This window comes from Hyla sarda, chromosome 11, assembly GCF_029499605.1.
Source record: "Hyla sarda isolate aHylSar1 chromosome 11, aHylSar1.hap1, whole genome shotgun sequence".
NCBI classification, from domain to species: Eukaryota; Metazoa; Chordata; class Amphibia; order Anura; family Hylidae; genus Hyla; species Hyla sarda.
This window is the reverse complement of record NC_079199.1, coordinates 80,698,313-80,759,269: the sequence shown is the minus strand read 5'-3', so window position 1 is coordinate 80,759,269 and position 60,957 is coordinate 80,698,313. Positions and strand designations below refer to the sequence as shown.

At 45.5% G+C, this 60,957-nt stretch overlaps 2 protein-coding genes and 1 non-coding gene across 6 annotated transcripts; 1 reads left to right on the top strand and 2 right to left on the bottom strand.

Moving 5' to 3' along the window:
• Positions 1-1,862: 1,862 nt before the first annotated feature.
• LOC130296162 (U2 spliceosomal RNA) lies at positions 1,863-2,049 on the bottom strand. The gene has a single exon (XR_008849149.1). It is a non-coding gene; the product is annotated as a U2 spliceosomal RNA (small nuclear RNA).
• An 11,176-nt stretch (positions 2,050-13,225) lies between these two features.
• LOC130295184 (uncharacterized) lies at positions 13,226-21,151 on the top strand. Its single transcript, XM_056545649.1, has 3 exons — positions 13,226-16,084; positions 18,462-18,621; positions 21,015-21,151. Exons 1-3 carry the CDS (start codon positions 15,648-15,650, stop codon positions 21,099-21,101), a joined length of 684 nt encoding a protein of 227 aa, XP_056401624.1. The 5' UTR covers positions 13,226-15,647; the 3' UTR covers positions 21,102-21,151.
• LOC130295183 (uncharacterized) lies at positions 18,521-46,378 on the bottom strand. 4 transcript variants are annotated; one of them, XM_056545648.1, is made up of 3 exons: positions 22,382-25,484; positions 22,228-22,295; positions 18,521-18,615 (listed from the first exon to the last, which is right to left on the bottom strand). In XM_056545648.1, exon 1 carries the CDS (start codon positions 25,165-25,167, stop codon positions 24,157-24,159), a length of 1,011 nt encoding a protein of 336 aa, XP_056401623.1. In that variant the 5' UTR covers positions 25,168-25,484; the 3' UTR covers positions 18,521-18,615; positions 22,228-22,295; positions 22,382-24,156. The 4 variants fall into 4 exon arrangements, with proteins under 4 accessions (XP_056401623.1, XP_056401622.1, XP_056401620.1 ...); XM_056545645.1 differs by lacking the exon at positions 18,521-18,615 and adding exons at positions 21,188-21,310; positions 46,361-46,378 and having other exon boundaries at positions 22,228-25,305; XM_056545646.1 differs by lacking the exon at positions 18,521-18,615 and adding an exon at positions 21,188-21,310.
• Positions 46,379-60,957: the final 14,579 nt, after the last annotated feature.

Genomic DNA, 60,957 nt, shown 5'->3' with positions numbered 1-60,957 from the left:
AGCACAGTACAGGCAGAGGTTCTCCATACGGCGTCGTGTCCTCTCTTGAGGTGTCAGGCGAGACCGGTCGACCTGCATAGCCTCCACGGCGGGAGGCACAGGAACAGATTGCAGGGGACCAGAGGAGAGAGGAGCCGAGGAGACGAAACGCCTCGTGCGAACAGAGTCCATATCTTGGCGGAGTTCCTGACGCCTTTCAGAAAAACGCATGTCAATGCGAGTGGCTAGGTGAATAAGTTCATGTAGATTAGCAGGAATTTCTCGTGCGGCCAGAACATCTTTAATGTTGCTGGATAGGCCTTTTTTGAAGGTCGCGCAGAGGGCCTCATTATTCCAGGACAATTCTGAAGCAAGTGTACGGAATTGTACGGCATACTCGCCAACGGAAGAATTACCCTGGACCAGGTTCAACAGGGCAGTCTCAGCAGAAGAGGCTCGGGCAGGTTCCTCAAAGACACTTCGGATTTCCGAGAAGAAGGAGTGTACTGAGGCAGTGACGGGGTCATTGCGGTCCCAGAGCGGTGTGGCCCATGACAGGGCTTTTCCGGACAGAAGACTGACTACGAAAGCCACCTTAGACCTTTCAGTGGGAAACAGGTCCGACATCATCTCCAGATGCAGGGAACATTGGGAAAGGAAGCCACGGCAAAACTTAGAGTCCCCATCAAACTTATCCGGCAAGGATAAGCGTATCCCAGGAGCGGCCACTCGCTGCGGAGGAGGTGCAGGAGCTGGCGGAGGAGATGACTGCTGAAGCTGTGGTAGCAACTGTTGTAGCATAACGGTCAGTTGAGACAGCTGTTGGCCTTGTTGCGCAATCTGTTGTGACTGCTGGGCGACCACCGTGGTGAGGTCAGCGACAACTGGCAGAGGAACTTCAGCGGGATCCATGGCCGGATCTACTGTCACGATGCCGGCTGGCAGGTAGTGGACCCTCTGTGCCAGAGAGGGATTGGCGTGGACCGTGCTAGTGGACCGGTTCTAAGCCACTACTGGTTTTCACCAGAGCCCGCCGCAAAGCGGGATGGTCTTGCTGCGGCGGTAGTGACCAGGTCGTATCCACTAGCAACGGCTCACCTCTCTGGCTGCTGAAGATAGGCGCGGTACAAGGGAGTAGGCAGAAGCAAGGTCGGACGTAGCAGAAGGTCGGGGCAGGCAGCAAGGATCGTAGTCAGGGGCAACGGCAGAAGGTCTGGAAACACTGGCAAGGGACACACAAGGAACGCTTTCACTGGCACTAAGGCAACAAGATCCGGCAAGGGAGTGCAAGGGAAGTGAGGTAATATAGGGAGTGCACAGGTGATAACTCTAATTGGAACCACTGCGCCAATCAGCGGCGCAGTGGCCCTTTAAATCGCAGAGACCCGGCGCGCGCGCGCCCTAGGGAGCGGGGCCGCGCGCGCCGGGACAGAACAGACGGGGAGCGAGTCAGGTAGGAGAGCCGGGGTGCGCATCGCGAGCGGGCGCTACCCGCATCGCGAATCGCATCCCGGCTAGCAGCAGGATCGCAGCGCCCCGGGTCAGAGGACGTGACCGGGGCGCTGCAGCGGAGGAGGTGAAGCGAGCGCTCCGGGGAGGAGCGGGAACCCGGAGCGCTCGGCGTAACAGTAAAACGCCAAATGGATAGACGTTCATAAACCAGTCAGTGCAACTCATTATTGTGGTCTCTAATTGTGGAACTCTTTTTTTTTTTGTGAGGATACGATGAGCTTATCCAATTAAGGAGGCCATTCAGCAGTACTGGGTCTGGACAGCAGCGGCACCTTCTGCAGCCAGACTGATTGACATGACAAGGCAGGCAACAGCTGCAGCAGCACCCACAGAGGATTAAATAAGAATCTGTCTTTTTTAACACTGGAATGGGGTGGTGCACTGTACCCGAAGATACTGCCATATCGGGTCAATGCATTGGGCGACGGAAGCAAGTTTCCAAATCGGCTCCCATTCTCAAAAATCCATTTAATTTATGGTCCCCAAATAGGGGACATATCAGATATTAAACTGATAAGAACAGATTTTTGATTGAAAAAACCTTTATTACCAATCAATTGTCAATCACACAATAAATATATTCACCATAACAGAACTGACTTTTTTTTAAATCTATCTATCTATCTATATATATACCGTATTTATCGGGGTATACCACGCACCGGCCTATAACACGCACCCTCATTTTACCAAGGATATTTGGGTAAAAAAAGTTTTTTACCCAAATATCCATGGTAAAATGAGGGTGCGTGTGTGCGCGTGTATACCCCGATAAACCCCCAGGAAAGGCAGGGGGAGAGAGGCCGTCGCTGCCCGCTTCTCTCCCCCTGCCTTTCCTGGGGTCTAGAGCGCTGCTTCCGGCCCTTCTCACCCCCTGGCTATCGGCGCCGCTGCCCGTTCTGTCCTCCTGACTATCGGTGCCGGCGCCGATAGCCAGGGGGAGAGAAGCGGCGCCGACAGCCAGGGGGGAGAGAAGGGGCAGCGGCACCCATTGCCGGCGCCGCTGCCCCGTTGCCTCCCCCCATTCCCGGTGGCATAATTACCTGGGTCGGGTCCGCGCTGCTGCAGGCCTCCGGCGCGCGTCCCCTGCGTCGTTGCTATGCATGGCGCGGCGCATGACGTCAGTGCGCCGCGCCGTGCAGCGCATAGCAACGACGCCGGGGACGCACGCCGGAGGCCTGCAGCAGCGCGGACCCGACCCCGGCAACAGGTAATTATGCCACCGGGGAGCGGCGCCGATAGCCAGGGGGTGAGAAGGGCCGGCAGCAGGGCTCTAGACCCCAGGAAAGGCAGGGGGAGAGAAGCGGGCAGCGACGGCCTCTCTCCCCCTGCCTTTCCTGGGGGTGTATCGGCGTATAACACGCAAATAGACTTTAGGCTAAAAATTTTAGCCTAAAAAGTGCGTGTTATACGCCGATAAATACGGTATATATATATATATATATATATATATATATATATATAAAAAAAATTATTTTATTGAAGAGCTGAGGTATGTGCTCTTAAAGAGTAGCTATCCTCAACTAAAATGTCCATATTCCCCCTCCCCATCTTTCCCTCACACTGTCTACATCTATCCCTGTTTTTTTTATCCTCTTAAAACATTAGAACAATACCTTTTTCCACTCCTCTTCGGTAGCTCAGAGTTGAGCAGTCTCACGATTGCAGGAAGTCGGCGGGCGGGCGGGCCGGCGTGACGTCATCTGAAGCCTCGCCAGCCACCACTTCCGCCCATCTTGCTGTATTCTGCGCTCAATGTCGGGAGCGCGCATACAGGCGCGCATACAGGCTGGAAGGGACGGCAGCCTCTGAGTCTCCTCCTTTCTGTTTTGTTTTGCACGTACCATTCAGAGAGGAGGAGAGTCTGAGAACGGAGCTGCTGTACTGTGCCCTGAGGGAATTTATAATATCAAAATGGTGGGTAGTACAATTGATTATATGCCCAAAACAATAAAAATAAAATTTCACAAAGCTGCAATCCCCAATGAATGACTGCAGACCGCAGTGCATTATAAATGGTGTGAATAATAGTGATTTTATCCCAATCAAAAATGATGCATCATTTTTGAATGGGATAAAATCTCCATTATTGACACCATTTATAATGCACTGCTGGCTGCAGCCATTCATTGGGGATTGCAGCTTTGTGAATTTATTTATTTATTTATTTTTTCATATAAAGCTGCACTCCCAAATGAATGGCTGCAGCCAGCAGTGCATTATAAATGGTGTCAATAATGGAGATTTTATCCCATTCAAAAATGATGCATAATTTTTGATTGGGATAAAATCACTATTATTCACACCATTTATAATGCACTGCGGTCTGCAGTTATAGTAGTGATGAGGAGAGGTTTGGCGGAGGTGATGAGGACACAGAGGACATACAGAGGACATATACACAGTATATGTTTATATGATGTGTATGCATGTATGGCAGTATTATATTCAGGGTACAGTGTATGGCAGTATTATATTCAGTGAATACAGTGTGGGGCAGGATTATATTTAGTGGGCACAGTGTATAGCAGTATTACATTCAGGGTACAGTGTGGGACAGTATTATATTCAGTGGATACAGTATGTGGCAGTATTATATTCAGGGTACAGTGTGTGGCAGTATTATATTTAGTGGGTACAGTGTATAGCAGTATTATATTTAGTGGGTATAGTGTATAGCAGTATTATATTCAGGGTACAGTATGGGGCAGGATTATATTTAGTGGGTACAGTGTATAGCAGTTTTATATTCAGGGTACAGTGTGGGGCAGTATTTTATTTAGAGTTCACTTTCTGGCAAGGTTATAATGATGACTGTCTTCATGCAGAGGATGAGGATCTGCTGACAATGTGAGGAGCCAATGATGTCTGGATGTCAGACTCTGCAGAAAAGATGGAGCTGGAGGAAGACCTGGTCTCTGGACCAGATGAAGAAGAAAAGATAACAGAGAAAATATCACTCAAGTGAGAAGACGTCACTCAGGTCACTGATATCATTGTGTGTTCTCCTGACTGTCCCATCAGGGCTGTTGTCACTTGTAAGTTCTGCAGTGATGATGGGTAAAACTGTGTCCAATCTGTGTCTCTCCAGCTGTTACAAAACTAAAACTCCCATAATGCCTGCGGCTTTCCAGACATGATGGGAGTTTTAGCTTTCCAACAGCTGGAGAACCACTTCAACTGAGGTGATCGGTGGGGGTCTCAGCAGTCGGACCCACACCAAAAAAATAGGCTGCTTATTCTTAAATTCCCGTGCGGTGCTGTATAACACTGTGCTATTAAAGGAGTTTTCTGGTAAAAAAATACCAAGGGAGAAACCGGAAAGTTCGTCCCCAGGGGAGCCCGCACTTGCCCCTGGCGTACCCTGAGAGAGCGGCTGAATACAGGCTCCCCTGGGGATGAACCTCCTCGACGGATCACCCGCCGATGTTTGCCGACTCGGCCAAAGCTTCTGCTCCACGATGCTGGGGGGTCCGCATCAACGATCCTGTGCCCAAGGACGGCGCGCCCAGTCTGGGTACAGGGACCTGCGCCTCCCGCCCTTAGAGCCTCTGTTGTTCTCTGCGTGTCAAAAGTCTACAGGCGTGGAAGATCCTTCCAGAGGCCTTGCCATGTTCGGTTGACCATCCTGGCCATAGGGGCTCGCATATCCCCCTGGCCGACAACCTGGACTTTGTAATCTTTCATTTCGCCTCTGGAGGGCCGAAGAGCCTCAGCAGACTGCATGCCGATGTTTTTTGACTCGCCCAAGGCTTCTGCTCTCCGCTGCCGGGATGTACGCGTCACCGATCCTATGCCAAAGGACGGCGCGCCCTGCCTGGGTACAGGGACCCGCACCTCCTGCCCTTATAGCCTCTCTTGTTCTCTACGTGTCAAAGGTCTAACGGCATGGAAGCCTGTCAGGGGACTGTTTCAGAGGCTTCGCCCGGGGACCGCCCAGCCAATACCAAGGGAGAAACCGGAAAGTTCGTCCCCAGGGGAGCCCGCGCTCGGCCCTCGCCTACCCTGAGTACAGGCTCCCTTGGGGACGAACCTCCTCAGTGGACCGCACGCCGATGTATTCTTACTCGCTCAATGCTTCCGCTCCCCGCTGCCGGGGGGTCTACATCACAGATCCTGGGCCCAAGGACGGCGTGCCCTGCCTCTCTGGTTCTCTACGTGTCAAAGGTCTACAGGCATGGAAGCCTGTCAGGGGACTGTTTCAGAGGCTTCGCCCGGGAACCGCCCAGCCCCGGGTCAGGTACATGAACCAGCCCAATCCCCCTGGAAAATACCAAGGGAGAAACCGGAAAGTTCGTCCCCAGGGGAGCCTGCGCTCGGCCCTGGCGTGCCCTGAGAGAGCAGCTGAGTACGGGTTCCCTGGGGACGAACCTCCTCGACGGACCGCCCGACGATGTTTTCTTACTCGCCCGATGCTTCCGCTCCCCGATGCCGGGCAGTCCACGTCACCGATCCTGTGCCCTAGGACGGCGCGCCCTGCCTGGGTGCATGGACCCGCGCCTCCCGCCCTTATAGCCTCTCTGGTTCTCTACGTGTCAAAATCTACAGGCATGGAAGCCTGTCTGGGGACTGTTTCAGAGGCTTCTCCCAGGGACCGCCCAGCACAGGGTCAGGTACATGAACCAGCCCAATCTCCCTGGAAAATACCAAGGGAGAAACTGGAAAGTTCGTCCCCAGGGGAGCCTGCGCTCGGCCCTGGCGTGCCCTGAGAGAGCAGCTGAGTACGGGCTCCCCTGGGGACGAACCTCCTCGGCGGACCGCCCGATGATGTTTTCTTACTCGCCCGATGCTTCTGCTCTCCACTGCCTGGGGGTCCACGTCACTGATCCTGTGCCTTAGGATGGCGCGCCCTTCCTGGGTACATGGACCCGCCCTTATAGCCTCTCTGGTTCTCTGTGTGTCAAAGGTCTACAGGCATGGAAGTCTGTCAGGGGACCGTTCCCCCTGATGTCTGCACTATTAATAAGACATTAAGAACAAACCACGCATTATTTAAATCAAACACTTACCACAGCACAGGATTAGAATCAGTGCAAAAACTATCTGAATAAAAACAAATTATTCCACCTATTAATGATAATATTTCAATAGGAATAACATGAAGATTAAAATTTGAGGATTCATCCTTATACAGTCAGCCTTATTTACCATCTCAAGTCCCTGGTAACCTCAGCAATTACTTCTCTGATTTGTCCTCTGGTTTTATTCACGAGCTAAAGGTTCAGGCAAACGTCATTACGCTACTTTGTTTACTAACAGCACGTGTGCTGAAGATCCACCTCTCTTTCATGTTTACACATTGTAACACAACAGCGCATGCACCGAAGATATCTTCGGCCGTGTTTGCAGAGGGGTAATCTTTACTCTTTAATCGCTGCAGTGTAGCGATTCATTTGTGTGTGTGGGCTGGTACATAGTAGCGGTTTATACGTACTTTCCACTTTCTTCTGTGTGTGTGGGCCACTACGGAGTAGCGCATGTGCTCTAGGAATGCCAGCTTCGCTGTGTTCCTCTAATGGATGCAGCAGTCTTATGAGCCTCCATCGCTGCTGATTTTTGAATTAAGCATAAATTACAGCGCAAATTTTATATCATGTTTTGTTAGGAGAAGTATGTAATTTTTATTAGTTTTTATGTGTGTTTTTTTTTTTTTTATTGTTTTATACTGGATTGAAATTTGACATTACTGTGAGTTCATTGACCTTTCACCCGGGTCCATATCATTCCCGGGCCTTTTAACCATGTGTGTTTGTATGGACTCTCATATGCCTGAAGAAGAGTCCGGCATAGGACTCGAAACTAATTGTTGCGCAATAAATCCTTTTTTATCTTCATAATCCTTTTGCCTGGACGTGCCATTCATACCAAGAGGGGAAGCGCCCTGGAACAAGTCCTAATTTTTGTGTGTTCCATGCCATGGTCCACACACATTGAAATGTACTACTGAGCACTGAATGACCATATCACCCAGAGAGGACCCCGGAGCTGCTGACATCACGTCTACCAAGCTATACTACATGCACGTATAGCTGTTGTGCCCTCAGCACAACTATCTCTGGTAAGCTCATAAATTTTTTCCTTGGGGGCTTACCAATACAAACAATCCACACTAGGAGTGCACCTCTTTTTTCTTTTCTCTTATATATACAGGGACCATTCCGGAGGCATGGAAGCCTGTCAGGGACCGTTCCGGAGGCTTTGCCCGGGGACCGCCCAGCCCAGGGTCGGGTACGTGAACCAGTCCATTCCCCCTGGAAAATACCAAGGGAGAAACCTGAAGGTTCGTCCCCAGGGGAGAATGCACTCTGCCCTGGCATACCCTGAGAGAGAGGCCGAGTACGGGCTCTCCTAGGGATGAACCTCCTCGGCGGACCGCCCGCCGATGTTTGCCGACTCGGCCGACGCTTCTGCTCCCCGACGCTGGGGGTCCGCATCACCGATCCTATGCCAAAGGACGGCGCGCCCTGTCTGGGTACAGGGACCTCCGCCTCCCGCCCTTATAGCCTCTCTTGTTCTCTGCGTGTCAAAAGTCTACAGGCATGGTAGATCCTTCCATAGACCTTGCCATGTTCGGTTGACCATCCTGGGCATAGGGACTCGCATCTCCCACTGGCCGACAACCTGGAGTTTGTAATCTTTCATTTCACCTCTGGAGGGCCGAGGCGCTTCAGCGGAACGCATGCCAATGTTTTTTGACTCACCCGAGGCTTCTGCTCTCCGCTGCTGGGATGTCCGCGTCACCGTTCCTGTGCCCAAGGACGGAGCGCCCTGCCTGGGTACAGGGACCCGCACCTCCCGCCCTTATAGCCTCTCTTGTTCTCTGCATATTAAAAGTCTACAGGTATGGAAGATCCTTCCAGAGGCCTTGCCATGTTCGGTTGACCATCCTTGGCATAGGGACTCGCATCTCCCCCTGGCCGACAACCTGGACTTTGTAATTTTTCATATCGCCTCTGGAGGGCCGAGGCGCCTCAGCGGACCGCACGCCGATGTTTGTTGACTCGCCCAACGCTTCTGCTCCCCACTGCGGGGTGCTCGCGTCACCGGTCCTGTGCCCAAGGACGGCGCGCCCTGCCTGGGTACAGGGACCCGCACCTCCCGCCCTTATAGCCTCTCTGGTTCTCTGCGTGTAAAAGGTCTACAGGCATGGAAGCCTGTCAGGGAATCGTTCCGGAGGCTTCACCTGGGGACCAGCCCAATCCCCCTGGAAAATACCAAGGGAGAAACCAGAAGGTTCGTCCCCAGGGGAGCCCGCGCTCGGCCCTGGCGTACACTGAGAGAGCGGCAGAGTGCGGACTCCCTTGGGGGGGGGGCGAACCTCCTTGGCGGACTGCCCTCCGATGTATTCTTACTCGCCCGGCGCTTCTGCTCCCCGTCGCCGGGGGGTCCGTGTCACCCGCGCCTCCCGCCCTTATATCCTCTCTAGTTCTTTGCTTGTGAAAAGTCTACAGGCATGGAAGACCCTTCCAGAGGCATTGCATGTGTTCGGTTGACCCTCTTGGGCACAGGGACCCTCACCTCGCCCTGGCCGACAACCTGGACTTTGAAATATTTAATTTTGCCTCCGTAGGGCTGGGGCATCTCATCGGACCGCCCGCCGATGTTTGTTGACTCGCCCGACTCTTCTGCTCCCCGCTGCTGGGATGTCCGCGTCACCGATAATGTGCCCAAAGACGGCACGCCCTGTCTGGGTACAGGGACCCGCGCCTCCCGCCCTCATAGCCTCTCTGATTCTCTGCGTGTCAAAAGTCTACAGGCATGGAATCCTGTCAGGGGACCCTTTCGGAGGCTTCACCCCTGAGACAGCCCAGCCCCGGGTAGGGTAAGTGAACCAGCCCAATCCCTCTGGAAAATACCAAGGGAGAAACAGGAAGGTTCGTCCCCAGGGAAGCCTGCACTCCTCCCTGGCGTACCCTGAGAGAGTGGCTGAGTGCAGGCTCCCCTGGGGACGAACTTCCTCGGCAGACCGCCCGCCGATGTATTCTTACTAGCCTAACGCTTCTGCTCCCCGCCGCCGTGGGGTCCGAGTCACCGATCCTGTGCCCAAGGACGGCGCGCCCTGCCTGGGTACAGGGACCCGCGCCTCCCGCCCTTATAGCCTCTCTGGTTCTCTGCATGTCAAAAGTCTACAGGCATGGAAGACCCTTCCAGAGGCCTTGCCTGTGTTCTGTTGACCCACCTGGGCATTTGGACTCGCATCTCCCCCTGGCCAACAACCTGGACTTTGTAATTTTTCTTTTCACCTCCGGAGGGCCGGGGTGCCTTGGTGGACTGCCCGCCAATGTTTGCCAACTCGCCCGACGCTTCTGCTCCCCGCCACCGGGGGGTCCGCATCACCGATCCTGTGCCCAAGGACGGCATGCCCTGCCTGTGTAGAGGGACTCATGCCTCCCGCCCTTATAGAGTCTCTGGTTCTCTGCATGTCAAAAGTCTACAGGCATGGAAGCCTTTCAGGGGACCCTTGCAGAGGATTCACCCAGGGACTGCCCTGCCCCCGTTCGGGTACGTGAACCATCCCGATCCCCTTGGAAAATACCAAGGGAGAAACTAGAGGTTCGACCCCAGGGAAGCCAGCGCTCGGCCCTGGCGTACCCTGAGAAAACAGCCGGACGGCTTGCTCTCCTATTATTCTGAGGCAGGCGGCCGTTCTAAGGTACTTACTCGTGATGCTGCGATACAGTTTTATGAACGCGTACCACTCGGACATGCCCAGCTCGTGGAACTGTGACCTGGATTCAGCTTTCATATCCGATCTCATACCGGTTCTCAGTTTTTCAATTATTGTCAGGTATGGAAGTCAGTCAGGGGACCCTTCAGGAGGACTTGCCCAGGTAAGGTTGACCTTCCTGGGCACATGGACCCACACCTCCCCCTGGCCTACAACTAGAAATTTGACATTTTTAATTTCGGGGATTACATGATGAGGAGATTTGTTACATTGTGTCACCCCAGTAGTAAGGAGATTACATGATGAGGAGGTTTGTAACAGTGTGTCACCCCAGTAGTTATGAGATTACATGAGGAGGAGGAGGTTTGTTACAGTGTGTGACCCCAGAATAAAGTAGATTAGAGGAGGAGGGGGTTTGTTACAGTGCGTTACTCCAGTAGTAAGTTAATAACATGGGCAGGAGGTTTGTTACATTGTTTCACCCCAGTAGTAAGATGTATACATGAGGAGGAGGTTTGTTACAGTGTGTCGCCCCAGTAGTAAGGACATTACATGAGGAGAAGGTTTGCTACAGTGTGTCACCGCAGTAGTAAGGGGATTAAATGAGGGGGAGGTTTGTTACAGTGTGTCACCTCAGTAGTAAAGAGATTACATGAGGAGGCAGTTGGTTACAGTGTGTCACCCCAGTAGTAAGTTAATAATAGTGGATGGGTTTTGTTACAGTGTGTCACCCCAGTAGTAAGAAGATTATATGAGGATGGGGGTTGTTACAGTGTGTCACCCCAGTAGTAAGTTAATAATATGAGGTTGGGGTTTGTTACAGTGTGTCACCCCAGTAGTATGGGAGATTACATGAGGATGAGGCTTGTTAGAGTGTGTCACCCCAGTAGTTAGGAGAAAAAATGAGGAGGAGGTTTGTTACAGTGTGTCACCCCAGTAGTAAGGAGATTACATGGGGTGAAGGTTTGATACAGTGTGTCACCCAAGTAGTAAGTTAATAACATGAAGATGGGGTTTGTTACAGTGTGTCACACCAGTAGTAATGAGATTACATGATGAGAATGTTTCTTACAGTGTGTCACCCCAGTAGAAAGTTAATAACACAAGGAGGAGCTTTGTTACAGTGTGTCACCTCAGTAGTAAGGATAATACATGGGGGGAGGTTTTTTACAGTGTGTCACCCCAGTAGCAAGAAGATTTCATGAGCTGGAGGTTTGTTACAGTGTGTCACCCCAGTAGTAAGAAGATTACATGAGAAGGGTTTATTTATTTTTTTACAGTGTGTCTCCCCAGTAGTAAGAAGATTACATGAGGAGGAGGTTTGTTACTGTGTGTCACCCCAGCAGTAAATTAATAACATGAGGATGGGGTTTGTTAAAGTGTGTCACCCCAGTAGTAAGGAGATTACATGAAGAGGGGGTTTGTTACAGTGTTTCACTCCAGTAGTAAGGAGATTACTTGAGGAGGAGGTTTGTTACAGTGAGTCACCCCAGTAGTAAGGAGATTACATGAGGAGGAGATTTGTTACAGTGTGTCACCCCAGTAGTAAGGAGATTACACGAGGAGGAGGTTTGTTACAGTGTGTCACCGCAGTAGTAAGGAGATTATATGAGGAGGAGGTTTGTTACAGTGAGTCACACCAGTAGTAAAAAGGATACATGGGCAGGAGGTTTTTTACAGTGTGTCATCCCAGTAGTAAGTAGATTACATGAGTAGGAGGTTTGTTACAGTGTGTCACCCCAGTAGTAAGGAGATTAAATAAGGAGAAGGTTTGTTACAGTGTGTCACCCCAGTAGTAAGGAGATTACACGAGGAGGAGGTTTGTTACAGTGTGTCACTCCAGTAGTAAGGAGATTGCATTATGAGGAGGTTTGTTACAGTGTGTCACCCAGTAGTAAGGAGATTACATGAGGAAGAGGTGTGTTACAGTGTGTCACCCCAGGAGTAAGGGAGTTACATGAGGAGGGGGTTTGTTGCAGTGTGTCATCCCAGTAGTAAGTTAATAATATGAGGATGGGGTTTGTTACAGTGTGTCACCCCAGTAATAAGGAGATTATATGAGGAGGAGGTTTGTTACAGTGTGTCACCCTAGTAGTAAGGGAGATTACATGAGGATGAGGTTTGTTAGAGTGGGTCACCCCAGTAGTTAGGAGAAAAAATGAGGGGGAGGTTTGTTACAGTGTGTCACCCCAGTAGTAAGGAGATTACATGAGGAGAAGGTTTGTTACAGTGTGTCACCCCAGTCGTAAGGAGATTACATGGGGAGGGGGGTTGTTACAGTGTGTCACCCCAGTAGTGAGGAGATGACATGATCAGGAGGTTTGTTACAGTGTGTCACCCCAGTAGTAAGAAGATTACATGGGTAGGGGGTTTGTTACAGTGTGTCACCCCAGTTGTAAGTTAATAATATGAGGATGGGTTTTATTACAGTGTGTCATCCTAGTCATAAGGAGCTTACATGAGGATGAGGTTTGTTACAGTGTTTCCCCCAGTAGAAACCAGATTACATGAGGATGCGGTTTGTTACAGTGTGTCATCCCAGTACCAAGGAGATTACATGAGAAGTTTGTTACAGTGTGTCACCCCAGTAGAAAGGAGATTATATGAGGAGAAGGTTTGTTACAGTGTGTCATCCCAGTAATAAGGAGATTACATGAGGATGTGGTTTGTTATGGTGTGTCACCCCAGTAGTAATTAGATTACATGAGGAGGAGGTTTGCTACAGTGAGTCACCCCAGTAGAAAGGAGATTACATGATGAGGAGGTTTGTTACAGTGTGTCACCCCAGTAGAAAGGAGATTACATCAGGAGAAGGTGAATTACAGTGTGTCACCCCAGTAGTAAGGAGATTACATGGGGGGGGGAGGTTTTTTACAGTGTGTCACCCCAGTAGCAAGAAGATTTCATGAGCTGGAGGTTTTTTACAGTGTGTCACCCCAATAGTAAGAAGATTACATGAGGAGGAAGTTTGTTACTGTGTGTCACCCCAGCAGTAAATTAATAACATGAGGATGGGGTTTGTTAAAGTGTGTCACCCCAGTAGTAAGGAGATTACATAAGGAGGGGGTTTGTTACAGTGTGTCACCCCAGTAGTAAGGAGATTACATGAGGAAGAGGTGTGTTACAGTGTGTCACCCCAGGAGTAAGGGAATTACATAAGGAGGGGGTTTGTTACAGTGTGTCACCCCAGTAATAAGGAGATTATATGAGGAGGAGGTTTGTTACAGTGTGTCACCCCAGTAGTAAGGGAGATTACATGAGGATGAGGTTTGTTAGAGTGTGTCACCCCAGTAGTTAGAAGAAAAAATGAGGGGGAGGTTTGTTACAGCGTGTCACCCCAGTAGTAAGGAGATTACATGGTGAGCAAGTTTGTTACTGTGTGTCACCCCAGTATTAAGTTAATAACATGAAGATGGGGTTTGTTCCAGTGGGTCACCCCAGAAGAAATGAGATTACATGGGGAGAAGTTTTGTTGCAGTGTGTCACCCCCAGTAGTAAGGAGATGACATGAGTAGGAGGTTTGTTACAGTGTGTAAACCCAGTAGTAAGGAGATTACATGATGAGGAGGTTTGTTACAGCGCGTCACCCCAGTAATAAGTTAATAACATGAGGAGGTTTGTTACAGTGTGTCACCCCAGTAGAAAGGAGATTACATGAGGAAAAGGTTTGTTACAGTGTGTCACCCCAGTAGTAAGTTAATAACATGTGGAGGAGGTTTGTTACAGTGTGTCACCCGAGTAGTAAGAAGATTACATGGGGAGGAGGTTTGTTGCAGTGTGTCACCCCAGTAGTAAGTCAATAACATGTGGAGGGGGTTTGTCACAGTGTGTCAGCCCAGTAGTAAGAAGATTACATAAGGATGAGGTTTTTTACAGTGTGTCACCCCATTAGTAAGGAGATTACATGAGGAGAAGGTTTGTTGCCGTGTGTCACCCCAGTAGTAAGGAGATTACATGAAGAGAAGGTTTGTTACAGTGTGTCACCCCAGTCGTAGCGAGATTACATGCGAGGGGGTTTGTTACAGTGTGTCACCCCAGTAGTGAGGAGATTACATGATGAGGAGGTTTGTTACAGTGTGTCACCCCAGTAGTAAGAAGATTACATAGGTAGGGGGTTTGTTACAGTGTGTCACCCCAGTTGTAAGTTAATAATATGAGGATGGGTTTTATTACAGTGTTTCACCCCAGTAGAAAGCAGATTACATGAGGATGTGGTTTGTTACAGTGTGTCACCACAGTAGTAAGTTAATAACATGAGGATGAGGTTTGTTACAGTGTGTCACCCCAGTAGTAGGGAGATTAGATGATGAGGAGGTTTGTTACAGTGTGTCACCCCAGTAGTTAGGAGAACTAATGAGGAGGTTTGTTACAGTTTGTCACCCCAACAGTTAGGAGAATCCAAGAGGAGGAGGTTTATTACAGATTGTCACCCCGATAGAAAGGAGATTACATGATGAGGAGGTTTGTTACAGTGTGTCACCCCAGTAGTAAGTTAATACCATGAGGAGGAGGTTTGCTACAGTGTGTAACCCCAGTGGTAAGGGAGATTACATGAGGAGGAGTTTTTTTTTTACAGTGTGTCACCATAGTAGTAAGGATATTTCATGGGGAGAAGGTTTGTTACAGTTTGTCACCCCAACAGTTAGGAGAATCCAAGAGGAGGAGGTTTATTACAGATTGTCACCCCGATAGAAAGGAGATTACATGATGAGGAGGTTTGTTACAGTGTGTCACCCCAGTAGTAAGTTAATACCATGAGGAGGAGGTTTGCTACAGTGTGTCACCCCAGTAGTAAGAAGATTACATTATGAGGAGGTTTGTTACAGTGTGTCACCCCAGTAGTAAGTCAATAACATGTGGAGGAGGTTTGTTACAGTGTGTCAGCTAAGTAGTATGAAGATTACATGATAGACATGTGCACATCAAAAATTTTCGTTTCTTTTCGTTTCTTTTTACACCTATATTCATATGTTTTCGGTTCGGCAGCCATTTTCGGATGACATTTTCGGACAGATTCGTTATTATCTAAAATGGCGGTCAAAATTTTCGAACGCATTTGTTATCGGATTCATTCGTCAACAGAAACATTAGTTTTCATAGGCATTCGTTATAATGGACTTTCATTATAGGATTCATTATCATTTGTTCGGTATTCTGATATATTCGTCATCTCTTTTGTTATCGGGTGCTTTTGTTATTCGGATACATTCGTTAGTTGGCTGCAGTCGTTATACATTCGTTATTCGGATACATTCGTTATTCGGATACATTCGTTATTCTGCTACATGCGTTATTCGGCTACATTCGTTATTCGGATACATTCGTTATTGCATAATGAATACATCCGCAATTTTGTCAATAAAGTTTATTGAAATTACAAAAAAAATCGAATTCGTTCCAGCAACTTCCACTTCCACCTGGGCTGAGCTGCATGCAGTATTGTGTTGGTTGTTGTGAGCTGTGATACTGTGATACTGAGTGAATAAAAATGTCTGGAGGAGAGCATGAAAGTGTGGCTGGGAGAGAGGAAGGTGAGAGTATGAGAGTGAGTGAGAGTGCAGGTGTCAGTGTGAATGTTGGTGGAAGAGGAGAGAGGAGAAGGAGGCCACTTTATCAGGGCGGCATTAGCAGTGGCACTGCCAGTGGCACCACTAGTAGACAACACGGACTTGGGTGGTCAGTGTCCCCATCACCAAGTTCGGAAAGTGGAGGGGAGGAGTCGGCACCTGTTGCCAAAAAGAATCGTGGCCCCAGGTTCACCACAGATGAAAATCGAGCTCTGGTGGCGGCTGTCACCAGACATAAAGCCACACTGTTCACCACCACCGTGGGTAGTGAGGAGAAATTTGCGGCCTGGAAGCGGGTCAGAGACGCTGTGGTCCATGTTGGAGCAAAGGACCGATCAGTCGAATGTATCCGCAAAAGGTGAGTACTATATGTAAATGTTATATGTGTATATATATATATATATATATATATATATATATATATATAAATAATAAATATGTGTGTGTGTTTCCCAACCAGGGTGCCTCCAGATGTCCCAGCATGCCCGGAGACAGCCGTTGGCATGCTGGGAGTTGTAGTTTTTCAACAGCTGGATTTATTACATATATATAATTATATTTAATTCCACCTAATGTGAAAAGGGTGATAACTTAGGTAGCATAGCATATTGATCAGTGTTATCTATGCTCTGTTGCTCCATCCAGGATCTCAAGCATGCAGCAGAGGAGTTAAAGGGGTACTCTGGTGAAAACCTTTTTTATTTAAAATCAACTGGTGCAAGGAAATTAAACAGAAACTAAACAGAAAAGTACCAGGCAGAAAGTACCCACCTACTGAGTGGTGAGCGTGCATCATATCTCAGGAGCTTCAAATGCAGAATTAATGTCCAGTTCACTGAGGGTTTAACCCGTTGCTGCAATTGGGCATTCATTCTGGGTACCAGATGCCATGATCATTCAATACAGATCATGACATCTGCAGCAGTTAGGCAATTTAAATTTCATATATGATCACATGGACTGTGTCCTACTGTCCTTTATGGGTTAAAGGGGTAGTATACCATAGAGAGAAAACATATTAGTTTGTATAACCATGCCCTGGAGAGTTTAGTTAATATTTTTCCTTACTGCCTTTCACTAGAGTACCCCTTTAATGTAAGAGTAGTCTATGGGGAATTTATATATTATTACACTGTGTGTGGCACTTGTAATGATGTATATTCTACTAAATAAGTAATTAATCACAGATGGAAAAATTAAAACCACACAGAGGTACAGACAGTATAATTAAGTGTATTATTGAAAATAATGGAATACCCCTTTAACCCCTTAAGGACACATGACGTACTGGAACATCATGTGTCCGCTCCCGATCTATAACGCGGGGCCACGGCGGGTCTAACAACGGCCGGGACCCGTGGCTAATAGCGCGCGACATTGATCGCTGTGCCGCACGCTATTAACCCTTTAGACGCGGCATTCAAAGTTGAATGCCGCGTCTAAAGTGAAACTGAAACCATGCCGGTTAGCTCAGTGGGCTGTTCGGGATAGCCGCGGCGAAATCGCGGCATCCCAAACAGCTTACAGGACAGCAGGAGGATCCCTACCTGCCTCCTCTCTGTCCGATCACCGAATGACTGCTCAATGCCTGAGATCCAGGCATGAGCAGTCAAGCGGCAGAATCATCGATCACTGGTTTCTTATGAGAAACCAGTGATCAATGATAAAGATCAGTGTGTGCAGTGTTATAGGTCCCTATGGGATAACAATGATCAGTGTGTGCAGTGTTATAGGTCCCTATGGGATAACAATGATCAGTATAAGAGATCAGTGTGTACAGTGTTATAGGTCCCTATGGGATAACAATGATCATTATAAGAGATCAGTGTGTACAGTGTTATAGGTCTCTATGGGAGCTATAACACTACAAAAAAAAGTGAAAAAAAAGTGAATTAATATCATTTAACCCCTTCCCTATTAAAAGTTTGAATCACCCCCCTTTTCCCATAAAAAAAACCACAGTGTAAATATAAATAAACATATATGGTATCGCCGCGTGCGGAAATGTCCAAATTATAAAAATATATTGTTAATTTTTGCGCGCAAAAAAATTCCAAAGTCCAATAAGTCCTATCAATGCAAAAATGGTACCGTTAAAAACTTCAGATCACGGCGCAATAAAAGAGCCCTCATATCGCCCCATACACGGAAAAATAAAAAAGTTATAGGGGTCAGAATATGACAATTTTAAATGTATTAATTTTCCTGTATGAAGTTAGGATTTTTTCCAGAAGTACGACAAAATCAAACCTATATAAGTGGGGTATCTTTTAACCATATGGACCTACAGAATAAATATCAGGTGTCATTTTTACCGAAAAATTTACTACGTAGAAACGAAAGCCCCCAAAAGTTACAAAATGGCGTTTTTTTTTCATTTTTGTCTCACAATGATTTTTTTCCCCGTTTCACCGTAGATTTTTGGGCAAAATGACTGACGTCATTACAAAGTAGAATTGGTGGCACAAAAAGCCATCATATGGATTTTTAGGTGCAAAATTGAAAGAGTTGTGATTTTTTAAAGGCAAGGAGCAAAAAACGAAAATGCAAAAATGGAAAAACCCCTAGTCCTTAAGGGGTTAACATACCAGACATTTTGGTAACACTGGCTATATCTGTTGCTTATATGCAATTGTGCATATAAGTAAAATCAAACAGTTGTAACATTTGTCAACAAAACTTTTTATTGATTTTAAATGTATGATAAACTCTTTAATAAACTTTATCTCATGCAGGTATTATGACTGTAAAGCAACCGTCCTGCGTAAAATAAAAAAAAAAACAAGGAATTCAGGAAGTGGGAGCAGGAGTTCCGGAACCATCTCCTGCCAGAGGGTCGGAGTGAGACAGGCCTTGGTGGTCCTCATATGTCGCCTGAATCCGAGAGTGCTGGCAGTGAGTAAAAAAATAAAAATAAATTATTATTATTAATAATTACTTGTTCAAAAAATATAAAACAATCATACTAATCCCAAACATACACACACCCACATATATATATGGCTACGTGAGCTAGCCGAAACGTCGCCATTTTCACGTTTGTGTGAATAAAGACCACTTTTTTTGCAACATATGGGAGTGCGGTTGCCGTTCGTTTTCTATATATATATATATATATACATATATGTGTATATATATATATATATATATATATATATATATATATCGTATTTATCGGGGTATGCCACGCACCGGCCTATAACACGCACCCTCATTTTACCAAGGATATTTGGGTAAAAAACGTTTTTTACCCAAATATCCATGGTAAAATGACGGTGCGTGTGTGCGCGTGTATTCCCCGATATACCCCCAGGAAAGGCAGGGGGAGAGAGGCCGTCGCTGCCCGCTTCTCTCCCCCTGCCTTTCCTGGGGTCTAGAGCGCTGCTGTCGGCCCTTTTCACCCCCTGGTTATCGGCGCCGCTGCCCGTTCTGTCCCCCTGACTATCGGTGCCGGCGCCGATAGCCAGGGAGAGAGAAGCGGCGCCGACAGCCAGGGGGAGAGAAGGGGCAGCGGCACCCATTGCCGGCGCCGCTGCCCCGTTGCCTCCCCCCATCCCCGGTGGCATAATTACCTGAGTCGGGTCCGCGCTGCTCCAGGCCTCCGTCGTGCGTCCCCAGCGTCATTGCTATGCACGGCGCGGCGCTCTGACGTCATGCGCCGCGCCGTTCAGCGCATAGCAACGACGCCGGGGACGCACGACGGAGGCCTGGAGCAGCGCGGACCCGACTCAGGTAATTATGCCACCGGGGATGGGGGGAGGCAACGGGGCAGCGGCACCGGCAATGGGTACCGCTGCCCCTTCTCTCCCCCTGGCTGTCGGCGCTGCTTCTCTCTCCCTGGCTATCGGCGCCGGCACCGATAGTCAGGGGGACAGAACGGGCAGCGGCGCCGATAACCAGGGGGTGAAAAGGGCCGACAGCAGCGCTCTAGACCCCAGGAAAGGCAGGGGGAGAGAAGCGGGCAGCGACGGCCTCTCTCCCCCTGCCTTTCCTGGGGGTGTATCGGCGTATAACACGCACACAGACTTTAGGCTAAAAATTTTAGCCTAAAAAGTGCGTGTTATACGCCGATAAATACGGTATATATATGTGTGTATATATTGGTATATATATGTGTATATGTATATATATATATATATATATATATATATATATATACACACAGACAAAGAATAAGTCAGCCAGCACTTTAGTTGATACCAAACTATTATATGGACCTGGCCTACACCATAGCTGTATAGCTCTCCATGTTTTAACTGCATATTCATGTTTCACCTATATCCTTGTGCTGGCAGTGTGCTGCTGCATTCTTCTGTTGCTGTATATCTAGCCTAGTAGCGTGCACCTGTAGGCAAGGTCGATATAATAGTTTGGTATCAACTAAAGTGCTGGCTGACTTATTCTTTGTCTGTATTGCACATACGGGGGAGTGGCTACCTCCATGTTGGCCTTGCACCCCACCCACCTCTATCAGGTGTGTATATAAGGTGTCTTGGATGTTCCAGACCCTGCCATGCTTACTGAACTGTTCACACAGAGGCATATTCACAGTGTAGGGTCCGTCCCAAGGAGGCCACCTTATCGCGGTGGGACAGTCCAAGCTATTTTACCGCCGGCGGAGACAAATTTGCGAGCTAAGTGCCTCACTATTTCATAGTTTCACATTTGCATCTATTACACCATAGCTGTATAGCTCTCCATGTTTTAACTGCATATTCATGTTTCACCTATATCCTTGTGCTGGCAGTGTTCTGCTGCATTCTTCTGTTGCTGTATATCTAGCCTAGTAGCATGCACCTGTAGGCCAGGTAGATAGATATAAATAAAATATTCATATATATATATATATATATATATATATATATATATATATATATATATATATATATATGTATATATATCTATAGATACATACATATACAGTTTATACACACACACATATATATATATTTGTGTGTGTGTGTACACACATGCATACATAAATAGATATCGAACAATCAAGAGAATGCAGCATCTCCAGACCCACAACACTCCAAAATGCTGAAATAGTGATGAGTTTATTTCCTCAGAGGTTAACAATATAATATTTCAGTATCTTCTTCTTTACCTATGATGAAATAAACTCATCATTTTTTCACCATATTGTAGTTTATTTATTTATTTAAGCTTTAACAATGTATGATGGCAGCTAATCAAAGTAATGAGACACACTGTAATGTAAACTTTCTTACTGTTTCAGTCAAAACATTACTAATTAATTATTATTATTATTATTTTTTTTTTTTCAGATCAACCAGGTCCATCTGCAGGGAGGATGGTCCGCCATCAAAACTTGCCCCAATCACCTGTCCTGTCCTCAGCACCGGCTGAGATAGATGAGGAGGAGGAGGTGTCCCCAGGTGAACAACACCAACCACTCTCCCCAACCCTAGCTCCTGGCTCTGTCCCAAGGAATACTTGCCTGCAGCTTGCTAAAGAAATCCAAAGGCTGGCCAAGGAGAACAGGAACATGTCGCGCGAATTGCGCCGGATGAATCGCACCATGGTTGAACTCCACCGATCACAAAAACAAGAGTTCCAAGCCCTGTTGGCCAAACAAATGGGAGAATTTCAGGCCATGTTGTCCCACCATAGCCAACAACAGATGCAGGCGATGCATGATTTGAGGGTGGACGTTATGCCCCATAAGCAGCAGCAGCAATACCCCCCAAAAAAACTGAAATATACGGGACTAAATTATTTCGCCTTGTTGATATGTTTCAGTTGTTGTTCTGTTTAAGATATGTTATTATTACTACAGCAGCATTGAAGGCCTTGGCCATTCAAGAAAAAACAAACATTTTTTTCTTTATCCTGTGTGGTGTCTAAATTATTACTAACATTACATTATTTTTATTTCCACTTTTTTTTTTTTTTTTTGTGTTGTCCACATCTTGGGGGAGATTTATCAAAACCTGTCCAGAGGAGAAGTTGCCCATAGCAACCAATCAGCTCGCTTCTTTAATTTTTTAACAAGGCCTGTGCTAAATGAAAGAACTGATCTGACTGGTTGCTATGGGCAACTTTTCCTCTTGGCAGGTTTTGATAAATCTGCCCCCTTGTCCACAGTGCTCTCTGCTGACACCTTTGTCTGTATTAGGAACTGTCTAGAGCAGCAGGAACTTTGCTATGAAAATGTTATTCTAATCTGGACAGTTCCTGGTTGACATGTACAGAGGTGTCAGCAGAGAGAGCCCTGTGGACAGACTGGAGAGAAATAAATAAAAAAATAATACACTGACTTATATTTTCTATTGGCACGTACATTATTCTGCGCAGATTTGATGCACTGCATATTATGCTGCAGATTTCAATATCTGCAAAAAATAATGTACGTGTGAATAGACCATCATGCCTCTGGAATATTTGCTCCATTCATTTACTAGGGGTCCCTCTAGTGGCAGAGGCACTGTAAAGCACAACTGTTATAAAAAAAAATTGATGGAATTTTAAGTTACTCACCAGTGATTTGCTGAAAGAAACTCCATTTTTTCACCCACTTCAAGGTCCAGCAATAGGATTCCTAAATCCTGAAAGAAAGATGGAAAGGTATAAATTAAACTAAAATTAATAATGGGATATTAGGAGGGAAGGGGATGATTGACAGACCACTCACCTGTTTGAAGGGACTGTTAAGCTTGTCACTTGCTTCACTTTTAAACAACTGGTAGTAACGGGAAAACATTCCAACTTGTTAACGAAACTTGAACTCAACGGTAACTGCAGTGCTCAACTTTAACTGAAGAAGTAACTTCAACTTTTTAACTTGTTTCAAAGTTTAGGGCTGGGTACCCTAACTTTGGCAAATTGACTTTTAAAAAAGTCATCTGCTCCATGAGCTGAGGGGACAGTTGAGAACGCTGTGGGCATAGAATGTTCCCGGTGACAGAAAATACCTGCTCACTTTGCACAGAGGTTGGGGGGCAGGATAGGAGCTCCTGGGCCACCATGCTTAGAGCAGGCCAAATAGCCCTCTTTTCGTCCCAATATTTCATGGCATCGGCAGTGGGAAATATATTTGGTTCAGACACATAAATTTTGACCATGTCTGCCACCTTGTCTCTTGGTATCCGAGAGGGTTGTCAGGTTTGTCCAAACAGGCTTTGCAATGTCTCTGCCCAAAAGTCTGCAGCTCTTGAGGAGGTTGTAGCAGTGTTGCTGATGGTTGCTGAGATTTCTGCAGGCTCATCTTCCTCTGCTTCTTGCTCCTCATCATGCCTCTCTTGTCCCACATCTAATAGTCTCTGTCTGTCACACACCTTGATGATTAATTTGTCCCTCCAGCTTGTTAGGGCATTTGCTTGGAGAGCCATTTTGCCCTTAATCCGGGGGTCACACATGGTGGCTAGCATTAGATCAGGGCAAGTGTCTGTCAGCTCTTTAATCCTACACTGTAGTAGGACCTGGAGTCTCCTTACCAGTGTGGCAACATCACCAACTATATAGCCTCCAGTCCACTTCTCTCTGTTATTCAGGAAGGCATCCATTTTGGTTAACAGATGAGTAAAGAGAGGGATGACTTGCGCCAAACTTGCCTTCTCCTGGCTTAAGTTTTCCGTGACCGCACGAAAGGGGCTAAGTACAGCCACCACCTGAGCAACTAAGGTCCACTCCTCCCTGCCAAATGCTCTGGTGATGCCAATATAATTTTCATGGGTTTCTGCTGCTCTAGGATTCTTTCCAGCATTTCTAGTGTGGAATTCCACCGGGTGCTAACATCCTATTTCAGTCTGTGTTGAGGAACACCTGCCTTACTCTGCTCCCGTCTGAGTAAGTGGCTGTCTTTAACACTCCGGTGAAAATGCCCTGCAATTTTTCTACATGAATCCAGAACTCCTGTGAGCTTTGTGTTGCTCTCTGAGGTGTCTTCCAAACCGGCCTTCACCACAAGATGGAGGACATGTGCAGAGCATCGCACACATACAAAGTTGCCATCACGCAATGCCTTTATCATGTTGGCTGCACCGTCAGTCACCACGAAACCCATCTTCGGATGTGTATCTCCGTGTTCCCCAAGCCATTCTTCCACCATTTTTTAAAGTGCTCTGGTTATGTTTTGTGAGCTGTGCTGCTCATCCAATACCTCTGCATGGAGGAGGAATGAGCGGTGGCCCTGATTTGTATTCTCAACACCAGCCCCTGTGCTTCTTGGGCCTGATTTGGTTTGGGCAAGTTCAGTGACAATGGGCTGCCACCAGTGTGCGGTCAATGATAGGAAAGCATGCTGGCCACTGGGAGCACTCCACAGGTCAGTGGTTAGATGTACAGACTGTCCAGCAGCTTTTCCCAGCTCCTCTTTTAGCAGATCCACACACGATTTATACAAAGCAGGTACTATACTTCTGCTGAATGTGGTACGTGATGGTACAATATATTGGGGTGCAAGTGCCTTTAGAAGGCGTTTAAAAGGTTCCCCTTCCACCATGTTAAATGCTCACCTATAAGGCGGGTAATCTTGCGGGACTGTTGGCGGGAAATCCCCCTGGGATGAAAACCAGTAAACTGTTCTATGGTGGACTGGTTTCCTTTACTGGGATGAACAACAGCTTCAGCCCCTTGCCCCTTTTCCAGGTTATCTGAGGCTGAACTCATAGTAGCACTGGAACTAGCACTACTACTTCCCTTTCTTTTACTTGGTGGAGCTGCCAAACCACTTTCTTCTATCATCAACACTGCCTTGTGGTGTGTCCTCAGATGGTTATCCATTCCTGCATTGGTGAGATGCCCCAAGACTTTGCCACAACTTACTTCCTTGCCACATAGCTTACATTTGGCCAAGCGACCATCCCCAACTGTTATAAAATGCTCCCATACCTTAGATTTGCGGTTACCACTGACACTGGGTTTTGCTGATGGGGAAGGTTTTTCTGGAAGGGGAGTGCTCTTGGAAGCAGTAGCTAAAGTCCTTGTACTGGTGACAGTGGCAGTCTTTGCATGGGAGGGTGTATCCACAACTATGGAGCCAGAGGAGGATGGTGGTGATTGAGATTCTTGATAGTCATCATCAATGTCATGTACGAATAGTAGTGGCGAAAAAGGTTTATCTGGTGCAATACTGGACCATGGTACCTCCTCTTCTACAATGCCAATGTTCATATCTGCAAGGGCTGGACTGACATGCATGATGTTGTCTATTTCTGTGTCAGAGCCTTCTTGATGGACATTTAGGGCCACCTCAGCATCAGTAATGGCTGTCTCATTTTCTGCTAGAGTCTCCGTCTCCAAATGGCAGATGTCTCTGATTGGTTGCCTAGAAGTTTGGCCACTGGATGACTTGGCAGCAGGCCTTGCTGATGTCCTCTTGTAAAAAATGGCAGCTGTTACCTTTGGCTTCTTGGTAACATCTTGTCCTCTAGCTGTCTCTGTGTCACTGGGGAAGTCTTCCTCAGGGGAGCTGTCCATCTCTACAAGCACTGTGAGTCACTGTTAACACCAGTAAAACTTTCACAGGAATAAAGAAAAGTTCCTCAATGTCTGTGAAAAACACAGGATGTAGAAGGACACCCCGATTGGCTGACTAATGTCATGTGATAACAAACTCTGTAAAGTGACCAATCAAATAAATAGAGAAAATTATTCCTTAGTTTCGATTTCGTCAACTAATAACGAATGCATTCCGTAATTAACTAATCAAGTCCTTGTTTATTCTGGGACAAGGGTCACGTGACGAGAGGATGTGATCTCGTCAGCTCCGCCCGCTCCAGGGCTCTCTCCCTCCTCTCCCCCCCCCCCCCAGGAGGCATGATGCTGACCCTGGGACGAACGTCCCTGATTAGGGCGAAAAAAGAAAGAAAAAGAGGAAAGAGAGAAAAAAGGAAACCACCTGACGGACGTATCTGCTCCCCGCTGTGGTATGGAGATGGAGGTGTCCGGTGTGGAAGGGGGTGTGGCGGCCTCGCTACAGTGGACAGTAGTGGTGGAGGTGAACGGGCTGAGAGGCGCACAGTCAGCAGAAAAGAGATCCGGCAGGAAGAAGAGGAAGGAGACGGAGCGCAAGCACGAGTGGTGCAAAGCAGCTGGGGGGACCACGTGAGCGGGCTCGGCGTGCGACGGAACACGCCGGCCGCTCCGGGAGCCCTGCAATCAGCTCGGGTAACAGAGGCCAGGATCAGCGTGGTGAGCTTGAATCTATTTCTTTTAACTGAAGTCCGTTGTAGGAAAGCTTTTCTGAAATGCAGGCTGGCAATGGCAGTCTATGAGAGTCTGGTGGGGTATACTTCCTCACCCTGGTTACAGATGATAGGATAAGCATGTGAGATCAAGAAATCTGGATGAGCTACTGTACTGAAAGTGGTGGAGGGGGGGCAGAGGTGTGTCGGAGCTATCACAGTTTTGGAACTATAAAGTGACTTCCCCCCCTCCCTATACCTCTATACCCCTTATAATCCTCCAGCTACCCCTCCTCTATATGGATAATGTTGTTAAGAGTATATGTGAACATGATCGGTAGTCCGAGGACTGGTTATATAAGCTGATTACCTTATGTGGAGGAATTTTACAGCCTGGAAATCGGTTAGAAGTAGAGATGACGGAGTAAAAGAGTATGGGGACCCAGGGTAGCCAAGGAGGTAAAATGTTAGTATGGAATATTAAAGGTATTAAGGAGAGGAAGAAAAGAGTAGCTATTATGGATAGGGTTAAAAAATTATCTACCTGCAGTGGTATGTTTGTTAGAAACACATTTAACAAAAGAATATCTGTCCATCTAATGAAAAAGAAATGGGCTGTTCAGGAATTCCACTCGTTTGGAACAAACTACTCATCGGGGGTCTCGGTGTTGATTCACGGTAAAATGAATATGCAGGTTAAAAATGCTCGCTGTGATGATAGAGGGAGATTTGTTTTTCTCCACGTAGAGTGGAATATGGTACAAGTTATTCTTGCTTTTGTTTATATTCCTCCCCCTTTCAAAACAGAGGTATTGGTTAATCTGGTGAATTTTTTAAGTGATAAAAATTACAAAGATTTATATATTATGGGGGATTTTAACTCAGTAATAGATAACAAAAGGGACCGGAGAGGAGGAGTAATGAGGGAGGGGAGGAATGTCCTGGCAGATTTTTGTAAAGAAGTAGGATGGAGAGATGTATGGAGAAACCTGAATCCTTTGCGAGAAAATTTTTCCTGTTTTAATTTGAGCCATAAAACTGCATCACGTATCGATTTGATTCTGGCCAATGATAGTGGAGCAAGGGGTATTAGAAAAATTGTTTATGAGCCCAAGGGCTTGTCTGATCACTCCATGGTGGTCTGTAGTTTCGGTGGTGAAGATCGGGTCCCCCCCCAGAATATGAATAGAAATATTAATCCGCATTGGTTTGAGGTGGAAGACGTGACAAAGGGTATAGAGGAGGAGATTAAATGGTTTTGGGCTACAAACAAAGGTTCGGCCGATATATTTATGGTTTGGGATGCTATGAAAGCATATTTGAGAGGGATTTTGTCCCGAAATATAACCCAGTTTAGGAGGAAAGTAAGGAAGAAAGAAGATAACTTGGTAGATCAGATTAAAAAATTGGAGGAAGTTTATGCAACTGATGCAAGAGATGAGAACTGGGGAAAACTGGAACAAGCGCAAAAAGAATATAAAGAGTTAATGCTTGAGAAGGCACAACATAGTATTTTTTTCTGGGGACAAAAACGCTATGCGGAAGGGGGGAAATCCAATAAGTGGCTCTCTGGTATAATAAAAAATCAAAGGGAAAATACGGAAATTACTAATTTAGAAAATAAGCAGGGATTAATAGTAACAGATCAAGAGGAGATAAGGAAGATAGCGATGGAGTATTATCAAACATTATATGAATCTGAAGGGGTAAAATCAGAATCGGAGATTAAAACATTCTTACAAAATTTAGTTCTGCCAAGTTTAAATGAGGAGGGGAAGAGGAAAATGAATGAGGGGATTAGCCTGGGGGAAGTCCAAGAAGTATTGAGAACATGTGCGGGGAATTCCGCCCCAGGGTCTGATGGGTTCTCATTTGATTTTTATAAAAGATTTCATGGGTCTCTGTTGCCCTGCTTGATGGAGATTATTAATGAATCCTTGGAAAGAGGGGCTATGACCCCTTCAATGTCTGAAGCAGTGATAATATTGATCCCCAAGAAGGGGGGCAACAGGGAAAAGATGGAGAATTACCGTCCTATATCACTATTGAATACGGATTACAAAATTTTTGCAAAATTATGGGCAGGAAGATTAAAAAAGGTTTTGGGTGAGATGATAGGGCAAGAACAAAGGGGTTTTATGGTAGGTAGGAATATGTTTTCCAATATACACAGGACATTCCTTAACATTCAAACACGCGGAGGGGATCCCCGCTCCATCCTGTCGTTGGACGCCAACAAAGCGTTCGACAGGGTGGAGTGGGGTTTCCTCTTTGGGGTGGTGGAAAGATTTAGTTTGGGCACTTTATTCTTAAAAGCTATAAAAATGGTTTATTCAGCTCCTATAGCAAAAATTAGTATTAATGGGAAATTTACGAATACGTTTAAAAAAAAAAGAGGTTCAAGACAGGCATGTCCGTTATCACCTTTATTATTTGCACTCTTTATAGAGCCACTAGCAGCTATAGTTAGGAACACAGAAGTCTTTCAAGGGTTTGGGGTACAAGGGGATAGAGAAAGAATGTTATTATATGCCGATGATGTGCTTTTGTTTGTTAGGAATCTGGTAGAGAAAGTACAGGAAGTGATTAGGTTAGTGGAAAAATTTGGATATTTCTCAGGAATGAAAATTAATTGGCAGAAGTCCGGTCTCATGCCTTTGGATGAAGAAATTGAGGTCCCTATTGGCCCTGTAAAACTACTAAGACTTAATGATAGTTTGGAATATCTGGGTGTTAAGATCTCTAGCGCTGTCTTGGATTTTGAGAGATTAAATTTGGACCTCTGTTGGGGAAGGTAAGGGGAAAGGTAAATACATGGAGGAAAATGAGATTGGGAATGGCAGATAGAATAGGACTGCTGAGAATGGTATTACTCCCCATGATAACACATTATTTGAGAGCTTCTCCCATATGGATAAAAAATATTTGGTTTAAAAAATTGGAAAGTATATTAAACAATCTTATATGGGGTGAAAAAAGAGTCAGGATCAAGAGTCAATATTTGTACCATCCCTTAGAGGAAGGAGGGCTGGGTCTCCCTAATTTTCAGCAATATTTCATAGCATCCCAACTAACATTGGTTATTCAAGAGCAACAAACACTGTTGGATTATTTGAAAAGGGGGTGTAAGAAATCTGGGTCCATATGGGAGTGGTTGGAGAGTGGGAGTTTGAAGAAGGGTGTAGAAGAGGAGAACGTAGCTAAAGATTTATTGCTACAAGTATGGGATAGTATGAAGTCAGCAACAGGGATAATGAGTAGTGTGTGTGGTGTACCCCCTTATGGGAAAATGAGAACTTCCCAGAAATAAAGAAAATTGCAGAATATGTGAATTGGGAAGATAAAGGAATTAGGTTGTTAGAGCAGGTTTGCACAAATGGGGAAATAATAGATTGGGAATGTTTGAGTGAACGCTTTAATCTAAAAAATACTAATTACTTTGGTTATGTACAGTTAAAAGACGCCTTGGGACAGGAAGAACCGAAAGGGAAATTAAAGGTAGGGTGTTATCACATTACAGAATATATTTAAAGTGCACAGGGGGGGGGGGGAAAGGAAAATAATGAGTACTTTATATAAAATGTTAGGTCAGAAGGGTTGGGATGACGTAGTCAAACGGTTAGGACAGGCACTGGATATAGGTGGAATTTCAGAAGAAGAGTGGAAATTGGTGTTAAAGAATATTAGAAGAACAACGATCAATGCAAATAATAGGGTGTCTTTTTTGATGTTAGTATATCGGGCACAGTACTCACCGCAATTTTTGTATAAAATTAATGTTAGGGAAAATGCACAATGCCCCAAGTGTGGGTTTGAGGGAAGTAATTGGTTACATATGGTATGGAATTGCACGAAGTTGCAATTTTTGGAGTGTAGTGTTTGAAACTATTAAAGCTAGAATAGGCGTGATATTGCTCTTTGAACCTAAGGTTGCAATTTATGGACTAGGAACAATGGGAACGAAGCATACTGATCTTATACTTGGAGTATTAGGAGTGGCAAAGAATTTGATTCTTAGGAAATGGTTGGCCCCAGCGGTTCCATCAAGGGAAGAATGGTTAGGAGGTATAAATAAGGTTAGAACTTATGAGTTGTTGTGGTTCAAGGACAGTGAAAGAAATAAAAAAAATCGAGAATAAATGGCTACCCTGGGAGAAAGGAGAAAGTAGATAGTGAAAAGGAGTAAAGAGTAAGAGAGGAGTAGGGAAAGGAAGGAAGTCAATGGATTTCGGGCAGGCTTTCTTAAGGGGAGGGAGGGAAAAGGGAGGGGGAGGAGTTTTGTTTGTTTGCTTTGTGATAATGATGTAAGCATTAATGGACTTTGTACGTATTAAATTTATAATAATAAAAAAAAACCGAATGCATTCGTAATTAACGAATGCATTCGTACATAACTAATGCATTCGTACATAACTAATGCATTTGTACATAACGAATGCATTCGTGAGTAGCGAATGCATTCGTGAGTAATGAATGCGTACGTTATTTACAGACTGCATTGTTTGTTAACAAGAGTCAACATTCGTAGTTATCGAATGCATATGTTAATCGGCATTCGGATCTTAACGAATATCGTCAGATTGGCATTCGTTAATACGGCGTTTTCGTAAAGACCCGATATTTTATGTTTGGCACCTTACGAATATCGTCAGATTAGCATTCGTTAATGGGGTGTTTTCGGAAACATTCGATATTTCATGTTCGTTTTTCGGCATCATCCGAAAATAACGAAAATCACACTTTTTGTTATTTTAGCGATCCGTTCCGAAACGAAATGCACATGTCTATTACATGAGGATGAGATTTGTTACAGTGTGTCACCATATTAGAAAGGATATTACAAGAGGAGAAGGTTTGTTACAGTTTGTCACCCCAGTAGTAAGGAGTTTACATGAGGAGAAGGTTTGTTACAGTGTGTCACCCCAGTAGTAAGGAGATTACATGAGGAGGGGGTTTGTTACAGTGTGTCATCTCAGTAGTAAGGAGATCACATGAGGAGGGGGTTTGTTACAGCGTGTCACCCCAGTAGTCAAGAGATTACAGTAGGAGGAGGTTTGTTACAGTGTGTCACCCTAGTAGTAAGAAGATTACATGATGATGGGGTTTGTTACAGTGTGTCACCCCAGTCGTAAGAATATTACATGAGGATGGGGTTTGTTACAGTGTGTCACCCCAGTAGTAAGAAGATTTCATGAGGAGGAGGTTTGTTACAGTGTGTCACCCCAGTAGTAAGAAGATTACATGAGGAGGGTTTATTTTTTACAGTGTGTCTCCCAAGTAGTAAGAAGATTACATGTGGAGGAGGTTTGTTACAGCGTGTCACCCCAGCAGTAAATTAATAACTTGAGGATGGGGTTTGTTAAAGTGTGTCAACCCAGTAGTAAGGAGATTAGATGAGTTTGTTACAGGGTGTCACAAGGATTACACAAGGAGTAGGTGTGTTACATTGTGTCACCCCAGTAGTAAGGAGATTACATGATGAGGAGGTTTGTTACAGTGTGTCACCATAATAGTAAGGATATTTCATGGGGAGAAGGTTTGTTACAGTGTGTCACCCCAGTAGTAAGAAGATTACATTATGAGGAGGTTTGTTACAGTGTGTCACCCCAGTAGTAAGTCAATAACATGTGGAGGAGGTTTGTTACAGTGTGTCAGCCAAGTAGTATGAAGATTACATGAGGATGAGATTTGTTACAGTGTGTCACCATATTAGAATGGATATTACATGAGGAGAAGGTTTGTTACAGTTTGTCACCCCAGTAGTAAGGAGTTTACATGAGGAGAAGGTTTGTTACAGTGTGTCACCCCAGTAGTAAGGAGATTACATGAGGAGGGGGTTTGTTACAGTGTGTCATCTCAGTAGTAAGGAGATTACATGAGGAGGGGGTTTGTTACAGCGTGTCACCCCAGTAGTCAAGATATTACATTAGGAGGAGGTTTGTTACAGTGTGTCACCCTAGTAGTAAGAAGATTACATGATGATGGGGTTTGTTACAGTGTGTCACCCCAGTCGTAAGAATATTACAGGAGGAGGGGGTTTGTTACAGTGTGTCACCCCAGTAGTGAGTAGATTACATGATGAGGAGGTTTCTTACATTGTGTCACCCCAGTTGTAAGAAGATTACATGAGGATGGGGTTTGTTACAGTGTGTCACCCCAGTAGTAAGAAGATTTCATGAGGAGGAGGTTTGTTACAGTGTGTCACCCCAGTTGTAAGAAGATTACATGAGGAGGGTTTATTTTTTACAGTGTGTCTCCCAAGTAGTAAGAAGATTACATGTGGAGGAGGTTTGTTACAGCGTGTCACCCCAGCAGTAAATTAATAACTTGAGGATGGGGTATGTTAAAGTGTGTCAACCCAGTAGTAAGGAGATTAGATGAGTTTGTTACAGAGTGTCACAAGGATTACACAAGGAGTAGGTGTGTTACATTGTGTCACCCCAGTAGTAAGGAGATTACATGATGAGGAGGTTTGTTACAGTGTGTCACCATAATAGTAAGGATATTTCATGGGGAGAAGGTTTGTTACAGAGTGTCACCCCAGTAGTAAGAAGATTACATTATGAGGAGGTTTGTTACAGTGTGTCACCCCAGTAGTAAGTCAATAACATGTGGAGGAGGTTTGTTACAGTGTGTCAGCCAAGTAGTATGAAGATTACATGAGGATGAGATTTGTTACAGTGTGTCACCATATTAGAATGGATATTACATGAGGAGAATGTTTGTTACAGTTTGTCACCCCAGTAGTAAGGAGTTTACATGAGGAGAAGGTTTGTTACAGTGTGTCACCCCAGTAGTAAGGAGATTACATGAGGAGGGGGTTTGTTACAGTGTGTCATCTCAGTAGTAAGAAGATTTCATGAGGAGGAGGTTTGTTACAGTGTGTCACCCCAGTTGTAAGAAGATTACATGAGGAGGGTTTATTTTTTACAGTGTGTCTCCCAAGTAGTAAGAAGATTACATGTGGAGGAGGTTTGTTACAGCGTGTCACCCCAGCAGTAAATTAATAACTTGAGGATGGGGTTTGTTAAAGTGTGTCAACCCAGTAGTAAGGAAATTAGATGAGTTTGTTACAGGGTGTCACAAGGATTACACAAGGAGTAGGTGTGTTACATTGTGTCACCCCAGTAGTAAAGAGATTACATGATGAGGAGGTTTGTTACAGTGTGTCACCCCAGTAGTAAGAAAATTTCATGAGGAGGAGGTTTGTTACAGTGTGTCACCACAGTAGTAAGGAGATTACATGAGGAGGGGGTTTGTTACAGTGTGTCATCCCAGTAGTAAGGAGATTACTTGAGGAGGAGGTTTGTTACATTTTGTTTCCCCAGTAGTAAGGAGATTACATGAGGAGGGGGTTTGTTACAGTGTGTCATCCCAGTAGTAAGGAGATTACTTGAGGAGGAGGTTTGTTACATTTTGTTTCCCCAGTAGTAAGGAGATTACATGAGGAGGGGGTTTGTTACAGTGTGTCATCCCAGTAGTAAGGAGATTACTTGAGGAGGAGGTTTGTTACATTTTGTTTCCCCAGTAGTAAGGAGATTACATGAGGAGGGGGTTTGTTACAGTGTGTCATCCCAGTAGTAAGAAGATTACTTGAGGAGGGGTTTGTTACAGTGTGTCACCACGTAGTAAGGACATTACACGAGGAGGAGATTTGTTACAGTGTGTCACCACAGTAGTAAGGATAATACATGGGGAGGAGGTTTGCTACAGTTTTTCACCCCAATAGTAAGGAGATTACATGAGGAAGAGGTTTGATACAGTGTGCCACCCCAGTAGCAAGTTCGTAACATGAGGATGGGGTTTGTTGCATTGTGTCACCCCAGTACTAAGGAGAATACATGGGGAGGTTTGTTACAGTGTGTCACCCCAGTAGTAAGATTACATAAGGAGGAGGTTTGTTACAGTGTGTCACCTTAGTATTAAGGAGATCACACGAGGAGGAGGTTTGTTATAGGGTGTCACCCCAGAAGTAAGGAGATTACACGAGTAGGGGGGTTGTTACAGTGTGTCACCCCAGTAGTAAGGAGATTACATGAGGAGGCGGTTTGTTACATTGTGTCACCCCAGTAGTAAGGAGATTACAAGAGCAGGAGGTTTGTTACAGTGTGTCACCCCATTAGTAAGTTAATAACATGAGGAGGTTTATTACAGTGTGTCACCCAAGTAGTAAGTTAATAATATGAGGATGTTTTTTTTTTTTTTTTTAACAGTGTGTCATCCCAGTAGTAAAGAGATTACATGAGGAGGCGGTTTGTTACATTGTGTCAACCCAGTAGTAAGGAGATTATGTGAGCAGGAGGTTTGTTACAGTGTGTCACCCCAGTAGTAAAGAGATTACATGGAAAGGAGGTTTGTTACAGTGTGTCACCCCATTAGTAAGTTAATAACATGAGGAGGAGGAGGTTTATTACAGTGTTTCACCACAGTAGTAAGGAGATTACATGAGGAGGAGGTATGTTTCAGTCTTTAACCCAAGTAGTAAGGAGATTACAAGAGTAGGGGGTTTGTTACAGTGTGTCACCCCAGTAGTAAGGAGATCACATGAAGAGGAGATTTGTTACAGTGTGTCACCCCAGTAGTAAGGAGATTATATGAGGAGGTGGTTTGTTACAGTGGGTCACCCCAGAAGTAATGAGATTACATTAGAAAGGAGGTTTGTTACTGTGTGTCACCCCAGTAGTAAGAAGATTACATGAGGAGGAGGTTTGTTACAGTATGTCACCCCAGCAATAAATTAATAACATGAGGATGGGGTTTGTTAAAGTGTGTCACCCCAGTAGTAAGGAGATTACATGAGTTCCTTACAGTTTGTCACTCAAGTAGTAAGGAGATTACATGAGAAACAGGTTTGTTACAGTGTGTCCCCACAGTAGTAGGGAGAATATATGAGGAGGTGGTTTGTTACAGTGAGTCACCTCAAGTGATCCTCCTGGGCAAAGGGACCCGTACATCCACCTGGCCAACAACCGGGACTTTGATATTTTTAATTTCGCCTCCAGAGGTCCGGGGCGCCTAGCCAAATCGCCCCACCAATGTTTGCCGACTCGCCCGACGCTTTTGCAACCGCCGCCGGGGGGTCCGCGTCACCAATCCTGTGCCCAAGGACGGCACGCCCTGCCTTGATACAGGGACCCGCGCCTCCCGCCCTTATAGCGTCTCTGGTTCTCTACATTTCAAAAGTCTACAGGCATGGAAGACCCTTCCAGAAGTCTTGCCCATGATCGTTTTTTAATTTCGCCTCCGGAGGCCCGGGGCGCCTCAGCGGACCGCCCGCCGATGTTTGCCGACTCGCCGACACTTCTGCTCCCCGCTGCCAGGGGTCCGCATCACCGATCCTGTGCCCAAGGACGGCGTGCCCTTCCTGGGTACAGGGACTTACACCTCCCGCACTTATAGCTTCTCTGGTTCTCTGCATGTCAAAAGTTACAGGCATGGAAAACCCTTCCAAAGGGCTTTACGTGTCCGGTTGACCCTCCTGGGCATAGGGACACGCACCTCGTCCTGGCCGACATCCTGGACTTTGAAATATTTCATTTCTCCTCTGTAGGGCCGGGGCGCCTCATCGGACCGCCCGCCGATGTTTGTTGATTTGCCCAACGCTTCTGCTCCCCACCGCCAGGTGGTCCACGTTACTGATCCTGTGCCCAAGGACTGCGCGCCCTGCCTGGATACAGGGACCCGTGCCTCCCGCCCTTATAGCCTCTCTTGTTATCTGCATGCCAAAAGTCTACAGGCATGGAAGATCCTTCCAGAGGCCTTGCCATGTCCGGTTGACCACCCTGGGCATAGGGACTCGCATCTCCCCCTGGCCGACAATCTGGACTTCGTAATTTTTCATTTCGCCTCTGGAGGGCCGAGGTGCCTCAGCGGACCGCACGCCGATGTTTGTTGACTCGCCCGATGCTTCTGCTTCCTCCTGCTGGGATGTCCGCGTCACCGATCCTGTGCCCAAGGACGAAGTGCCCTGCCTGGGTACAGGGACCCGCACCTCACGCCCGTATATCCTCTCTGGTGCTATACGTGTTAAAGGTCTACAGGCATGGAAGCCTGTCAGGGGACTGTTTCAGAGGCTTCGCCCGGGGACCGCCCAACCCCGGGTGGGGTACATGAACCAGCCCAATCTACCTGGAAAATACCAAGGGAGAAACCGGTAAGTCCGTTCGCAGGAGAGCCCGCGCTCGGCCCTGGCCTACCCTGGAAAAAACCAAGGGAGAAACCGGAAGGTTCTTCACCGGGGGAGCTAGCGCTCGGCCCTAGCGTACCATGTGAGAGAGGCCGAGTGTGGGCCCCCCTGGGGGGCGAACCTCCTCAGCAGACCGCCCTCTGATGTATTCTTACTCGCCCGACGCTTCTGCTCCTCGCGGCCGGGGGGGGGGGGTCCGCATCACTGATCCTGTGCCCAAGGACGTTGCGCCCTTCCTGGGTGCAGGAACCCGCACCTCCCGCCCTTAAAGCCTCTCTGGTTCTCTGCATGTCAAAAGTCTACATGCATGGAAGAACCTTCCAGAAGCCTTGCCATGTTCGGTTGACCATCCTGGGCATAGGGACTCGCATCTCCCCCTGGCCGACAACCTAGACTTTGTCATTTTTCATTTACCCTCTGGGGGAGCCGAGGCGCCTCAGCGGACCGCACACCGATGTTTGTTGACCGCTGCCGGGGTGTCCGCGTCACCGATCCTGTGCCCAAGGACGGTGTGCCCTGCCTGGGTAAAGGGACCTGCGCCTCCCACCCTTATAGCCTCTATGGTTCTCTGCGTGTCAAAGGTCTACAGGCATGGAAGCCTGTCAGGGGACTGTTTAAGAGGCTTCGCCAGGGGACCGCCCGGCCCCGGGTCGGGTACATGAACCAGCCTATTCCCCCTGGAAAATACCAAGGGAGAAACCGGAAGGCTTCTGCTCCCGGATGCTGAGGGGTCCGCATCTCCGATCTTGTGCCCAAGGACGGCGCGCCCTGTCTGGGTACAGGGACCCGCCCTTATAGCCTCTCTTGTTCTCTGCGTGTCAAAAGTCTACAGGCATGGAAGATCCTTCCAGAGACCTTGCCATGTTCGGTTGACCATCCTGGGCATAGGGACTCGCATCTCCCCCTGGCCAACAACCTTGACTTTGTAATATTTAATTTCGCCTCTGGAGGACCGAGGCGCCTCAGCGGACCGCACGCCGGTGTTTGTTGACTCACCCGACGCTTCTGCTCCCTGCTGCCGGGATGTCCGTGTCACCGCTCCTATGCCCAAGGACGGCGCGCCCTGCCTTGGCACAGGGACCCGCGCCTCCCGCCCTTATAGCCTCACTGATTCTATACGTGTCAAAGGTCTACAGGCATGGAAGCCTGTCAGTGGACTGTTTCAGAGGCTTCGCCCGGGGACCGCCCAGCCCGGGGTCGGGTACATGAACCAGTCCAATCCCCGTGAAAAATACCAAGGGAGAAACCGGAAAGTTCGTCCCCAGGGGGCACACTCTCGGCCCTCGCGTACCCTGAGAGAGCGGCTGAGTACGGGCTCCCTTGGGGACGAACCTCCTCGGTGGACCGCACGCCGATGTATTCTTACTCGCCCGATGCTTTCGCTCCCCGCTGTCGGGGGTCCACATCACCGATCCTGTGCCCAAGGAAGGCGCACCAGGCATGGAAGCCTGTCAGGGGATTGTTTCAGAGGCTTCGCCCGGGGACCGCCCAGCCCCGTGTCGGGTACATGAACCAGCCCAATCCCCCTGGAAAATACCAAGGGAGAAACTGGAAAGTTTGTCCCCAGGGGAGCCCACGCTAGGCCCTGGCATACCCTGAGAGAGCGGTTGAGTACGGGCTCCCCTGGGGAGGAACCTCCTCAGCGTACCGCCCAACAATGTTTTCTTACTCGCCCGATGCTTCCGCTCCCGGCGGCCGGGCGGTCCACGTCACCGATCCTGTGCCCAAGGACGGCGCACCCTGCCTAGGTGCAGGGACCCGCGCCTCCCGCGCTTATAGCCTATCTGGTTTTCTACGTGTCAAAGGTCTACAGGCATGGAAGCCTGTCAGGGAACTGTTTCAGAAGCTTCGCCCGGGGACCGCCCGGCCCATGGTCGGGTACATGAACTAGCCCAATCCCCCTGGAAAATACCAAGGGAGAAACCAGAAAGTCCGTCCCCAGGAGAGCCAGCGCTCGGCCCTGGCCTACCTTGAGAGAGCGGCTGAGTACGGGCTCCCCTGGGAACGAACCTCCTCAATGGACCGCCCGCCGATGTATTCTTACTCCCCCGATGCTTCTGCTCTCCACTGCCGGGGGGTCCATGTCACTGATCCTGTGCCTAAGGACGGCGCGCCCTTCCTGGGTACATGGATCCGTGCCTCCCGCCCTTATAGCCTCTCTGGTTCTCTGTCTGTCAAAGGTCTACAGGCATGGAAGCCTGTCAGGGGACCGTTCCGGAGGCTTCGTCCGGGGACCGCCCAGCCCTGGGTCGTGTACGTAAACCTGCCCATTCCCCCTGGAAAATTCCAAGGGAGAAACCTGAAGGTTCATCCCCAGGGGAGCCCGCGCTCGGCCCTGGCATACCTTGAGAGAGCAGCTGAGTACGGCTCCCCTGTTGACGAACCTCCTCGGTGGACCGCCCGACGATGTATTCTTACTCGCCCGATGCTTCCGCTCCCCGGGGGTCCACATCACCGATCCTGTGCCCAAGGACGGCGCACCCTGCGTGGGTACAGGGACCCACGCCTCCCGCCCTTATAACCTCTCTGGTTCTCTGTGTGTCAAAGGTCTACAGGCATGGAAGCCTGTCAGGGACTGTTCCGGAGGCTTCACCCGGGGACTGCCCAGCCCAGGGTTGGGTACGTGAACCAGCCCATTCCCCCTGGAAAATACCAAGGGAGAAACCTGAAGGTTCGTCCCCAGGGAAGCCCGCACTCAGCCCTGGCGTACCCTGAGAAAGCGGCTGAGTACGGGCTCCCCTGGGGATGAACCTCCTCGGCAGACCGCCCGCCGATGTTTGTTGTCCGCTGCCGGGGTGTCTGCGTCACCGATCCTGTGCCCAAGGACGGCGCGCCCTGCCTGGGTACAGGGACCCGCACCTCCCGCCCTTATAGCTGCACTGGTTCTCTAAGTGTCAAAGGTCTACAGGCATGGAAGCCTGTCAGGGGACTGTTTCAGAGGCTTCGCCCGGGGACCGCCCAGCCACGGGTCGGGTACATGAACCAGCCCATTCCTCCTGGAAAATACCAAGGGAGAAACCGGAAAGTTCGTCCCCAGGGGAGCCCGCGCTCGGCCCTCGTGTACGCTGAGAGAGTGGCTGAGTACAGGCTCCCCTGGGGATGAACCTCCTCGGTGGACCACACGCCGATTTATTCTTACTCGCCCGATGCTTCCGCTCCCCGCTGCCGGGGGTCCACATCACCGATCCTGTGCCCAAGGACGGCGCACCCTGCGTGGGTACAGGGACCCACGCCTCCCGCCCTTATAACCTCTCTGGTTCTCTGTGTGTCAAAGGTCTACAGACATGGAAGCCTGTCAGGGGATCGTTACGGAGGCTTTGCCCGGGGACCGCCCAGCTCCGGGTTGGCGGGTTGGGTACATGAAACAGCTCAATCCCCCTGGAAAATAACAAGGTAGAAACTGGAAGGTTCGTCCCCAGGGGAGCTCATGCTCGGCCCTGGCGTACCCTGAGAGAGCGGCTGAGTACTGGCTCCCCTGGTGATGGACTTCCTCGGCGGACCGCCCACCAATGTTTGCCGACTCGGGCGACGCTTCTGCTCCCCGACGCTGGGGTGTCCGCATCACCGATCCTGTGCCCAATGACGGCATGCCCTGTCTGGGTACAGGGACCCGCGTCTCCCGCCCTTATAGCCTCTCTTGTTCTCTGCATGTCAAAAGTCTACAGGCATGGAAGATCCTTCCAGGGGCCTTGCTATGTTAGGTTGACCATCCTGGGCATAGGAACTCACATCTCCTCCTGCTGGCCGACAACCTGGACTTTGTCATTTTTCATTTTGCCTCTGGAGGGCCGAGGCGCCTCAGTGGACCGCACGCAGATGTTTGTTGACTCGCCTGACGCTTATGCTCCCCGCTGCTGGGTGCTCGCGTCACCGATCCTATGCCCAAGGACGGCGCGCCCGGCCTGGGTACAGGGACCCGCACCTCCCGCCCTTATAGCCTCTCTGGTTCTCTACGTGTCAAAGGTCTATAGGCATGGAAGCCTGTCAGGGGACTGTTAGAGAGGCTTCGCCCAGGGACCGCCCTGCCCCTGGTCGGGTACATGAACCAGCCCATTCCCCCTGGAAAATACCAAGGGAGAAACCGGAAGGTTCGTCTCCAGGGGAGCCCGCGCTCGGCCCTGGCCTACCCTGAGAGAGCGGCTGAGTACGGGCTCCCCTGGTGATGCACCTCCTCGATGGACCGCCCGCCGATGTATTCTTACTCCCCCGATGCTTCTGCTCTCCGCTGCCGAGGGCGGTCCAAGTCACTGATCCTGTGCCTAAGAACGGCGCGCCCTTCCTGGGTACAGGGACCCGTACCTCCCGCCCTTCTAGCCTCTCTTGTTCTCTGCGTGTCAAAGTCTACAGGCATGGAAGCCTGTCAGGAGACCGTTACGGAGGCTTTGCCCGGGGACCGCCCAGCCCAGGGTTGGGTACGTGAACCAGCCCAATCCCTCTGGAAAATACCAAGGGAGAAACCGGAAGGTTCGTCCCCAGGGGAGCCCGCACTCCTTCCTGGCGTACCCTGTGAGAGTGCAGGCTTCCCTGGGGACGAACCTCCTCGGAAGACCGCCCTATGATGTATTCTTTAGTATGAGGAGAACCGAAAAGATAGGACTTGCTTAGCCCCTGGAGCCTATTCCCCAAGTATCGATTCCAGCCGGTAGTAGTCCATAAAACAACTGGCCTTTATTGGTAAAAAAGAAGGGTGCAACACATTAGTTTCAAACCCGGGCCGGGTTCTTCATCAGGCAGTGGTTGTTACAAGAGCACATTCCCGCTCGTTTAAATATACACCTGTGGACCGGCATAGAACTGCTGCCGGGTCACCGGGTCATTGCAATTATCACATTTTGGCAAAAAGTTTTTTTACACATAAGGAAATTAACAAACATGAAAAACTTAAAATATGTAAAGCAGAATTATAGATATGGTATAACACCTTTATATTGGTTAAATTAGCACTTATACCCTCGTCACTCCTAGAAGGAGCTGAGGTCTCCCTTAGAAGGTGCCCACTGCTGTTGGGCTGCGGTCAGGCTGCGAATATTAACAAGATGAGGAACTCTCCGCAGGTTGGTGCGCCAGGTTTGTGATATTCATATTAGGTATTGGAACCTTGTAACTTCTAGGAGGCGCTGAGGTCTCATGTACGAGTGCCCACTGTTGGCAGGCTGCGGACCCGTTTGTCGCCGCATGCGCTGTCCCTGAATGTTGGGGGTATTTCTTTGGAGTTACCCCGTAGCACAAGCATAGAGTGGAACACGCCGAAACTGGTATGTAGATTAGTAGTTCGGTCCAGGCCGCTGGAAACACCATTAAAGGAGAACGTAATGGTTTCTTTGTGGGAGAGGTGTGGACTATCTTGATGCAGGTAAGCGGATGGTGAGGTATCCTCTGTTTGGGATCAAGATAATTGTATCTTGGGTATGTTCCTTGGTTATAGGGGATGGGCATGCCGGTGTGCATTTGAATATAACAATTATTAATTATTAATAATTCTTTAATAATTATAGCGCTCCCAGCGTGTCTAACCGGACCGAAATTGTAGTCGCGGCGGGTATGAAGCATATGACGGGTGGTCTAATTGAACGTTATTGGTAGTAGACACTTACTATACCCTGGTTGTCTAGCTAGCTTGAGCCATTATATGGACATAAAGGATTATTGGAATTATGATAACTGATTATATAATAGTCTCGTCTATTTCATTGAGACCCCTCGGGTTCACTGTGCTCAACTTGAAGATCCAAAAGACCTTTCGTTTTTTTAGGAGTTCATATCGGTTGGAATTGTGATCAGGAATGTGATCAATGGGAGTGATTTTTATGGGATCCGCACTCTCCGGGTGTGCAATTGCACAGTGCCTGGAGACTCCATGGAGCAGAAATTTTTTCTTTATATTTTGTCTATGTTTGTTCATCCTGCCTATATACTGCAGACCGCACATACAATCCAGTAGGTAGATGACATAATTCGATTGGCATGTCAGTCTGTATTTGAGTTGGAATCTTTCATCTGTTGAATGTGACTTAATCTCATTTACATTGTTTTTGATCTCCTTGCAGCATTTGCAACGGGTGGACCCACATCTGAAGCTTCCTACAGGTAAGTTCATGGTCCCTTTAGTCTGTTTGTGCTGTCGTATCTGGCTGGGGGCCAGCAGGTTCTTCAGAGTGGGGGCTCTGCGGAATGTGATTTGGGGGTGCTCGGGAATTTTTCCTTTAAGGTATACGTCGCTTTGGAGGATGTGCCAGTGTGTTCTCAATATCTGCTTCATCCGAGTAGCGGCGGTGGAGAATGTGGTTATAAAGTTGGTCTTTTGTATGTTTAATTGTATCGCACAGTCAACTTTTTTCTTTTCTTTGTCCGGGACAAGACACTCTTTTTGTGTTCTGTGTTGTACTTTTCTCATTGCTTCCTTTATGATTAGACCAGGGTATCTCTTTTCTTTGAATCTTTTTTCCAGAATTTTCGCCTGTGTTTTAAAGGTTCCATTGTCTGTGCAATTCTTTCTCACCCGTTTGAATTGACTGTAGGGGACATTTTTAAGCCATTGCTTGTGATGCCCACTTTCAAAATCCAGATAACTGTTTACATCAACAGTTTTGAAATAAGTTGATGTGATGAAGTTTTCAGAATTATGGCTAATACATAGGTCCAGGAAGTGGATTTCTCTATTACTTGTCTCCATTGTGAACCGGATTCCCCAGTTATTGTTGTTGAGTTCGTCAAGTAGTATGTCGGTGGTTTCTCCTGTCCCATTCCAGATGAAAAACAGATCATCTATATACCTGCCATATAGAATGATATGGGATGATAAGGCCGGGTTAGTAGTGATGTATTTTGACTCGAAGGCGCCCATAAACAGGTTTGCATAAGCCGGTGCGACCTTCGAGCCCATCGCGGTCCCTTTGCACTGTTGGTATGTTTTTTTATTGTAGGTAAAGAAATTGTTGGTTAGTATGAATTCCAATCCTTTAATGATGAACTGTTTCTGTTCAAGTGGCAGTGCAGTATCATTTTCCAGATAACTGTAGGCGCTTTTCAGTCCTAGATCATGTGTGATATTAGTGTAGAGTGATGTCACATCGCAGTAGATAAGATGATAATCCGGTTTCCATGGTATTTTGATCAGTGTTTCAATGAGTTGAGTGGAGTCACGCAGATAGCTGGGTAGTTGAATGACATACTTCTGTAAGAACAGGTCTATGTAATGCGAGAGATTACTGTTAAGGGAGTTTGTGTTTGATATGATGGGGCGGCCAGGGGGGGTTATTGATTGTTTTATGAATTTTTGGTAAGAAGTAGAAGTATGGTTTATTGGCATTACTGGTTCTCAGATATTTTTCTTCATCCTTATTCAGGATGTTAAGCTGTGCTCCTTCTTTGATGAGTTGGTGCAAATTCCTAAATTCCTTTCCACCTGTGGGAAGGGATCTTGTTTTATGGACAGATAGTATTCTGTATCCAATAGGATCCTATTTGCTTCCTTCTCGTAGTAGTCATAGTCGAGGATGACCAGTCCTTCCCCTTTATCCGCACTGCGGATTACGATTGCTGGGTTTTTCTGTAGTTCTCTCATTGCTGTCCTTTCTTTTGCGGTGAGGTCAGATTTTTTTGACTCCATTTGTTTCAACATTTCTTTGGAAACAAGTTCATGAAATACCTCAATGCTGGGCCCTTTTGCTTGTACCGGGTAGAATGCTGATGGTAGTTTGACTGACTGATGTATCATCAGATCATTACTCAATTCCATATCTTTGTCCTCCTGTTTTTGGTGTGTACCATTTGTTTCTTTGATGGCAAAAAATCTCTGTAGTGTGAGCTTCCTGATAAACCTATTGAGGTCTAGGAAAATCTGGAATTCATTCCCTTTGTGTGACGGGCAGAATGAGAGCCCTTTCTCCAATAGGGTTGTCTCGTATGGGCTTAGGCAATGTTTTGAGAGGTTGAAGATTTTTATTGTCCCTCCACTGTTGCTGGAGGTACTACTTTCTTTGCTCTTCTTTCGTCCTGTTCTTTTTCCTCCTCGTTTCCCTCTGTATCTTCCAGCTTTCTTTTGTTTTTCTTCTTTTGGAACATCATTGGTATGTTGGATGGTTTGTTCCTGGGGCCTACCTCTAAAAAAGGAATTCCTGTGGGATTAGGTTTCTCACTTTGCCCCGCTTTTTCTGTGCGATCTGCGGTTTGGTTCTTCCTTTCTCTGAGGTATTGAGCCAGGGAGCTCTGATTGTCAGTGTTGTCAACTACTGTAATTTCATTACCCTGTACAGTTTCACAATTATGATGTTCCATGATTGCAGGTTCTGGTGGCGTTATTGCTTCATGGATAGTGAGATCCAGATCTATCAGATTCACTATCCCGGTTTCTGGTTTAGCAGGTGTTCCTAGGTCAAACCTGGGTGGAGTGCTTTGTAGTTTACATCGCTGTTGTTTGATTCTGTCCTGGACCTCCTTGCTCAGGTTTTGGTATTTTTTCAAGAGGTTATGGCTTGCTTGTATAAATAATGATTTTGGGGTACTCAGAGTTTCTATTACCCTATTAGAGAAAGGGCTCTCATTTTGCCCGTCACACAAAGGGGATGAATTCCAGATTTTCCTAGACCTCAATAGGTTTATCAGGAAGCTCACACTACAGAGATTTTTTGCCATCAAAGAAACAAATGGTACACACCAAAAACAGGAGGACAAAGATATGGAATTGAGTAATGATCTGATGATACATCAGCCAGTCAAACTACCATCAGCATTCTACCCGGTACAAGCAAAGGGCCCAGCATTGAGGTATTTCATGAACTTGTTTCCAAAGAAATGTTGAAACAAATGGAGTCAAAAAAATCTAACCTCACCGCGAAAGAAAGGACAGCAATGAGAGAACTACAGAAAAACCCAGCAATCGTAATCCGCAGTGCGGATTAAGGGAGAGGACTGGTCATCATCGACTATGACTACTACGAGAAGGAAGCAAATAGGATCCTATTGGATACAGAATAATATCTGTCCATAAAACAAGATCCCTTCCCACAGGTGGAAAGGAATTTAGGAATTTGCACCAACTCATCAAAGAAGGAGCACAGCTTAACATCCTGAATAAGGATGAAGAAAAATATCTGAGAACCAGTAATGCCAATAAACCATACTTCTACTTCTTACCAAAAATTCATAAAACAATCAATAACCCCCCCTGGCCGCCCCATCATATCAAACACAAACTCCCTTAACAGTAATCTCTCGCATTACATAGACCTGTTCTTACAGAAGTATGTCATTCAACTACCCAGCTATCTGCGTGACTCCACTCAACTCATTGAAACACTGATCAAAATACCATGGAAACCGGATTATCATCTTATCTCCTGCGATGTGACATCACTCTACACTAATATCACACATGATCTAGGACTGAAAAGCGCCTACAGTTATCTGGAAAATGATAATGCACTGCCACTTGAACAGAAACAGTTCATCATTAAAGGATTGGAATTCATACTAACCAACAATTTCTTTACCTACAATAAAAAAACATACCAACAGTGCAAAGGGACCGCGATGGGCTCGAAGGTCGCACCGGCTTATGCAAACCTGTTTATGGGCGCCTTCGAGTCAAAATACATCACTACTAACCCGGCCTTATCATCCCATATCATTCTATATGGCAGGTATATAGATGATCTGTTTTTCATCTGGAATGGGACAGGAGAAACCACCGGCATACTACTTGACGAACTCAACAACAATAACTGGGGAATCCGGTTCACAATGGAGACAAGTAATAGAGAAATCCACTTCCTGGACCTATGTGTTAGGCATAATTCTGAAAACTTCATCACATCAACTTATTTCAAAACTGTTGATGTAAACAGTTATCTGGATTTTGAAAGTAGGCATCACAAGCAATGGCTTAAAAATGTCCCCTAAAGTCAATTCAAACGGGTGAGAAAGAATTGCACAGACAATGGAACCTTTAAAACACAGGCGAAAATCCTGGAAAAAAGATTCAAAGAAAAGAGATACCCTGGTCTAATCATAAAGGAAGCACTGAGAAAAGTACAACACAGAACACAAAAAGAGTGTCTTGTCCCGGACAAAGAAAAGAAAAAAGTTGACTGTGCGATACAATTAAACAAACAAAAGACTAACTTTATAACCACATTCTCCACCGCCGCTACTCGGATGAAGCAAATATTGAGAACACACTGGCACATCCTCCAAAGCGAGCACCCCCAAATCACGTTCCGCAGAGCCCCCACTCTGAAGAACCTGCTGGCCCCCAGCCAGATACGACAGCACAAACAGACTAAAGGGACCATGACCTTACCTGTAGGAAGCTTCAGATGTGGGTCCACCCGTTGCAAATGCTGCAAGGAGATCAAAAACAATGTAAATGAGATTAAGTCACATTCAACAGATGAAAAATTCCAACTCAAATACAGACCGACATGCCAATCGAAATATGTCATCTACCTACTGGATTGTATGTGCGGTCTGCAGTATATAGGCAGGACGACCCAATCCCTGCACTGTTTGATGAACAAACATAGACAAAATATAAAGAAAAAATTTCTGCTCCATGGAGTCTCCAGGCACTGTTCAATTGTACACCCGGAGAGTGCGGATCCCATAAAAATCACTCCCATTGATCACATTCCTGATCACAATTCCAACCGATTTGAACTCCTAAAAAAACGAGAGGTCTTTTGGATCTTCAAGTTGAGCACAGTGAACCTGAGGGGTCTCAATGAAATAGTCGAGACTATTATATAATCCGTTATCATAATTCCAATAATCCTTTATGTCCATATAATGGCTCAAGTTAGCTAGACAACCAGGGTATAGTAAGTGTCTACTACCAATAACCTTCAATTAGACCACGCGTCATATGCTTCATACCCGCGGCGACTACAATTTCGGTCCGGTTAGACACGCTGGGAGCGCTATAATTATTAAATAATTATTAATAATTAATAATTGTTATATCCATATACACACCGGCATGCCCATCCCCTAAAACCAAGGAACATACCCAAGATACAATTATCTTGCTCCCAAACAGAGGATACCTCACCATCCGCTTACCTGCATCAAGATAGTCCACACCGCTCCTACAAAGACACCATTACTTTCTCCTTTAATGGTGTTTCCAGTGGCCTGGACCGAACTACTAATCTACATACCAGTTTCGGCGTGTTCCACTCTATGCTTGTGCTACGGGGTAACTCCAAAGAAATACCCCAACATGCAGGGACAGCGCATGCGGCGACAAACGGGTCTGCAGCCTGCCAACAGTGGGCACTCGTACATGAGACCTCAGCGCCTCCTAGAAGTTACAAGGTTCCAATACCTAATATGAATATCACAAACCTGGCGCACCAACCTGCGGAGAGTTCCTCATCTTGTTAATATTCGCAGCCTGACCGCAGCCCAACAGCAGTGGGCACCTTCTAAGGGAGACCTCAGCGCCTCCTAGGAGTGACGAGGGTATTAGTTCTAATTTAACCAATATAGAGGTGTTATACCATATCTATAATTCTGCTTTACATATTTTAAGTTTTTCATGTTTGTTAATTTCCTTATGTGTAAAAAAACTTTTTGTCAAAATGTGTTAATTGCAATGACATGGTGACCCGGCAGCAGTTCTATGCCGGTCCACAAGTGTATATTTAAACGAGCGGGAATGTGCTCTTGTAACAACCACTGCCTGATGAAGAACCCGGCCCGGGTTCGAAACCAATGTGTTGCACCCTCCTTTTTATTACCAATAAAGGCCAGTTGTTTTATGGACTACTACCGGCTGGAATCGATACTTGGGGAATAGGCGCCAAGGGCTAAGCAAGTCCTATCTTTTCGGTTCTCCTCATACTAAAGCTACACCACGGCCTGGAGGTCACAGTGCAGGACGCCCAGGCTGCCGCCCGTATTTTCAACTACAAACCCCAGCGAGTCTACAAGCTCATCAAGGTGTTGTGCCCTCAGCACAACGCTACACGGTAAGGTGCAAAAGACACGCCCACACGTCAACCCACCTTATGATTCTCCACTAGGAGCGCAATCTCTTCTTTTTTATATATATCTCCTATGATGTATTCTGAATCGCCCGACTCTTCCACTCCCCGCCACCGGGGGGTCTGAATCACCAATCCTGTGCCCAAGGACGGCGCGCCCTGCCTGGGTATAGGGACCCATGCCTCCTGCCCTCATAGCCTCTCTGGTTCTCAGCGTGTCAAAAGCCATCCAAACAGTCACTTATGCCATTTATGTAGTAGAACTCGCCTGGTATATATAGATGGACACAGTTGACACGACACCTGTTGAGCCAAGACAATGTGGGACATATATCATTAGGTGTCTATTGTAGACACAGTTCTACCTTTTACACTGCTTGTCTAATTTACACTCTTGCTCAAGATTTACTAAAGTTGTGCATGTCCTTTGATAAATTTTGTGCTAATAAAGAAAGGCCCCCCTCGCTCTACCGTGCATCCTTCTCTACCTCACACGGTACACTGCTCACTGCTCATAGCTAGAAGTGCTGGAGCAGCAGTGTGCGCCGAACAAAACTTCGCATAAAAGTAAAATCATAATTCCTTATCAAGTACACAGAGGGGAAGATTATCAAAGAATTTTGCGTAAAAAAAAAATCTATTTTGGCGCAAAAAGTATCGACCACATTTTCAAAGAGCTTTGTGCTGCGGTTTACACTGTCCATGTCAGTTTTGTAAAAGAGGGTGTGTCCACGTATATTGTCTGCTTAATATGATATTTTCAAAGGGGTGAGAGTCCAGTTTACATCAAAAATTTCACACCAGCTTTTTGATAGTGTAGAAATCAAAGAAATGGTTGTAGTTTTATTGTTTTTGGGTCTTTTTTCTTTGTTTTTTGGGGAAAAGGTGTTATGTAAGTAATTATGAAAAAAGTAATTATATATACACATTTAAGCTCAGAAATGTTTTATTTATACAGTTATTGCTTGTCTGGGCACTAGTAACCATGGAATATTTCGTGAGATGTTTCCACCAGAATTTTCTTGGATGTAAAAGTTGGCACAAAAATTGCTGATTTTGGCACTAAACTCGGCAATTTTGGCATAAAAAAATCTAATGGTTGCAGCAAAAAAGAAAATTTTATACAAAAAAACAAACAAAAGTGGCACAAAAATGAATTTTCACATATTTTCAAAGCAACAAAAGAGACCTTTGAAAATGTCAGGAGGTGTGAATAATAACAGTAGTTTTTAAGAATCTCCCCCAGAATGTCTGGGTTTAAAAAATATGTTATTTTGCTGAACAATCTGTCCCCTTAACTCTATATCAGTGTTTACCAACCAGAATGCCTCCAAGTGTTGCAATACTTGGCATGCTGGGAGTTGAAGTTTTGCAAAAGCTGGAGGCACCCTATTAGCAGAAATTAGTGTGCAACATGGGTATGTAGCAGAGCTGAATGTGATTATGTGTAAGCATGACCACACACACACTCAACATTGTTACATACACCTGATCACACACTCAGCTCTGCTAAATACACCTGATCACACACTCAGCTCTGCTTAATATACACACTCACACACTCAACTCTGCTACATACATACAACCACACACTCAGCACTGCTACATACACACATTCACATACTCAGCTCTGCTACATACACACAATCACACACTCAGCTCTGCTACATGCACACACTCAGCTCAGGTACATATACACACTCACACACTCAGCTCTGCTACATACACACAATCACACACTCAACTTTGCTACATACACACACTTACACACTCAGCTCTGCTACATACACACACTCACACACACACTTAGCTCTGCTACATACACACACATATACACTCAGTTCTGCCACATACACACAATCACACACTCAACTTTGCCACATACACACACTTACACACTCAACTCTGCTACATACACACATTCACACACTAAAATCTGCTACATACACACACATTCAACTTTGCTATATACACACACTCAGCTCTGCTACATACACACATTTACACATTCAACTCTTCTACATACACACTCACACTCAACTCTGCTCCATATACACACTCAGCCCTGCTACACACACACTCACACACTCAACTCTACTACACATACATACTCAGCTTTGCTACATACACACATTCACACACTCAACTCTGCTACATACACACATTCACACACTCAGCTTTGTTACATACACACATTCACAAACTCAGCTCTGCTACATTCACACTCTTACACACTCATTTCTGCTACATACACACACTCAACTCTGCTACATACACACACTTAACTCTACTACATTCACACACTTACACACTCAGCTCTATTAAATATACACACTCAACTCTGCTACATACACACACTGACACACTCAACTCTGCTACATACACACATTCACACACTAAACTCTGCTACATACACACACGCACTCAACTCTGCTACATACATACACTCACACACTCAACTCTGCTATATATACACACTCAGCTCTGCTACATATACACATTCACACACTCAACTCTGTTACATACACTCATTTACACACTCAGCTCTGCTACATACACACACACTTACACACCTGCCTCTGCTACATACACACACTCACACCTAACAGCGATATCTTCTTGTCTCTCCCCGCGGGATGCAGTATGTTGGCCGAACTTCACAAAAGTTGCATCTAAGGACCAACCAACATAGAAGCAATATCAAAAAAGGTTATATGAAACATAGCCTATCAAGACACATCACCTTGAAACACAAAGATACGAAAAATCCATTCTCCATTACTCCAATCGATTTTATTCCCAACCATAGTACCAACAGATTGGAGGAGTTGGGGAAAAGAGAGATGTTCTGGATGTATAGGCTGGAATCTTTACAGCCCCAAGGACTGAATGAGGCCGTGGAACTAATCCACTAAGCCTACACACCATGGGGGGGCACCCTCAATTCCGGGGTTGTTGCAACCTAATGGTTTCACCAATCCATTAACGCATTATGAAAAATACTGGTTCTTAACCTGAACAGCTTGGACATAAAAAATACGAGTAGCTTGAACTAACAAGTGTTTTTCCAGAGATATGTCCCATACAATAAATATGATTAAAAATACGCTGTCCAAATATAGACAAATATATTAATCAGAAGATTTTATATGTGCTGAAAATCTTCGTAAAACTGAAAATCATCATCCTCTCTCACAATTTTTCAATTAATATAGTAGGTCAGAACCGACCTCTATTCTGTCATTTCATCTTAAGAAATACCAATACATTTATTCCAGTCAATAAGTATATTCTCTCTTCGAGAGTTCTACCACGGACTCTTAATATACGAATAATCCGGATTTCAGGTAGCGGTGGACATCGTCTGATTCCACCCATCGGGTCAGTTTGCATTTATTTTAGTCTCCTGAGAAACACTGTATATTTACATCAAATTTATGTGACCATACATCTGGCTTTTAAGACCCACCAGTTTTCCACACCCTGTTTTGCCTATCTGGTGTCTCAAAATGCTGCTGTAACCCCACTCAGCCTATCTGTCTTTACCTGTATTAAGCACCAAAGACGGAAAATCACATCTGTCCTATCTGGGCATTCCAAATCATCTGCTCACAGGCACCTAACAAAAGACTGCATCTGTGACCTCCGGCTATTCAATCCCGGTTGGTCTCCCATCCGTGACGGCACCTGCCGGTGTCTGTTGCATTTCCTTTCCCATCCTGGAGAGTGTAGCATCCAGCCATCATTCCCTATTCTTGAACCAAGAGATATAAGATTAGGAATTCCCTAAAGGAGCTTTCCGTCTTTTAATTGTTGTAATTTCTCTCCCTTATGATTACTAAATTTTTTTCTCCTATCCATTCTGTGAGACATAATCTCTTTTTTTATGAATGTTATATGATTGATTTTAAAAGTTCTTTTCTATATGTATATATTTTGAATTTGTCCGATACACCACCCGCCACAAATGTTTCGCGGGTTTTTCTATGTATAAATAAGCAAGGGAGCCAATCCCAGCCCAGTATTGGATCTGACGAAGAGGGGGTCTCCACCCCTCGAAACGCGTTATCCCTGCATCTTTGTACCTGAATAAAGAACCTATTGCTTTATCGAACACCAGACCCATGGTTATCCTTACCTTGTAAAGGAGCGCTTTTGGAGCACCACGTTTTTCCGAGGATCTTCGATTCTCACTCCCTGCTTCCCCTGCACATACAGTGGTATATTCTTAGCTGTGGTCACCATGGCTACACTACACAGGTGCAATCTCCTGTACTCATCAAGAGCAGCTGGGGAGTTTGAATTTTACACAGTTTGAAGTCTGAACTGTGCCGGAAGTATTTCACCTGCACTATAACCTGATGTATTTTCCAGTTGAATCAGGTTAGACTGCGGGTGAAGGGGTGATCATAAGTGGTCTATAATCATTTCATTTTTTTAAAAAGGTACATGAAAAAGATTTTAAGAATCACAGAGATAATCTGACTGGCGACAGAAGCATAGTAATCTCCGCAATCCAAATGGAAAATTAAATGCATGATTTAGAGCATCTTGCTAAGTGCAGTCCAAGATGGCTTATATTTGTGTTAAAAATATGGTCATCAAGCAAGATTTCTGTGGGTAAATGAAATGTACGCAGTTAATAAATTTGTGTGTACTAAATATGTCACTCCAAGGTACACCAAAATGTACACATCTGGAGGAAATGCTCCACCAGAATGTGGGCAAAAAAAGACGCAGAAAAACAGCTTACGCAAAACTTTGCGCAAAAAAATTAAACACAAAACAGGGCTAAAATCTTTGATACATGTCCCCCAATGTGTGTAAGCACTCCCTTCTCCAATTTCCCCAAATAACAGGGGGGTGAAAGATATTGTAGGGAAAGAGTATAAAGAAAAAGGGGGGAGGTGTAGAATGCATTTGACTGATTTCACATTGGGGTGACCAAAACTAGGCAACCAATACTACTCGCCAAGTTCGCACAAAAAAAAAGTCCCCTCCAGCAGCTCACAATTTATCAAAACCTGTGCAGAGGAAAAGTTGCCCAGTTGCCCATAGCAACCAATCAGCTTGCTTATTTTATTTTTAACAAGGCCTCTGCAAAATGAATTTGAATCTGAAAAATTAAATTAATCTGATTGGTTGCTATTGGCAGCTGGTCAACTTTTCCTTTGCACAGATTTTTTTTTGCAGGGTCTGGAAAAAAGGTTCCAGGGATGTTCGGCGCCAACCGTAGATGGAATAAAGATGTGGTGAGTCTCAGTTATGTAAAAGTGTTCTTTATTGCCGTATCAGACGCGTTTCGAGGTCTTGCACCTCTTTATCAATGATTATGGCATACATACATAAAAGCATTATCACTGGCTTTTTATAGTTTCTAAAATGGGCGCCAGAGAGTACAATTGGATGAGTAAAAAGAGTGTCATAAGGCTGCGCTCTGGTGTGTTGTAGTGGCGCTGTCTGATGACATAGGAGTGTTTCATTTATAAAGTAAAAAAAAAAAAAAAAATTACTTTTATTTAGCAGTAAAATGTGGCCATACATTAAATGCAAGGATTGCGAAAATGTTCCATGTTGTATGAGGAGGTATAGTGTTATGCGGTGATGCGAGTATGTCAGATGTGTTACTTCTGTTTTTAGCAATGGTTGGATGATGCGTGTCTGATGCCAGGTGGTGGAGATGTCCTATTGACAGAGATGCTGCATGAGATGTCATTTGTCGGGCCGTTGCGCTTTTTTCTGCTAGATGGTGGGTACCATGGCTGGTTATTTCGTATCCATGTTTGTAACTATTTTTATTTATTTTTATTTTAATTTGTAGAAGAGAGGGTTTCGGTCCTTGATGCAGTTGTCTCTTATTGCTGGATGATCGGACGGGGATTGCTGTGCTGGTTATTACCAGGTGTGTGGTATGGTAGGTATGTTTTGGTATATATGGATATGGGGATTGCAAAAGGATGCTCTGGTGCTGTCATGGCTTAGTTTGTGGAGAGGGGTGTTTTGTTAGCGCTGGTGTGTATAGATGTGACAGCAGCGGTTTCATAAGATGGTACTGCAGCGCTTTAGAATGTATGGGCTTGTAGATGGGTGTTATTGATTGTTGGTGGATGGCATGCTGTATGTGACTGCAGCGGTGATCTCCAATGATGGTACTGCAGCACTTAAAAATAGGGGGGGGAAGTGGCCTGTGGGTAGGTTGCGAGAGACGTGTGTGTAGTTGGTATTATGTTGTGTATGACATGCTGTACGCTATGTATGTGGGATAGGGGGTGTTCAATGGGCTGCCTGTGAAAAATGGGTGATAGGCTGTATTTTGTTGGGTTTTGGATTGGAGGACAGTATGTCGTGGGTTGGGTATTGTGTTGGGGTTGTGGAATGGTTGGTATTTAGGGATTTTCGGATGATTTCCCATTTGGTGGTTTTCTGAAGATTTTCCAGTGTTGGATTCCGGGTGTATAAATTATTATATATTGTCAATATTTTCATTAAGGCCCAAGGGGGTTAAAGTGTTGATCTTGAAGATCCAAAATGACTCTCTCCTACAGAGTCTTTCAAATCTATCATTGCAGTTGTCCGATATCTGTTCGATTCCAGTGATTCTGAATTCTTTGAAGTTGTTGTTATGTTTTTCAGTTGCGTGTCTGGATACGCTGTGTTGGGGAAATTTATGTGTGACATTGAAACGGTGTCCACTCATACGATTTCTTAGGGTTTGTGAGGTTCGTCCAACGTATTGTAGGCCACAGCCACATTCTATTAAATTAATGACATGGGTTGATTTGCAGACTATTCTAGATTTTATTTTGAATGTTTCGCCTGTTTGGTTGCTTTTGAACGTTTTTGCATTGTGGTTGATGTTTATACATAATTTACAGTTTCTTACTCCGCATCTGAAGCATCCATTTTGGTCCATGGTTGTATTCTTCATCTGTTTGTTCTTCTCTAAGGCGACTGGGAGCTACCATGTTTTTTATGGTTTTTGCACGTCTGTATGTGAATCCTGGTTTATTTGGAAGTACTTTTTTGAGAATGGGGTCTTGCAATAGAATCTTCCAATGTGTTTCCATTATGTTATTGATTTTTTTGTTTGTCCGCAGTATAATCCGTAATAAAGTTGTACTTGTATTGTTCTTGTCCTTGTGGATGTATATGTTTTTTCATAGGCTGCTTGAATTATTTTTTTGGGATAGCCTTTTTCCAATAGTCTTTTTTTTATAATTTTGCTCTGTGATACAAAATCTGTAAGTTTGGTGCAATTTCTATGAAGTCTATGAAATTGACCAAAGGGAATGTTTTTTTTCCATTTATGGTAATGACAGCTGTTGTATTCTAGAAGGCTGTTACAGTCCACGCTTTTGAAATAAGTTTTTGTGATGATTGTTGATTTTTCAGAAGTAAGCTCAAGGTCCAAATATTCTATGGATGTGGCATTGCATTTGCCCGTTAGATTTAGGTGCCATGTATTGGTGTTGAGGTATGCCGTGAAGTTTTGGAATGATTCTATCGAACCTTCCCAGATGAAGAGAAGATCGTCAATGTATCTTTTATACAGGATGATGTTATTTCTCCACTGGTGTGTGCTGTAAATGAGTTGTTCTTCATAGGCTCCCATGTAGAGATTTGCAAAGGATGGGGCAAAACGAGTGCCCATTGCCGTGCCTGTGGTTTGTCTATATATCTTGCCTTCAAACTGGAAGTGATTGTGTTCTAAAATGAATTTTATGCTGTCGGTAATGAAATTCCTTTGTTCCTGTGGCATTGTTTGATCTTTTTCTAGGATGGATTTGATTACGTCCATGCCTTTTTGATGAGGGATGTTTGAGTAGAAAGCTGCCACATCCAGAGTTGCCCATTTGTAATTTGATTTCCATTCTTGTTCACCAAGGATCTGAATAAGATCAGGGGTGTCTTTTAAATGTGATGTGAGATTGACAACGTATTTTTGTAAAAGGAGATCTACATATTGTGAAAGGTTACTTGTTACTGAGCCATTCCCAGAAATTATGGGTCGGCCGGGACGATTCTTTTGATCCTTATGGACCTTTGGCAGATGGTAGAACATGGGGGGTTTTGGGTATTTGATTTTGAGATGTTCTTTTTCTTTTTTGTTGAGAACCCCACTTTGGAATGCTTCTTCTATCATGCGGTGACATCTTTCTTGGTATTGTTTGATGGGGTCTTCAGGGAGGGCAACATAATAGTCTGAGTCAGAAATGATTCTGAGTGCTTCTGCTATATATGTTGTTCGATCTTGAATGACTTCTCCACCTCCCTTGTCAGCACTGCATATGACTATTCTCCTGTTTTCTGCCAATGATTTTATGGCTGCTGCTTGATCTTGTGTTATGTTTCCTTTTCTTTTATATGTCTCCTTTTTGTTATTGTTTATATTCCGAAATTCGTCAGAGACCAATGTGAAAATTTTTTCCAGAAACGGACCCTTATGATGTGTAGGGTAAAATGTGGACTTGGGCTTTAGATCTGTGTGAATGGGAGGTGGGATCAAACAGATGGCAGTGTTGTTTTCTGAAGGAGGGACTGGTGTTTGTTGAGTGATCATGGCAAAATGTCTGGTTAGTGTTAATTTTCTTCTATATTTATTCAGATCCACAAAAAGTTTGAATTCATCTATTTTTCCGTTAGGGCAGAAGGAGAGTCCTTTGCTTAGGACTTCTCGTTCTGCCTCTTTTAGGTTATGACTAGACAGATTGAATATTTCTAGTACCTTTTCTTGTTCTTTTTTTGTGTTTCTGTTGCTGTTTCTTTCTTTTTCCTCGGCATCCTCGTTTTGTTCTTCTTCTGGTGTTTTTCTTTTCATTCGTGCCGGACTGTAGTAGTTTGTTATTAGTTTGGTTACCGGGTCGGCTCGTGCTTGATGCGCCGGAGTGGGGGTCATTTGTGTGGGAAGTTCCAAAAAATGAGGTGATGACATATTCTCTAATATGTGAATTACCAGCTTATCGAGTGTGCTGCCACACATCTCGAGCAACCCGGACAGCTGCACCGCAAACAACATCCAAAGGGATCATATCTACCAGATGTGTAAAAGGTTGTTGTGTGCCAACACAACCTTGCAAGGTGAGATCATCATTCATATCCACCTATTTCTTCCACCTTGTACAAACATACTGCCCAATAGGAAGCTCTGTTTTTGTATTTTTGTATACAGCCCCACCATTTCCTGATCGGACCACAGATCCAGTGGATTCCGAATGGACCAATAGACTTCCTACCCACCAGCGTCACGGTCTGCAATCCGAGACGCAAACCTTTGGGAGCAGGTCCCCTAAACATTGAGCATCCATACGTGGCAGTTAATTTCCTACCTACTATTCAAGAAGCATATGAACTTCCACTATTCCCTTTATTTATTGTGCGCACCAAAGACTTATACCTACTATTCTACCAGCATATGAACTTTTACATTTGTTTTCAACTTTTTTTTTTATTATTGATATTATTATTCGTGCACACTGTGACAAATGTACTCAAATTGCATGCAATCTCTGTGACTAGTTGCAAACCTCTCACGTCCACACACATAATGCATCTGCTGGGGAGCCAAGCGCACCCTTTGGATAGATGTATTAAGGTCGACCAAAATTACACACTAAAAACAAAAGCAAAAACCTAAATGCAAACAAAATAAACCACACTCACCCACAACAAGTACATAATACAAACGTTCAGACAAATCCACAGAAATCAACTATTCCCTAAAAAAACCACAGTGCCCACATCCATCACCGAAATATGGATTACTGCGCTAACAGGTTAAATGAAAGAGATAGGCTAGTGGAGCTATCCATCCCAACGGCCATCTCAGGAAAAAAATCAGATGAGCACCAAACCACAAATGATACTACGGTGACAAACACAAAACTGGACCTACCATTCGCATTTTTGGACTTGGAAAAATTATTGAAGAATGAGGTCCAACATCACCTTGACCTCAAATATATGAGAATCTACCTACAAAACAATATAGTCCCCAGAGGGCTGCGCCTAAGACAGGAAGCAGCATTTAAAAATGACGACCTCTTTGTAGAAAAATGGGAAACCCTCATACACAGTTTTTCAATGGAAATGATGAGTACACTATGTGAAAAAAGAGAAGAACTGTGTAAAGATCTAGATATCAAAATAAAAGAAAGCATCTCACAACTTGAACCATACAAAAATGGACGTGATTTCATCAGAATGGATAGATTACTCACAATACGAATCCTGAACATTGAAAAAGAAACCTTGGAGAGGAAGACAAACAAATTTGAAAGAGACCAAAATGATTATGAATCAAAAAACATGACATTTTGGAAAAAGAAAAATGATGTACACAAGGAGACTAATGATGCACATCAGAAAGAATCAGAAGAAGATAGAACCCCGAAACCAACCTTGCCGTCGAGAACGAATAACGGAAGGGCTTTTTTCTACACACGATTCCATTGGAAAAAAGGCCCCAACACACAAAACAACAAGAAAAAAACAACTCCAGGAGAAAGGACACAACCTTTTGAAAGAAAGGATGTGGATACCACAAAAAGAGATACCCCGAAACCAAAGAGCAACATCCATACCTTGGGGGAATTCCCACTTCTATCCAAAAAACTCACAAAAAGAATACCTCCACCCTTATCCTCACATATATCCGAAGATGGATATAATGGAACTCAAGGGAAGGAATCAAAGAAACCAAAAGAATCAAACAACATAGAAACATTATGTGAGAATAACCATACAACCAACCTAACCAAAACTGGAAGATGTAAGCATCCCACAGAGGAGCTGGACCATCCCACACCACTAGGTGACAAGGATTTGGAAACCCTGTTACAACAAGCTAGAGAATGCACCTCTCTAGCACTCCCTCCTACATCTTTCTTACATTTATCACCGGAGCCAAGTGAACCCCCACACGAGAACATGGCATTCCAACCCACCACCCCATCGGACACCCCCTTCAATCTATCATGCATTACCGTGTACGATACTCCGAGAGGAGAATTCTACGGAGGCTCACAACAGAACTTCAACCCACAAGAAGATAACATATTAGAGAATATGTCATCACCTCATTTTTTGGAACTTCCCACTCAAATGACCCCCACTCCGACGCACCAAGCACGAGCCGACCCGGTAACCAAACTAATAACGAACTACTACAGTCCGGCACGAATGAAAAGAAAAACACCAGAAGAAGAACAAAACGAGGATGCCGAGGAAAGAGAAAGAAACAGCAACAGAAACACGAAAAAGAACAAGAAAAATTACTAGAAATATTCAATCTGTCTAGTCATAACCTAAAAGAGGCAGAACGAGAAGTCCTAAGCATAGGACTCTCCTTCTGCCCTAACGGAAAAATAGATGAATTCAAACTTTTTGTGGATCTGAATAAATATATAAGAAAATTAACACTAACCAGACATTTTGCCATGATCACTCAACAAACATCAGTCCCTCCTTCAGAAAACAACACTGCCATCTGTTTGATCCCACCTCCCATTCACACAGATCTAAAGCCCAAGTCCACGTTTTACCCTACACATCATAAGGGTCCGTTTCTGGAAACATTTTTCACATTGGTCTCTGACGAATTTCGGAATATAAACAATAACAAAAAGGAGACATATAAAAGAAAAGGAAACATAACACAAGATCAAGCAGCAGCCATAAAATAATTGGCAGAAAACTGGAGAATAGTCATACGCAGTGCTGACAAGGGAGGTGGAGTAGTCATTCAAGATCGAACAACATATATAGCAGAAGCACTCAGAATCATTTCTGACTCAGACTATTATGTTGCCCTCCCTGAAGACCCCATCAAACAATACCAAGAAAGATGTCACCACATGATAGAAGAAGCATTCCAAAGTGGGGTTCTCAACAAAAAAGAAAAAGAACATCTCAAAATCAAAAACCCAAAAAAAAACCACGTTCTACCATCTGCCAAAGGTCCATAAGGATCAAAAGAATCCTCCCGGCCGACCCATAATTTCTGGGATTGGCTCAGTAACAAGTAACCTTTCACAATATGTAGATCTCCTTTTACAAAAATACATTGTCAATCTCACATCTAAAAGACACCCCTAATCTTATTCAGATCCTTGGTGAACAAGAATGGAATCAAATTACAAATGGGCAACTCTGGATGTGGCAGCTTTGTACTCAAACATCCCTCATCAAAAACGTAATCAAATCCATCCTAGAAAAAGACCAAACAATGCCACAGGAACAAAGGAATTTAATTACCGACAGCATAAAATTCATTTTAGAACACAACCACTTCCAGTTTGAAGGCAAGATATATAGACAAACCACAGGCACGGCAATGGGCACACGTTTTGCCCCATCCTTTGCAAATCTCTACATGGGAGCCTATGAAGAACAACTCATTTACAGCACACACCAGTGGAGAAATAACATCATCCTGTATAAAAGATACATTGACGATCTTTTCTTCATCTGGGAAGGTTCAATAGAATCATTCCAAAACTTCACGGCATACCTCAACACCAATACATGGCACCTAAATCTAATGGGCAAATGCAAAGCAAAGGCAAAAGATATTAACATGAAACTTGGCATACATGTTACTTATATGTCAACAACAAAGATATGATAGATGATTTAACCCTTAATCAACCCCATTTACCAGGGTCAGGGTTTTTGTTTAAAGTCCCATACAAGTCTATGGAAAATATATGTTACTGCATAACTTTCCAAATGGCTGGAGATATTTTGATAATACTTGGTCAAATGTCTTTTATAGGATAACTTAAACTATGGGATAGTTAATTTAACCCTTAACTACCCCCATTTGTGAGGGTCGGGGTTTTTGTTTAAAGTCCCATGCAAATCATTGGGAAATGTATGTTCCCACATAACTTCCATGCAGCTGGAGATATTTCAA

What these genes read in the sequence shown, in the direction of transcription:
- LOC130295183 (XM_056545645.1), bottom strand. Translation starts at nt 25,167, where the DNA reads ATGGACAGCTCCCCTGAGGAAGACTTCCCCAGTGACACAGAGACAGCT.
- LOC130295184 (XM_056545649.1), top strand. Translation starts at nt 15,648, where the DNA reads ATGTCTGGAGGAGAGCATGAAAGTGTGGCTGGGAGAGAGGAAGGTGAG. An exon ending in GTCGAATGTATCCGCAAAAG is followed by an intron (nt 16,085 to 18,461) that starts GTGAGTACTATA and finishes TATCTCATGCAG; the next exon opens with GTATTATGACTGTAAAGCAA. An exon ending in TGAATCCGAGAGTGCTGGCA is followed by an intron (nt 18,622 to 21,014) that starts GTGAGTAAAAAA and finishes TTTTTTTTTCAG; the next exon opens with ATCAACCAGGTCCATCTGCA.